The sequence below is a fragment of the Hemiscyllium ocellatum genome, chromosome 26 (assembly GCF_020745735.1).
Source record: "Hemiscyllium ocellatum isolate sHemOce1 chromosome 26, sHemOce1.pat.X.cur, whole genome shotgun sequence".
NCBI lineage: Eukaryota > Metazoa > Chordata > Chondrichthyes > Orectolobiformes > Hemiscylliidae > Hemiscyllium > Hemiscyllium ocellatum.
This window is the reverse complement of record NC_083426.1, coordinates 9,845,616-9,917,704: the sequence shown is the minus strand read 5'-3', so window position 1 is coordinate 9,917,704 and position 72,089 is coordinate 9,845,616. Positions and strand designations below refer to the sequence as shown.

At 46.4% G+C, this 72,089-nt stretch overlaps 1 protein-coding gene across 2 annotated transcripts; it reads right to left on the bottom strand.

Annotated features, from left to right (window-relative positions):
• Positions 1-28,678: 28,678 nt before the first annotated feature.
• LOC132828141 (leucine-rich repeat neuronal protein 1-like) lies at positions 28,679-54,422 on the bottom strand. 2 transcript variants are annotated; one of them, XM_060845062.1, is made up of 2 exons: positions 54,363-54,422; positions 28,679-32,186 (listed from the first exon to the last, which is right to left on the bottom strand). In XM_060845062.1, the coding sequence occupies exon 2, from the start codon at positions 31,941-31,943 to the stop codon at positions 29,745-29,747; it is 2,199 nt and encodes a 732-aa protein (XP_060701045.1). In that variant the 5' UTR covers positions 31,944-32,186; positions 54,363-54,422; the 3' UTR covers positions 28,679-29,744. The 2 variants fall into 2 exon arrangements, with proteins under 2 accessions (XP_060701045.1, XP_060701044.1); XM_060845061.1 differs by lacking the exon at positions 54,363-54,422 and adding an exon at positions 36,280-36,327.
• Positions 54,423-72,089: the final 17,667 nt, after the last annotated feature.

Below are 72,089 nucleotides of genomic sequence, written 5' to 3'. Positions count from 1 at the left end.
CATAATGGCTATGGAAGGGGTGTTTCATAACTTGCCAAAACAGGTTCAGTATTAACCTTACAACACATGTCAATGCTGAGAGTGGGAGAGAATCATGAGATAATAAATGTATGTTAAAAGCCAGTACATTAATCATGTGTGACTTTGATCTTCATGTTGATTGGGACAACCAAATTGGCATAGATGACCATGAAGAACAATTCATGGAGTGTATTTGGGACAGTTACCTCAAATAAGATGTTGCGGATCCAACTAATGATCAGGCTATGTTGGATCAGGTGATGTGTAATGAGGCAAGTTTAATCAATGACAGATTCTCTAAAGAGCATTCACCATAACAAGGTAATTTGATTCCAGTCCCATTTTACTATGAACCTTTCCCAGAACAACTTGCTGTTCAGCAGATATCCCAGACTGGCAACCCTTGTAGTCACGCCATCTTTAAAAGCTCATTGTGAACTGGACAGTACTGTCAGTATGGAGCTGTGTTCCTGACATTTGTCCTGGACATTGAGGTCTGGGGCATATTGGCTGCCTAGGACGGGCCTAGAGTTCCTGCTGGATGGATGGGGCAGGGTCAGGAGTTCCTCTTGCATCAGGATCAGGAGGCCATGTCACCAGACCGTGCAAATCTGGTCTGAAGTTGCCATTCGGTTAAAGCAGCCTCAGTCATCTTGAGAAATGCCAGCCCTGCAGGTAGAAGCTCAATGTCTTTCTGTACTCTGCCAGGGTAAGTGCCACCATCTTCTCTCCGATACCTCACACTCACTCCATCTCAGTGCTACTTCACCCACCTCCGACCAAATCCTATGTTCTATCACTCTTACCGTTACCTAAAACATCCCGTCTTTGCCCTCCCTCACCCCAACCACTGAATCAACTGGCCCTGCACTTCTTCCTCACCTCTACCAAAAGTAATAGCTGTGACAGCCATTTCAACCCCTGTAATACCTGTCCCTCTGTCATTCCATGAGGATAACAGCCCACGTTAGAGCAGGAAGACTCAGGATGGGTAGTGGGCTGCTTGACATTCAGCTTTTGTGAGAGCATTCTAGTTCTAACTGTCACAAGTGGCTGACTGACTGTGTCCAAGCCCCTGGACTGGGAATGGACACTGACCTTGATGTACTAAGATGGGACGGCACGCCCTGAGCAAATACCTACCTCCCTTTACTTGACAGAGAACTGCTGACAGCCATGACAAACGTCCTTCCTTCGTGTCTGTACTAAACAGCCAGGCAAGACAGAAGGAATATTAGCCTCAGTTGAGCAGGTGAAGTGCAAAAAAGGGGCGACAAGACAGTGCAAGGCAGGGATGGAGTGAGCATCAGGTCAGCTCAGAGTGAGTGAGTGCTATGACAGTGATTAAAGATCCCGGAGGTACAGCCTGGTCCAATACATGAGCTGGGTGAGTGTCCCTGTGCACACAGTGTCCTTGCTGTAGCATTACAATGAGAGTTGCCAGTGAGGTCCTATACACAGCATCCTGTAAGTGGATCGGAGATGGACCATGAAGGTTTTGGCAGGCTGGTACATAACAGATGCATTGTTGAGGCCTTTGCTGAAGTAGTGTGTACAGCTCTGGTCAGCTTGCTATATGAAGGATATTATTAAATTGGAGAGAATTCAGACAACATTTGCCAGCATGTTACTGTGATTGGAGTTACTGAATCATAAAGATAGGCTGGGACGTTTTCACTGGAGTATGAGAATGTGAGGAGTGACCTTATAGAGGTTTCTAAAATTATGAGGGGCATAAATAAGGTGAATAGCAAAGGTCTTTTCCCTAAAGTGGGGGAGTTCAAACTAGAGGGCATATTGTTAAGGTGAGTGAAGAAAGATTTAAAAAGAACACGAGGGGCAAATTTTTTATGCGGAGAGAGTGGTTCATGTGTGGAAAGAACTGCCAGAGGGACTGGTGGATGTGGGTACAGTTACAGTGTTTAAACGTCATTTGGATTAGTGCGTGAACAGGAGAGGTTTGGAAGGGCATGGGCCAATTGCAGGCAAGCGGGACGAGATTGGTTTGGGAAGATGGTCGACGTGGACAAGTTGGACAGAAGGGTCTGTTTCTGTGCTGTACGACTTGATGACTCTATGTGTCTGATGCCCTGAGATGTTGGTGCCCAGTGTCCAACATGGAGGTCCTCTGGAGAAAGTGATAAGTTGTATTTGCCTGCTCTGGTTTCCGTGTTGAGTTTGCCTGATATCTAGCATGTGTGAAAGAAAAGTGTAAAAGATGCCGCAAGATACTCTCAGCATCATTGACTGTGTTCAAGGTTGAGATAAATATATTCGTGCATGCTAAGGGTATCAAGGGTTATTGGGATAGGGTGGGAAAGTGAAGTTTGCTGAAGATTGATTGTCATTTTATTGAATGGCAGGGCAGTCTCAGAGGGCAATGCTGCCTATTCCTGCTCCTATTTCTTACATTCCTATTTTTAGCTCAGTTTATAATTCCTCTCCATGAAAGTCAATTAGAACTGGAATTATTTAACTAGGTTGATGAGATTAAAATCTTAGATGACTTCAGTTATAAGTATTTGATTGGATCAAGGTCATCAAGCTAAGGCTCGAGCATCATAGAATCACTGATTTTCCTCAACAATTCTGAGACAAGTTGAGAAGTGGATCATATCTAGAGTTTAAATTGCATGAAGGGAGATTTTTCTGAGAGGAAGAGAGGGTGTGTTTGTAAAATTGGTAGTTTCTACAAAAATCTGAGGAAAACAATTGTTGGATTGAAGAGATGGAAATGGAGATATACTAGTAGCTGTTAACATTGTTTTATATTCATTGCGGAGCTCAGAGCAATTTTCAGAGAGTTTGAAACATTATGAGCTCCTATTACCCAAGGCTATATTGTTCCATGTGAGGGCTGATGCATTACTTGTGCACTTTAAATGGACTTATGTGTACTCTATTTATAAAGGCATGCAACTGTAAATGTATTTATTGTTGAGCCTGTGTTGTTTGATCAATATTACCAAGAAAAGTGGCTTGAATTAGTGACTTTGACAACAAACATTTGCAAAGTATTCAAAGTTAATGTGCAAGTGCTAAGCTTTGTTACACATGTGCAAAATCAATGAGTGCTTTGGTGGGAAAAATAAAGAATAGCTCACTCAGTTACAAAATGTAGGAGGTTTGCCCCAGGTCTGAGGTACAATTCCACTGAAGCTCAAAGTTCTGGATAATGCCCACTTCTCCAATTCTCTTTCCTGCCTCCCTCCTTAAAGACACTCCCTAGAACCTACCTTCTTGATAAAGAGCTTGATGATCTGATCTAATTGTTTTACATGGCTCAATATTGTATTGAGTTATACGATGCTGCTTCAGTGGGCCTTGAGATATTTTGTCATGTCAGGGGAAATTTAGACTCCAGGGATAAATGATACTTCCACTCTAAAGGTAGAAGGCACGAGTTTAGAGACGAGTGTCGGGAGGATCTCTGTCGGCATCTCCTGTGTAAACAGGAGACAGTGGTAATGAAAACATTGCAAGAAGGTTTTGGGAGGAGGTGGTGTGGGACAGACACTGATAAAGGGGAGAGACAGCAACATCTCAGGCAGGATTGACTGGCTACCCCCGGCCAGTTAAAAGACTCCCTTAACACATTAATCTATGACATAGAGGCAGCATTAGTTTTATTCGCTGTAATGAAGGAAGATTGGAATGTGCAGGTGGGATGTTTTAAGAACTGAAAATGTGTTGCTGGTTAAAGCACAGCAGGTTAGGCAGCATCCAAGGAACAGGAAATTCGACGTTTCGGGCATAAGCCCTTCATCAGGAATGATGAAGGGTTTCCTGATGAAGGGCTTATGCCCGAAACGTCGAATTTCCTGTTCCTTGGATGCTGCCTGACCTGCTGTGCTTTAACCAGCAACACATTTTCAGCTGTGATCTCCAGCATCTGCAGACCTCACTTTTTACCCGAGGATGTTATAAGAAGAAAGGCATCAACTTTCCTGTACACTCTGAAGTTTAGCTTTGGTCTAATAACTGAGACAGCTCTCTCCTGGCATCGCTCAAATAAAATGCTCGCAAAAACCCACACTCACTCTCCAGCAGCTAATTATTTAAAAAGCAAGAAAACAATTACACTAAAGGTGCTATATAAGTGTAAGCTTATGTTTCCATTGTTTGATCCTCAATCTGCGCAGCAGTAACCAGTCTCAGGTAGTGTGGTAAGAATGGTGTAACTCACCTTCGTACCTCGTGAAGGTGCAGTGAGGTTTGGGGGATGTTGGGGGAGGTTGAGGTGGGAAAGTTTAAGTCAACCAGCTTCCCAACTCCCATGCCGTCCATGCCCATCTGGGCAGTAAGCGTGGGCAGTATTGGCATGGTTAGTATGCCCATACCCATGAGCTGCAGTGGTTCAAGAAGGCAGCTCACCACCTGATGAAGGGCTTTTGCCCGAAACGTCGATTTCCCTGCTCCTCGGATGCTGCCTGACCTGCTACGCTTTTCCAGCACCACTCTAATCTTGACTCTGATCTTCAGCATCTGCAGTCCTCACTTTCGCCTAATAAATTGTTGCTCCAGCCAGTAATACCCACAAACCACGAAGGAGTGACATTTCTTTTAAATAAAAAAGGGCTCATTTCCAACCTATTCTGAAGGTGGTCCTCCTGGCCCTTTCTATTCGGGCTGAGATAAAAGGAAAGCATAGGAATTGCATTGCTATAGCACCTTTTACTACCTCAGGATGTTCAAAAAGCACCAATAAAGTACATCAGTAGTGTTATCACTGAGACACATGTGAAATGAGCAGATTATACAGGCCCTGGCAATTCGCCAGTCATATCCCTGCTTAAGTCAGCAGAACAGTGGCATAGGCAGAAATAATAACTTCATTTTAAATACTTCCTCATCCATGCCTTGATATCTCGAGACTTAACTGTTCCAATACCCTCCTGACAGGCTTCCTGAATTCCACAACCAGCTACTGATCTGACGCTCCGCTGCCTGTATCCTAATTCTCACCACATCTTTTTATTCCTCTTTTTGTATCTAAGATTTGTACCTAGGTATTTTATTTTTAAGATAGAACCATAGGAGGAGACATTGTAAAAACTTTCACTGGACTCCAGTTCCTCTGTACTTGAGTACATTAGACAATGAAGGATACTCTATTCTATTCCGTTCACCCATCACCCACACGTTCATTGACCTATATTGGTGCCTGATCTGGCAATGTTTCAAATTCAAAATTCTCCTTCTTGTCCTCAAATCTCTTGACAGTCTCATCCCTTCCCCAGTCCCTGCAGCCCCACCCCAACTCCAGCAGCCCAGCCTTTGCCACTTCCCTTATTTTCTATAACCCACCATTTGTTGCTGGCGATGTCTTCAGCAGCTCTAGAACTTTCTCCCTAAACCTTTCATCCTCTCTACTTTCTCTCCCTCTCTCTCATCCTTTGTCATGCCCGGTACAGAGTTGTAACACTATGAAATTTCAGCCAACATGTAGAAAACTTGACACAAACAATCTCTTAAAATGGCTGCCATTAATCATGTGACCTGTGGCATTTGAGCTATGGATGGTACCTAAGCAGATGCTTAATTAAATATGGACTTTTACAACCGTCTGAGGAATCCTCATATCTCTTTCTTTAAGGATAGGCCAACACAAAGGAACCTTTTGGATTGATTTAATTTGGTGCCTTCAATTTGACTATAAAGAATCTCACAGTCTGCTGAGGATCTTTCACATTATAAGACTCTTACTTCAACTTTAAAACATCAAAGCCGTCCAGCTATGACCTGCCATGTGGGAGACTGGAAATCAAAGATGAGGTAATTATAATTTTTAACAGCACATTATGTACATTTCCATCTAATCCTTGAGCGCAAGAATGACTGTGTGAAGTGTCATGTTTAAGTCAGTGTGTGTGTGTGTGTGTGTGTGTAGCGTCTTTCTTTTTTTTCGGTTTATTTTTTCATGGGAAGAGAGCATTTGTGGGCAGGGAGCATTGTTGCCCACTCCTAACTTCCCTGCGAACTGACTGACCGCTAGACCACTTGGGAGTGTAGTTTACAGTCACCTATTACTAGAACAGGGGTCACATGTAGGCCAGATAAGACCATAAGACCATAAGACATAGGAGTGGAAGTAAAGATATAGTTAATTCTTTACTCTAGAGAGACCAAGTTGCACCCAGCAGGCAGAAATATTCTTCCAGGCTCCCCAAAGAAAGCAGAGCTCTACAATAAGACCATAAGACCATAAGACATAGGAGTGGAAGTAAGGCCATTCGGCCCATCGAGTCTACTCCGCCATTCAATCATGGCTGATGGGCATTTCAACTCCACTTACCAGCGTTCTCCCCGTAGCCCTTAATTCCTCGTGACATCAAGAATCTATCAATCTCTGCCTTGAAGACATTTAGCGTCCCGGCCTCCACTGCACTCTGTGGCAATGAATTCCACAGGCCCACCATTCTCTGGCTGAAGACATGTCTCTGCATTTCTGTTCTGAATTTACCCCCTCTAATTCTAAGGCTGTGTCCACGGGTCCTAGTCTCCTCGCCTAATGGAAACAACTTCCTAGCGTCCACCCTTTCCAAGCCATGTATTATCTTGTACGTCTCTATTAAGTCTCCCCTTAATCTTCCAAACTCTACTGAATACAATCCCAGGATCCTTAGCCGTTCTTCATATGTTAGACCTACCATTCCAGGGATCATCCGCGTGAATCTCCGCTGGACACGTTCCAGTGCCAGTATGTCCTTCCTGAGGTGTGGGGACCAAAACTGGACACAGTACTCCAAATGGGGCCTAACCAGAGCTTTATAAAGTCTCAGTAGCACATCGCTGCTTTTATATTCCAACCCTCTTGAGATAAGTGACAACATTGCATTTGCTTTCTTAATCATGGACTCAACCTGCATGTTTACCTTTAGAGAATCCTTGACTAGCACTCCCAGATCCCTTTGTACTTTGGCTTTATGTATTTTCTCACCACTTAGAAAGTAGTCTATGCTTTTATTCTTTTTGCCAAAGTGCAAGACCTCGCATTTGCTCATATTGAACTCCATCAGCCATTTCCTGGACCACTCTCCCAAACTGTCCAGATCCTTCTGTAGCCTCCCCACTTCCTCAGTACTACCTGCCTGTCCACCTAACTTCGTATCATCAGCAAACTTCGCTAGAATGCCCCCAGTCCCTTCATCCAAATCATTAATATATAATGTGAACAGCTGTGGCCCCAACACTGAACCCTACGGGACACTGCTCGTCACCGGCTGCCATTCTGAAAAAGAACCTTTTATCCCAACTCTCTGCCTTCTGTCAGACAGCCAATCCTCAATCCATCCCAGTAGCTCACCTCGAACACCATGGGCCCTCACCTTGCTCAGCAGCCTCCCGTGTGGCACCTTATCAAAGGCCTTTTGAAAGTCTAGATAGACCACATTCACTGGGTTTCCCTGGTCTAACCTACTTGTCACCTCTTCAAAGAATTCCAACAGGTTTTTCAGGCATGACCTCCCCTTACTAAATCCATGTTGACTTGTTCTAATCAGACTCTGCTCTTCTAAGAATTTAGAAACCTCATCCTCAATGATGGATTCTAGAATTTTACCAACAACCGAGGTTAGGCTAATTGGCCGATAATTTTCCATCTTTTGTCTTGATCCTTTCTTGAACAAGGGTGTTACAACAGTGATCGTCCAATCATCCGGGACTTTCCCTGACTCCAGTGACTTTTGAAAGATCTCAACCAGTGCCTCCGCTATTTCCTCAGCCACCTCTCTCAGAACTCTAGGAAGAATCCCATCGGGGCCGAGAGATTTATCAATTTTAAGACTTTTTAGCTTTTCTGGCTCTATCTCTTTTGTAATGGCAATCATACTCAACTCAGCCCCCTGACTCCCTTTAATTGTTGGGATATTACTCATGTCTTCCACTGTGAAAACAGATGTAAAGTACTTGTTAAGTTCTCCTGCTATTTCCTTATCCCCCATCACTAGGCTTCCTGCATCAGTTTGAAGTGGCCCAATGTCTACTTTTGCCTGTCATTTGTTTCTTATGTACTGAAAGAAACTTTTACTATCATTTCTAATATTACTGGCTAGAAATGTGTTGCTGGTTGAAGCACAGCAGGTTAGGCAGCATCCAAGGAACAGGAAATTTGACGTTTTGGGCCAGAGCCCTTCATCAGGAATGAGGAGAGGGTGCCAGGCAGGCTAAGATAAAAGGTAGGGAGGAGGGACTTGGGGGAGGGGCGATGGAGATGTGATAGGTGGAAGGAGGTCAAGGTTATCACATCTCCATCACCCCTCCCCAAGTCCCTCCTCCCTACCTTTTATCTTAGCCTGTCTGGCACCCTCTCCTCATTCCTGATGAAGGGCTCTGGCCTGAAACGTCGAATTTCCTGTTCCTTGGATGCTGCCTAACCTGCTGTGCTTTAACCAGCAACACATTTTCAGCTCTGATCTCCAGCATCTGCAGACCTCACTTTTTACTCGATAATATTACTGGCTAACCTACCTTCATATTTGATCCTCTCCTTTCTTATTACTCTCTTTGTTATCCTCTGTTTTTGTAGCCTTCCCAATCTTCTGATTTCCCACTGTCCTTGGCCACTTTATAGGATCTCTCTTTTTCTTTAACACATTTCCTGACTTCCTTTGTCAGCCATGGCTGTCTAATCCCTCCCCAGATAATCTTTCTTTTCTTGGGAATGAACCTCTGTACAGTATCCTCAATTATACTATCAGGCAAGGATAGCAGATTTCCTTCCTAAAAGGCATTAGTGAACCAGATGGGTTTTTGTGACAATCAATGATTGGTCAGTATTATCGAATACTTTATACTGCAAGTGATAAACTGAATTTAAATTCCATCAGTTGCTATTGTTGGATTTGTACCGAAGCTCCCAGAGAATTAACCTTGGCCTCACATTATCATTTCATCTACACAACTACAGGGGAACCTCGATTATCCAAATATCAATTACCCAAATATCAGATTATCCGAAGGAGATTTCCGGATCCCAATAGAAACATTACAGCAAAGAGCTGTTTCAACCCTGATCGCATCTTTTGTTTATACTGATTAAAAATGATCTCTGCCAAGAACAGTCCTGGATTGAAGGGAGCCCGGGCACCATCTCAAATGCCCACCAACTCTTCCTCTCCCCACACTTTCCCTGGAGTTCTACATAGGGGTGAACCCTAAAGCTTCTTCCCCTAGACACTCTCTCCAATATTGTCCCGTACATGGCAGAGGTGGAACTTGTCAGAAGTTGCAGTTAAAAAGTTGTGTGCGTGCGTGTGTGCGTACGTACGCTATTTGGAGACTTACCCCAGCAGTCTTACTGCTAGAGTCCAATCCGGATGTCCCGGAGGGGGAGGGGGTTGGGGGAGGGGGTGGGGTGGCAGGAGCCAGAGGCATGGACTGTGGGTGGGGGTGGACAGAGGGACAGTGTTGCTGGGGTGGGGGGGGGTGCAGTTTTGGATGGGTTTGGGTGCAGGCAGGAGGCGGTGTTGGGAGGGCAAGTGGAGGTGGGGTGTTGGGGTCGTGGGCGGGGAGCGGACGGGGTTTGGGGAGGACAGGCAGGAGTGGGGTCTCACGTGCGGTGTCCTGCACTCTCCTGAATGGGAAGCAGACTTAATAGAAAACTCCTGAACCCCCGAGCAAAGGCATTGAATTGATTAACCAAATAATCAATTATCTGAACGAAATAGCTCCCGCCCATCTCGTTCGGATAATCGAGGTTCCTCTGGGTGTTTCAGTTTCAGTGATACAGAGAACAGATGTTGAGGCCACATCTGAAGTAATTTGTACAGTATTGCTCACCTTGTAAGTGCATTGGAAGTAGTTCACAGAAGGTTTGGAATGGATGGGGTTGTTTTATGAAGAAAGGTGAGACAGACTAGGCTTGTGATCACTAGAGTTTATGATTGAACGGAATTCATTAGTACAGAATTCGCTACCACTGTCATTGCCAAAACCATTGTATGATTTTAAGAAGAAGTTAGTAGTAGCACTGGGAACTAAAGGAACAAAGAAGAACAGTGAAAAGCTGGAGCAGGCAATTGAGTTGGATGATCAACAATGATCATAATAAATGGTGGAGCAGGCTCGAAGGGCTGAATGGCCTACTCCTGCCTCTATGTGCTATGCTTTCAATGAAGTACTCCTGAGGGTTCATGGCAGGAGTAGGGTTATCTCAGGTAGTAACTGTTGTAATACTATAGCTGTTGGTTCACTCAGTCCGTTGGACAGTTGGCTTGCAATGCTAGAGTGATGTTAGGCTGAGGTTATCGTGAAGGTCCCACCTCCTCAACTTTACCCCCTGCCTGAGGCATGGTGACCCTCAGGTTAAACTCACCTGTGGTCTGATGGGACTTTGACAATATGACTATGAAGCACTGAATGGCGTGATGTCAGCCGTATACAGACAGATTAATTCCACCTTAGGGAGGCCTGTTGCCAGTGACTGACATCACCGTGACCACGTCCAGACAGCTATTTTCATGGCCATCTCTATGTTCCTGCTCGTCATTCCTTCTGGTAAAATTCTACCCTGAAAGGCAAAATAGCAAATGGTACCTTGCTGTTATCTCCTGGCACTTAAATACAACATCAGCATCCTTCATGATAGAGGACAGCCAACCCTGAGTCAGCACACGCTACTTGAAGAATTGAATTTTTTAAATTAAAAGCTCCACTGCTCCAAATCCAATAGATTGTAATTGTAAGTATGTCGCCCATGTGACAAATGCACCACATCGTTCAAACTGGGGTTGCCTGTACCTCTCAGTCCCGTTCTCTTAGTGGAGTCATGTGTAGAATATTCATTTGTCTCTCTGCTGGGAATGGAGATGTCTCATTTGCTCCATATACAAACATTATAAATGTACAGAACCAAAGCACTTCCTCCCCTTTCACTTCACAATACGTCTATTGCTAAAAGCAACTAGTCCATCTTGCTCCTAATACTAGCTAATACACAACTGCAATGCACGGCCCATTAAAAAATAAACCTTTCATCAGAGAGCTAGCAGCTATTGAGAATTATGAACCTACATGAATCATCTTTGTCTTAGCAACGGTTTTTTTAATAATGGATAGGATAAAGTAGAGACTTAGAGTCATAGAGTCATAGAGATGTATAACATGGAAACAGACCCTTTGGTCCAAATCGTCCATGCCGACCAGATATCCCAACCTAATCTAGTTCCATTTGCCAGCATCTGGCCCATATCCCTCTAAACCCTTCCTAGTCATGTACCCATCCAGATGCCTTTTAAATGTTGAAATTGTACCAGCCTCCACCACTCCCTCTGGTCGCCTATTCTATATACGCACCACCCTCTGTGTGAAAAAAACTGGCCCTTTGCTCCCTTTTAAATCTTTCCCCTCTCACCTTAAACTTATGTCATCTAGTTTTGAATTCTCTTACCCAGGGGAATAGACCTTGACTATTCATTCTATCGATGTTCCTCATGATTTTATAAATTTCTATAAGGTCAGCCTCCTCAGCTCACTGCAGGAATTCCTCAGGTTAGTGTCCTATGTCCAAACCCAAATCCCATGAATGAATAAACTGTTATTTGATTCCTATATGTCAATTATAGATTTGAGGTGGGGATGAGCTTATTAAGGCAGTTAAAAACATGTCTGTGATGTAATTTCTTTGATTTTTAAAATCTCAATCATGTCAATGATGAGTGGATCACATTAAGTAACACCTTCCTTTGACTTTCTGCAATAGGCAGCTATGGTCAGCCAGACTATGATTGCAAAAGTCAGAACTTAGTATCCAACATGAGATGTGATTCTGATATTCAACAATATTTGCTGAATAATCCAGATTGTGGCAAGAATTACACCAGAAACCAATACAGGGGAACCTTAAGGACACAGGCAGGGAGTATTTCATCTGGTTGATCGAATACCGGATTATCGATGCAGGATAACATAGCTGGCCACGTGTTGGGACCTTGCCATCTTGTTCTGATCATCCGAAATGTGGTTAATCTGGATAATGGAGGTTCCTCTGTACTAGAATATCAGTCAGGCTCATGGTTCATTTAATTTGCATGCGCTAGAAACAACAGGACCCTGCTCTGTGAAGACAAAATGAGTTTACGCATGTATTACACAATCTCCATTGAGAATGGGTTATGGACACTTAAATTCCTGTTGCCTTCTGCATGACACCATTGTGACCTGTCAGACCATTATCTGTTTTGAGCATAATCAGCTAGCTGAGATTGACAACTAATTATGAAATACATCCTTTCTTTTTTGTATTGTAATGATGCACTGGCACCTGATCCGGAGCACCACTTCTCCCAGGGTTCTCACAAAAGTTAAAGATTTCACTGAGCTACTTAACTTCCCCAATTTACCTGATCTCAGGTTAACAGAAAACACTGAGCAGGTTTCTTTGCTTAATGAGAAGCTGCTACTTAGTATAAATAACTCATTTCTAACCACAGGCAAACAGAATTATGAATTATCACCTCTTAATTCTGCTTTCTTTGGCTGTCTCCCCTTTCTAAATCTTTGCATACAGCTCCAGAGAGACATATGGATGTAAAGAGTAGAGGAACACTTACTGGGGAATCACAGTTCAATAGTACCAGACAACGGATGTCCCTTTTGCTTCTTCCAATTCCTCTTGAACAATAATTTCCTTATTTCCATTTTTTTAGTTCCTTTCTCAGTGATACAGACTATTTGACACGTTAAGTGCTCAGTCTTTCAGTCTCTAGGATGAGGAAAAGGTGGGAGAGAATAAGTAGATTCATTCAGAGAATCCCTATAGTAAGGGAACAGCCAATTTACCCCAACAAGTCCATACCAACTCTCCAAAGAACATCCCACCCGACTCACTCCCCTACCATATCACTGTAACCCTGCATTCCCCATGACTAATCTACCTAACCTACACATCACTGGACACTACAGGCAATTTAGCATGGCCAATCCACCTAACCTGCTCATCTTTGGACTATGGGAGGAAATTGGAGCACCCAGAGGAAACCCAAGCAGACACGGAGAGAATGTGTAAATTCCACACAGAGAGTTGCCTGAGGCTAGAGAGAGAGAGAGTCCACCTCTTTTTCAGTCCAGTGGAGTCTGCATCTATATTGTTCACTCACAAGCTGTCCATCTGCCAAGAAGCCAATCAGAGAGTTGTTACCTAGCTCTTGCTGCTGATCCTATTTTCAACACTGGTCCTGATTACACAAACCAATCAGCAATCTGTCTCTGGTTGCAGTTTACTCTGCACACACTCTCATGGTGCTGGAACATCTTTGACATTGTTCCTCACTGCTTTAACACAACAACGGTGTAAACACAAATCACAATGAGTTCCAGAAACATTTCCATAAAAAGTGCAACAACTCCTTTCATATCCCTTATTTTAAAATAGGCCTTTTTCCATTTGGCCCTCAAATCAAAATAAAGAAGGATAAAGGGATGTGGTCTTTACGGTCAATTTGTGCTGCAGGAACTAACACTCGGTGAACACTGTAGCATTCCCAGTTATCGATAGTTCCATTGGTGCACCTTTTGACAGTTCCAAAGTAATATTTAGTAATATTACATTCAGTTCTGCCAAGAAATAGGCATAGATCTTGTTGCAATTCTTGCAAACATTATTGAGGACAGTTGGCGTGTCACTGAAAAGATGTTCAATGGTGACATTCACAGAGTCTGGAAGCCACTATGTATGTGAGAAAGAGAGGGAGAAGCAGACTCCATGTTATGCAGGGCTGCTGTTAGCTGTGCTGCTGAACTGCATGGGTTGTGTGTATTGTGGCTCAGGAAAGTCCGAGAGTAATTGAGTAGCTCTGTGTAGTAAGGGGTCAGGGAGGTCTTATGAGCTATAAATATTTATAGCTCATAAGACCTCATAACGGGCAGCACAGTGGCACAGTGGTTAGCACTGCTGCCTCACAGTGCCAGGGACCTAGATTCAATTCCAGCCTGCGTGGCATTTGCACATTCTCCCCGTGTCTGTGTGGATTTCCTCCGGGTGCTCTGGTTTCCTCCCACAGTCCAAAGATATGCAGCTCAGGTGAATTGGCCATGCTAAATTGCCCATAGTGTTAGGTGCATTAGTCAGAGGGAAATGGGTCTTGGTGGGTTACCCTTTGGAAGGTCGGTATGGACTTGTTGGGCTGAAGGGCCTGTTTCCACATTGTAGGGAATCCAATCTAATCCAGCACAAATTAATGATTCAGTGCAGCAGAGGTAGAAAACCTACTAACTGATTTTGCTTTGTGCAACTGAGCCAGATTAGAGCTCAAGAAACAAATATAGGAGAAATAATTGGTTGGAGAAACTCTATTTTTGAGCAACTGGAGTGTGCCTATGGGTAAGTGCTAGAGTGCAGGTTCCAGGAATTCATGGTATCATTTTCTGAAGGGAAGGAAGGCAGAGCACCAGCACATGAGCAGTTATAGAGCCATAGAGTCATATAGTATGGAAACAGGCCCTTCAGCCCAACTTGATCATGCCAACGAGGTACTCTAAACTGCAATAGTCCCACTTGCCTGCGTTTGGTCCATATCCCTCTAAAACTTTCCTATCTGTGTGCCTGTTAACATGTCTTTTTAATGTTGTGATTATACTTGCCTCTGTCATGTCCTCTGGTAGCTCATTCCATTTTTGCATCATCCTGTCTGTAAAAACTTTGCCTCTCAAGTCCCTTTTAAACCTTAAAACTATTCCCTCTAGTTTTGGACTCCCTTTTCTGGGAGTCTTGCTATTCACTTTATCTAGGCCCCTCTTGATTTTATAAACCTCTGTAAGGTCAACCTTCAGCCTCTGATGCTCCAGGGATAAAAGTCTCAGCCTATCCAGCCTATCCTTATAACGTAAACCTTCCAGCCTGCCTAACGTCCTTGCAAATCTTTTTCACAACCTTTTCAGTTTAAAAACATCTTTCCTTTAGTAGGGCACCCAGAATTGTAAGACCATAAGACCATAAGACATAGGAGTGGAAGTAAAGCCATTCGGCCCATCGAGTCCACTCCGCCACTCAACCATGACTGATGGGCATTTCAACTCCACTTAGCCGCATTCTCCCTGTAGCCCTTAATTCCTCGAGACAACAAGAATCTATCAATCTCTGCCTTGAATTGTACGCAGTACTCCAGTCGATGATGGAGAAGGTTTTGAGTGAGTTTCAAGACCAGGTCATTGAAACTGAAGAATTCTATTCTTTTGTGAAGGTTTAATGGGATTTGGTAACCCACAGTCTCACTAGCGTGTCGTAAGTTTAATGAGTAAGAGGAAAGGCAAGTGGAATGTTGGCCTTTGTTTGAAGGGAATGGGCTAAAAAGGTATGAATGTTTTCCTGAAACATTACAAGTTGCGAGTGAGACCACAACTGGAATACTGTGAACAGCTTTGGGCCCCTATCTAAAGAAAGATATATTGGCTTTGGAGGCTCTCCAGAGAAGGTTCATTAGGCTGATCCCAGGTATAGAAGGACTGTCTTGTGAGGAGAGGTTGAGAAGATTGGACTCTGCACTTGTTGGAGTGTTGGAGAATGTGGAGATGCTGGTGATGGACTGGGGCGTTCAAGTTAAAGTACAAAATAAAAAAAAGTTGCTTCTCCTCACAGGAGAGTCTCAGACCAGAGGACATAACTTTAGAGTAAGGGGTCGCCCATTTAAGACAACGGTGTGGAGGAATTTCTTCTCTCAAACGATAGTAAATCTGCAGAATTCTTTACCACACGGGGCTGTTGAGACTGGGTCTTTAGGGATATTTCAAGGTTGAGATAGATTTTCATCAGAAAGGAATCAAAAATGATGGAGAAAAAGCAGAAAAGTTTAGTTGAGGGTTATCAGATCAGCCATGATCTTAGAAAATAGTGGAGTGGACTCAGTGGTTGGATAGCCTACTTCTGCTGCTATCTCTTATGGAGTAAGATTCAACACGGGGGCGGGGTGGGGGTGGGGGGGGTGGGGTTTGGCATGGTGACTCAGTGATTAGCACTGCAGCCTCACAGCACCAGGGTCCCACGTTTGATTTCAGCCACGGCGACTGACTATGTTGAGTTTTCACATTCTCCATGTGTCTGTGTGGGTTTCCTCTGGGTGCTCTGGTTTCCTCCCACAGTCCAAAGATGTGCAGGTTAGGTAAATTGGCCAAGCTAAATTGCCCGTAGTGTTCGGTGCATTAGTCAGAGGGAAATGGGACTGGGTGGGTTACTCTTCGGAGGGTTGGTGTGGACTTGTTGGGCTGAAGGGCCTGTTTCCACACTGTAGGGAATCTAATCTGATCTGATAGTTATAAAGAAGGTGTTTGTTCAGAAATCTGTAGGATCTGTTTGATCTCATTTTGATTTTAATATGTTTTGTGAGTTGTCCAATCATCATCTGTCTGTTACACACAAGAGCCTCATGTTAACTTTGGGATGTTTGAACGTAAGTTATTTCTATCATTGCACTATCTAAACCTTTTGTTTGACAATAATTTTTGAATGCTTGTTTGAGTAAATTATAATTGTAATGCACTAATTATTTGTTGACAAAATAAACCTGGCTGAATTGTTTCTAATACAAAAGCAGACACAATCTAAAAGCTATCGAATTGGCCATATCACCTCCCTGTTGTTACCAGTGGAGAAACGGGGGTGGAAGTAAATTAGTGCCAACCTTCATTGTAATGAAAACCATCAGAGGATTTGGTAGCAGTATCTTTCAGGTAGCACATTGTAAATTGTAATCTCTATGTAATCATTTTTCATCACATCACCTTTGATTCTTTAGCCAGTCCATTTAAATCTGTTGCCTTCTCACAGAATCCCTACAGTGTGGAATCTGGTCATTTGGCCCAACTAATCCACGCTGACCCTTCACAGGGTATGACCCATTCCCCTACTCTATTACTCTGCATTTCCCCTGACTTATGCGCCTAACCTACACATCCCTGAACAGTATGGGGCAATTTAGCATGGAGAAAGTGAGGACTGCAGATGCTGGAGATCAGAGCTGAAAATATGTTGCTGGAAAAGCGCAGCAGGTCAGGCAGCATCCAAGGAACAGGAGAACCGACGTTTCAGGCATAAGCCCTTCATCAGGAAGGCTTCTTCCTGAAGAAGGGCTTATGCCCGAAATATTGATTCTCCTGTTCCTTGGATGCTGCCTGACCTGCTGCGCTTTTCCAGCAACACATTTTCAGCTCAATTTAGCATGGCCAATCCACCTAACCTGATGAAGGGCATTTGCCCGAAATGTTTGACTCTCCTGCTCCTCGGATTCTGCCTGACTCACTATGCTTTTCCAGCACCACACTCTCGACACTCTGATCTCCAGTTCTCACTTTCACCGAGTTGAATCCACCTAACCATCACATCTTTGGACTGTGGGAGGAAACCAAAGCATCCAGAGGAAACCCACGTAAATGCAGGGAGAATATGTGAATGCCACACGGACAGTCGCCCAAGGCTGGAATCGAACTGGGGTCGCTGGTGCTGAGAGGCTGCAGTGCTAACCATTGAGTCACCAAGTCCTTTCACAATGGGAATAGCTTCCATCCATTTCATTTTTCTAAACCCTTTCATGATTTTGCATACCTCTATAAAATCTCTGCTGAAACTTTTTCATGTTCAACCTTAGCTTCTCTAGTCTATGTGGTGACTGAAATTCCTTCTCCCAAAAATATTCTTGTGCATCCTTTCTGCCTGCTGTCTAACACCTTCACAATTTTTCCAAATATTTTGTGCCCCAAACTGGGCGCAATCATGTTGAGGCTGGTCGAATGTTTCTATGCAAGTTTTCATTGAAAAATTCCTTGGGATTTGCACATTGTTGTCTGGGCCATCGTTTATTGTCCATCGCTGGTCACCCTTTGAGAGGGTGGGCTGCCTCCTTGAATTGTTGCAGTCCACTTACTGTAGATTGACCAACAATGCCCTTAGGTACGGAATTTCAGGATTTTGATGCAGTGACAATGAAGGAATGATGATACATTTCCATGTCAGGATGGTGAGTGTCTAGGAGGGAAACCTGTAGGAAATGGTATTCCTATGTATCTGTTGCCATTGTCCTTCTGGATGGTATTGGTCATGGGCATGGAAGAGGCTGTTGAAGGAGCCATGGTGAATTTTTGCAGTGCACCCTGTAGCTGGTACTGCTGCTACTTTGCATTAGTGGTGAAGGGAATAAATGTTTGTGGTTGTGTTGCCAATCACACAAGCAATTTTGTTGTACATGGTGTCAAGTTTCTTGAGTGCTATTGGAGCTGCACTCATCCAGCAAAGTGTGGAATATTCCATCACACATGAGCCATGCAGATGGCAGAGACTTCAGGAGTCAGACTGTGAGTTATTTTCTGCAGGATGTCTAGTTAGCCAATGTATAGTGGCTCTGTGGTTAGCACTGCTGCCTTACAGCTCCAGGGACCCAGGTTTGATTTCAGCCTTGGGTGATTGTCTGTGTGGAGTTTGCACTTTGTCTGTGTGGGTTTCCTCTGGGTGCTCTGGTTTCCTCCCACAATCCAAAGATGTGCAGTTAGGCGAATTGGCCTTGCTAAATTGCCCATAGTGTTCAGGGATGTGTAGGTTAGGTGCATTAGTCAGGGTTAAATGTAAAGTAATAGGGTAGGGGAAAGTGGTCAAGATTAGGGTGCTGGAAAAGCACAGCAGGTCAGGCGGCATCCAAGGAACAAGAAAATCGCTGTTTTGGGCAAGAGCCCTTCATCAGGAAGGGCTTTTGCCCGAGATGCCAATTTTCCTGCTCCTCAGATGCTGCCTGACCTGCTGTGTGTTTCCAGCACCAATTTAATCTTGACTCTGATCTTCAGCATCTGCAGTACCCACCTCTGCCATGTAGGGGAATGGGTCTGGGTGGGATACTCTTTGGAAGGTCGGTGTGGACTTGTTGGGTTGAAGGGCCTGTTTCCACACTGGAGGGACTCTATGATGTTGACCTGCTGTTTTAGCCATCGTATCTATATGGCTGGTCCAGTTCAGTTGGTAGTCAGTGGTAGCCCCAGGATATTGATGATGATAGATTCAGTGATGGTAATACTGAGTGTTCAAGAGCAACAGTTGGGTTCTCTCTTGTTGGAGCTGGTCTTGCTTGGCAGTTGTGTGGCGTGAACGTTATGTGCTGCTTGTCAGCTCAACCTGGTAATTTTCCACATCTTGCTGCAAGACTAGCTTGCGTTTGTGCATTCACTGGGAATGGACCCAAATATTTACTATTCTGTCAATTCATGTGCCAGGTAAACTGCTTGAAAAGTGTAAGGTGATTATTATTCACGAAGCAACACAATTGCCTTTTCTTTTTTCCATGTGAAATGCTGTTTGGATAAAAACCAACCAATTTTAAAAAAATAATCAGCTTGTGGTCAGCAGTTGCTAAAAATGACAAAAAATTGAGTCAATACAATGATACAAAGCAATTGCCCAAAAGACAGATGCGGCACTGTACCTTGGACAGGAGGTTACATTGGCAAGATTCACCAGAGAGCTCTGCAGCTTGGCCTGCGTAACCTTTTACTTAACACGTTTGCACACCAAGGACTTATGCTCATTTTATCTACTCATTTTTGCATAAGACCTGCAAATATTCAATTTGCTTTCCTTTTGAAGAAATTGTCGTTCATTTTAGTGCTAAAAAGATTCAAAATTCATATTTTATTAAATGAATGCATGCTACGTCCAGTCTTCAGTGTATATTTTACACATCTTAGGTGCAGTTTGCTTTCTGTGTGTGCTGTGGATTAATTGGAAATCTCCCCCTGTTGCTCTGCATTCTCTGATCTTTATAGCTCATTACCATATTGTGCAGATTACTCATGGAGCCATTGTTTGGTGTATATTTCGGGGTGAATTTTCTCAGGCTTTTACTCAGGCTTTACCATCATGTAATCTTACTGAACCACATAAGATCCTGTGGGTGTTTGAAAGTGTGACTGTTTCCATTTATGAGAGAGACTGGAAACTGGAGATGTTGGAAATCAGCATGTAATTATGGTCAGGTGAGCATGTACCTTTAAGGGAGCTGAATATTTTGATTTAGTCCCTGCCCTCCCCTTCACTGTTTGTTCACACAGCATTGCCCTTTGATGTGAAGGGCACTGCTTGTCACAGGCCACTCGGGTGTTTTCCTTCTTTTCCTGGTGGTGGATATTGAATAAAGATTTGTGCACTTTGCGTCTCTCACTGTGTCTCACAACTACACACACACACCATGGGTGCTGGGGAAAATAAGCACTACTGAAAAAAAAAAGAAAAAAAAAATAAACGCGAGTGTTTCCTGGTGGTGGAAATTGAATAAAGATTTGTACACCTTGTCTCTCACTGTGTCTCACACCTGTGCACACACACCATGGGTGCTGGAAAAAAAAGGGAGCTGAATGATGATATCTGTGTGACATTATGCCATGAGATACTCAAGTATAAAGGTATTATTTCACTATGTCCAATGGACTATCCTTTTGGTTTACAATCAGCAGATTACTTGAAAAAAGCCCTGGCCCTCTATTTTCGAGTTAATTTTGGCAGAGATCCCTCTTGTGAGTGTGAAACGTACAAACAAATGAAAATGTGAATTAGGAATAGAAGTAGCCATTCAGCCCATCAAGCCAACTCCACCATCTGTGATGGCATTGTAATGCATTTAATTGCTTTGTGAATAAATCTTCCAATATATGTTCTCAGTAAGAACCCCACCTCACCGATCACGTTACAAGAGTTAACACAATACCAGAAGCATCAGGGAGCACACTTTTACAATAAAGGGTTTCCCAGAAAAGACCCTATCTCAGCGGGTTGTTAGTCTTTCAAACTTGCTTCTCCAAAGAGTGATGGAGATGGAATAGTTGAATATTTTAAGGCCAATGTAGATAATGTCTTGACTAATAATTGGGTCAATGGCTATGAGACGTAATGGGATTGTGGCCACAATCAGATTTAATATGATGTTATTTAATGGCGGAATGGACTTGAGGGGCTGAATGGCCTACTTCTGTTCCCAATTCATATGCTATTACGTTTCATGCTTGCAAGAGGGGTCTCTGCTAAAATGATCCAGGAACAGAGGAGGCCATTCACTCCTTTTGATTCCAACCTCCCCCAATTCAATTAGATCATGGCTGACCTACACCCCAACTCCATTTGGCAACCTTTGCACCTTGACTATTATTGTCTTGGGCGAAAGTGAGGACTGCAGATGCTGGAGATTAGAGTCAAGAGTATGGAATGGAAGGGCTGATGAAGGGCTTTTGCCCGAAGCGTTGATTCTCCAGCTCCTCCGATGCTGTCTGACCTGCTGTGCTTTTCCAGCATCACATTCTTGATCCTTACTATCTTAACCCAGTAAGAAACCTATTGGTTTCCATTCTGAAAGCTTCCATTATCACCTGGCACCTCCAGCCTTTTCAGGCAGAGTCCCAGTTTCGTGTTACCCTTTGTGAGGAGATCGCTAATAAAAGACTCAGCATTAATTTATTCCCTTCCCTCACTCCCCACACCTCCCCACTATTTCTGTAGCCTTTTGCCAAAAGGAATGCACTGTTATTTCAAGAGAGGGGTTCCAACCTGAAATGTTGACTCCTCTGCTCCTCTGATTCTGCTTGAGATGCTGTGCTTTTCCCAGCTCCACGCTTTATCCACTCTCAACGGTATGATTGTTTGATCAGGTTAACCCTTCAGACTGTGGAGGGAGAGCAGGAGAGAAGCACAATAGATTTCAACTCTTTGCAGCCCCCCCTCTCTCACACCAGCCGTCCTTTCTCTAGCTATGATTTTCATCTGTACCAATATACTGCCAGGGTATAGAAAAATCGAAGAACTGAAAAGATATATTTCTCCTCTTTGGAACTGAGTCACTTGTTCTTTTATACCCCCTTAAATGGAGAGACTGTCAACCGTTTAAAATGGTCCTCATCTCGGCTTTCCACCGGATGGTTTTGTGAGACATTTTCCTTAAGGTTAGTGTCATAAACCCTCACGAGGGTCACACAACCCTGTCAAAACACCCAATTCTCACTTCTCGAATGACTGAGCAGCTGTTTCACTGGTACAAAGACTGTTGAGGCGGCTGTGGAAAACTGAAGCAATTATGTCTCGGGAGCAGATTTTCAAAACGTGGGTCACCGAGGAAGTCAATCCCTGCTGTTTGAATGGCTGGTTTAACGGGCTAGAAACATCAGATGCATCAAAGTCACCCTAGAGAAGCTCTGACAGAGCAGGAATTGTTTGCATTTTAAAGTACTGATTACCCTGTTATTTACTTCTGTTCATTTGAACAAGCCCCTTACTAATACAAATAATTGTTTTTTTTTCATTTAGCGACTTGCCTATGACACATGATGTAAGATATTTAGACAGGATAGGGAAGAAACAATGGCAGGAACAAATTACTGTGGATGCTGGAATCTGTGCTGGAAACAACAAAAGCTGGAGATCGAAGCGGATCAGGCAGCATCCATGGAGAGAGAGCAAACTAACGTTTTGAGTCTAGACAACTCTTCGAATCAGAGCTGAAGTGTGGAGGGGACAGCATTTATGCTATAGTTGTGGGGAGGGACGTTTCTGGTGGTGGGGGTGATGGGTGTAGGGTGCTGGTGGAGATAAGATGTCAGTCGTTTACATTAGGGGATCGGAATGTGAGATTGGCAGAACTATTGTGTGTCACTCGCCAGACTTGAAAGGACAGTAAGCGGGATGGGGGACAGGAGGACATGATGACAAGCTAAAAGAAAGAAATAGCTCACAATTTAAAGAAAGAAAGACAATTGGGTAGATGTATTTATCAGTGGAATTTCTCCTTTGAATCCTCCCACTTTCTCCAGATGAAAGGGGTAGCCATGGGCACCTGCATGGGCCCCAGCTTTGCCTGTCTCTGTGTCGGCTACGTAGAACAGTCCATCTTCCATAGTTACACCGGAACCACTCTCCACCTTTTCCTCCACTACATTGATGACTGCATCGACGACACCTCGTGCTTCTGCGAGGAGGATGAACAGTTCACCAACTTCACCAACACATTCCACCCTGACCTTAAATTCACCTGGACCATCTCTGACACCTCTCACCCCTTCCTGGACCTCTCCATCTCCATCAACGATGACCGACTCAACACTGCCATTTTCCACAAACCCACCGACTCTCACAGCTACCTGGGTTACACCTCGTCCCACCCTGCCTCCTGCAAAAATGCTATCCCCTTATTCCCAATTCCTCCGCCTCTGTCGCATCGGCTCCCAGGAGGACCAGTGCCACTGCAGAACACAACAGATGGCCTCTTACTTTAAAGACCGCAATTTCCCCTCCCACGTGGTTGATGATGCCCTCCAACTCATCTCATCCACGTCCCACTCCTCTGCCCTCGAACCCTAACCCTCCAACCGCAACAAAGACAGAACGCCCCCCGGTCGTCACTTTCCACCCCATCAATCTATTGCATCATCTTCCGCCATTTCCACCACCTACAAACGGACTCCATCATCAGAGATATATTGCCCTCCCCACTCCTATCTGCTTTCAGTAAACACTGTTCTCTCTGCAATTACCTGGTCTAGTCCACACCTCCTAACAACCCACTCTCCCCTCCTGGCACCTTCCCCTGCTACTGCAGGAATTGCAAAACCTGCACCCCACCTCCCCCCCCCACCCCTCACCTCCATCCAAGGCCCCAGAGGAGCCTTCCACATTCACCTGCACTTCCACACATGTCATTTACTGTATCCGTTGTACCCGATCTGGTCTCCTCTACACTGGGGAGACTGGACGCGTACTCACAGAGCACTTCAGAGAACATCTCCAGGACACCCGCACCAATCAGCCCCACCACCCTGTGGCGGAACATTTCAACTCCTCCTTCCCCTCTACTGAGGACATGTAAGTCCTCGGCCTCCTCCAACGCCACTCCCTTACCACCCGATGCCTGGAGAAAGAACGCCTCATCTTCTGTCTCGGTACCCTTCAATCTCAGGGCATCAATGTGGACTTCACCAGTTTTCTCATTTCCCCTCCCCTGACCTTACCTCAGCTCAACACCATCCCCATGACCTGTCCTACCTGCCAATCTCCCTTCCCACCTATCCACTCCACCCTCCTCTCTGACCTATCACCTTTATCCCACCCCCATCCACCTAACTGCATTCAGCTACTATCCCCCCAGCCCCACCTCCCACTCATTAACCTCCCCATCCCCCGAGGCTTCCAGCCTTATTCCTGATCAAGGGCTTTTGCCTGAAATGTTGATGTTCCTGCTCCTCGGATGCTGCCTGACCTGCTGTGCTTTACCAGCACCACTCTGATCTTGACTCTGGTGTATTTATTAGACAATGTAATGACTATAGTGAGAAAAGAACTCAGCCAACTTTCCTGTAGAAATGGTATCTATACGGAATAAGGCAGAAAGAATCTATAAAATTAATTGGGGTATTTTAATGTAGCATCACCTCAGGCATTGAAACAGGAATGGACCATTTAGTGCTTCAAGATTGTTTAGCCAACCAATACAATTACGACTGATCTTCCCTCCTCTCCTGGACAGTCCTCAGAAGAACTTAATTGGAGGGCAGAAAGGAGCAGAAGGTAACTGAGATGAGGGGAACTTTCTTCACTCTGTCAGTTGGGAATGTTGAAGTTCTCGACAACAAAAGGTTGTGGGTCCTCCATCACAGAGTACATTCAAGGTTGGGTTGGACAGATTTCTCATCTTCAGTATACTTAGAGATGTCATTGAGTCATACACCCATTTCTACCAGAATAATGCTGGGAACAGAAGGTTTCAGTTATAAGGTGTGATTTGGAGATGCCAGTGTTGGACTGGGATGGACAAAGTTAAAAATCACATAACACCAGGTTATAGTCCAACAGGTCTCAGAGCTTTCACAGCACTGCTCCTTCATCAGGTGGTTGTGGTTGGATAGCTGGGGCATTTTTCACTGGTTTATAAAATCACGAGGGATAAAGGGTGAGGTGAATGGCAGGTTTTTTTTCCCCTAGGGTGGGGGATTTCAAAAGTAGGGGTCATATTTTTAAGGTGAGAAGAGAAAGATTTAAATAAGATATGAGGTACAATCTTTTTTACACAAAGAATGGTTCCTGTGTGAAATGAGCTCCCAGAGGAAGTGGTGGATGTAGTTACAATGTTTAAAAGACATTTGGGTAAGTACCTGAATAGGAAAGGTTTGGATGGATATGGGCCAGGAGCAGGCCGGAGGGACTGGTTTAGTTTGCGATTACAGTCAGCATGGACTGGTTGGACCGAAGAGTCTGTTTCTGTGCTGTATGACTGACTCAATGATATCTCCACATCTGCTGAAGATGAGGAATCTGTCTCACCCAACCTTGAATGTACTCTGTGATGGAGGACCCACAACCTTTTGTTGTCGAGAACTTCAACATTCCCAACTGACAGAGTGAAGCAAGTTCCCCTCATCTCAGTCACCTTCTGCTCCTTTCTGCTCTCCACTGAGGTTCTTCTGAGGGTTGTCCAGGAGAGGAGGGAAGTTCTTTCCCCTGTGGATAGCAAGAAGAGGCCATTCCGACTGCCTGAGGCAGCCTGGACAGAGGTGTCTGTGGAGATCGGAGCCTGTGAGTGGCTCAACAGAAGCCAGCTCCCATGCTGTAAGGGGATGGATGCTGCTGCTCCCCTCGGTCAGGCTACATACCACTGTCCACACTATATGTAAGGCCCCAATGAGTACAGGTTCATGGGATTGCTACTGCAGACTGCCGTACAGGAGCTCATCACTTCATTGCAGCTACCAATGTAGTCAGACTGGTATCACCATACTACTGCCTCTCACATGCCTAGGATTCACACTTCAAAACTCAGAGGAAGCTCCAGCACTCAACAGCTCACCTACCATCGGGGTCACTGACTTTTCATCACATCTGGGTCAATGTAACATCTGGCAGCCTTTTACCAAGTGCTTGCATGGGAGGACTAGCTGGGTAGTTCTTTTGGGAGTAGATATGGACACGATGGGTTGAACGGCCTCCTTCTGTACTGTAAAATTCGATGATTCTATGACATGGACCTAGCCACAAAACATGGCCTTTTAAGTTGAAGCTCCTTGTGAGTTGAACCACATTTGCCAGCTCAGTCAGGTTTGCTGTGCCTCACCTGGGCAGATTATTCACCTGGTCAGGTATTACCCCCAGCACTGTCTGTGTTTGCACAAAGAAATGCCTTGGTTATGAAAGAGTCTGTACTTAGCAGACCGTGGAGGAAGAAGTCTACCCTGCCAAGTAGACAACTTGTATTCAAACTGGTTTGGGAACAGACGTGTTTCCTATTAATGGCTAATAAGAATTGTGCCTATGACGGAGCTGACTCTGCTGTTAAATGAGTATTCATGGTATGCTAATAAATGCACAACATGTTCCCAACTGGAAGCCAACTCACCTGAAAGCTTCTGGGAATGTCATAGCGAAACTCGAAACAGCTGTCAGGAAACTGAATGGTTGCCTCTTACCCATTCACTTCCACCTCCCAGCTCCAAGGAATGGCCTGAAATGTTCCACCCAACGGTCTATTGCCTCAAAGTCTGTGGCTGTTCCATCAACGTAACCGACCACTAGTTGCAAACATGCAATCTACCATATGACGTTGACTGCAAGAGAATCTTCAGCGTGGACAAGCAGGGGGTTGGAAGAACACAGCAAGCCAGGCACCATCAGGAGGTGGAGAAGTCAATGTCTTGGGTGTAGCCCTTCTATCAGAGAATCCTTAGTAGCAATTAGTTTTCCTCCACCACACGATCCAAGCAGGTCCTGTAGTGTGGTGGTGGCAGAGAACATCATCGTTGTCAAGGGGTCACACAATATTCTTTCAAAGAGTCATTAGACCTGAAACATTATCTGTGTTTTCTCTCTACAGATGCTGCCAGACCAGCTCAGTTTCTCCAGGAATATTTGCTTTTGTTGCAGCTCACAGTGTCGTGTACTGGCAGGACCATAGACAGGTATGTGCACATGCGTGTGTGATGTGTGTGTGTAGGTGTTTCCATGTGTGGGTGTGGGTGTGTTTCACCACCTTTTACAATTTGCTCCTCTGTAATATCATCCAGTTCTGATCAATTGTCTATCCTGGAAAGGATGAGGTCTCACATGTTCTCTGTAAATGATTGCTAGACTGCTGAGTGTTCCCAGTGTTTGCTGCATTTTGTTTTGTTTTTAATCTTATGCCCAATGTCCGAGATATTTTAAATTATCTATTCATATTCCCAGGTTTTAGCACCAAAGCCCATTGTGGCTCAGTGGTTAGCACTGCTGCCTCACAATGCCAGGGACCTGGGTTCAATCCTAGCCTTAGGTGACTATCTGTGTGGAGTCTGTATGTTCTCCCTGTGTCTGTGTGGGTTTCCCCCCTACAGTCCAAAGATATACAGATTAGGTGGATTGGCTATGCTAAATTGCCTGCATTGTGTGGATTAGCCATGGAAAATGCAGGGATTAGGTGGGATGCCCTTTGGAGGGTTGATGGGCCAAATAGTCTACTTCCACACTGAAGCAAGTCTAGGTTCGCCATGCCCCTCATTATTTTTTGACTTGGAATAAGTTTCTTTTCAGTTATTTTTCTCCCGAAACTACAAATGGTTCGGTTAGGTGAGCCACCCAATTTCAATACCAGTATCATTCTGATGTGATTGTCTAAACTCTCTTCCATATCTCAGCCCTTTGGTACTAAAGGGATGGCCTTAAAAATCTACAAACTGTCTCAACCTTCCTTTGGAACTTAGTTGAAGTTAGAACTTTGTGCTCTCTGCTCATGGCTCAATTAGTAAAAGTATTATTCCTGGTCCAATTCTGTAAACTCCTTTTATGTCCTGGAATTCTCCAAGAGCTCTGCACTCCTCCAATTCCGGCCTCTTGACCATCTCTAAGGTCCCATTGATCCACCATTGGCAGCCATGCGTTCAACTGCCTGGACACTGTGCACTGAACTTCCCTCATTAACCCTTTTGCCTTTTTAGTTCTTTTAAAATGCTGTTCGGAATCTCTTCAGCCATGTGTTTCTGCCTTTATCATGTGCATTCAGGCGAGGTCTATATCAGAATATTCAGAAACAAATTAACCTTTGAAGCCGATGACAACTCAGCTGTTTATTCACACCAGTCATGTTTCCCTCGATTGAATGATTTAGAGTCTTGGAGATATACATTACGGAAACAGACCCTTTGGTCCTATTTATCCATGTCAACCAGATATCCCGAATTAATCTAGCCCCATTTACCAGCACTTGGCCCATATCCCTCTAACTTCCCAAGTTGGGCTGCAATTGTTGATTGTGTTAGGATACAGTGATTTGTTTTTGCAAATTTCGTTCATGATTACAGGACCAAATTTTAAGACTTTTGTCCTGAAGTTCTGCTTATCTGATGGAAAGGCAGGCTGCCGCTGTGACAGATTAGCCTATCTCAATTTTCTTTGTACTTCTGGGTGAGAAAGGGAAAGCCCTGCTGGTGCGATTGCTCCTGATTACCGGCCTGGACAGCTGCCGACATACTCGCTTCTCTTGTGGAAATTGTTGTGCACGATAGTGAATTTTCACTTGGCTGTGATACCCCTAAGGTGGAACGACTGTGCTTATTTAGAAAGCACACTATTGAGATGAGACAGTAAATTGTACCTGCTGTCAAGGATTCCGTATGAACTTTTGGAAAATGTGATGATAAAGTTGGAAAAAAAAACAAATGGGCAATATTAACATTACTCGTTGGTGTTTAATTTGCAGGACTGCTGTTAGAGCAAAATCAGGAGACATGTAAAAGCTGCATTGCACTCGATCCCATCAATTAACATTGCCCCCAGAGTTCCCCACATAAAAGAACCAAAACCTTTCAGTATATCCTCCCTCAGACTTGATTATTCCAGTCGATGAGTAGCTTCACAATGACCGGATACTCTCAGGAGATCATCTTCACCTGGAATGGTGCTGAACAACATAGCAGATGGACGAGTTTGAAAAGAAAGAGTTGGGACAAGTTTCACTTGCAACTTTCCTCTACATTGTTGTTTATTCAGAAAATACTGCAAACAAAAAGAATTGCCCCGTGGGTCTTTTGTGTTTCCGCCCGTCGTTCATTTTTGCCCAGTAATGGTCCGCTGTACCGGAAATCTACAGAAAATTAGTTTGGTCAATGGTGCAGTGATAGAAAAGACTAGCATTGCCTGAAAACTGCAAAATCCTTTTGCGGTCCTGAAAGGGGCCACATCATCCGAGCAATGGAAAGGGCGGAGGGAGGGAGGGCTCAAACACAGAGTGTGGCATCACTATCTGAACCTAGAAAAATATGCGCATACTTTCCTGTATAAAATTGTTGTAAACCGAATCAGGGTTTCCATTCAGATCTTCAAGTGGCCTGGCTGGAAAAAAAAGACAGTAGATTCTCTATCAACATGGTCACAAACGTTTTACATAAGAGATTGGATACATTTCTGAACAGCAAGATCCCATTTTTTTTTTGTTTTAATCTTTCCCAGATTCCTATATATGTCTCTTATAAACAGAGTTCATAACCAGTACAGGACGAACACGTGGACATCAGTTGGACAGAGAAGGGAGTTTTCTACCAGGAGGGAGTTTACTGCTACAAGAACTGTTACCCTCTTACTGTTACCATCTAAAAAAACTTGACAGGATCCAGAATCCCTTTTTTTAATTTCTTCACTTCAGCAGACAGAGGTGCGATAAGTCGCTTTCTTGATTCAGTTCGCCTGTTCATCTGGACAGTGATAGGAGGCCTGTCTATTATTGTCTTGGTCTGTGGAGCTTTTTTGCAATGAGATTGCTTCAGTTACCCTCACAACAAATGGCAGGAGAGGGCCCCAGTGGGGTGGATTGAACTTCCACCGCTATAGTTTTGCCCAAGTTGTTAGTGGCTTCCCAGTGCTTGAGGAAAGGAGGGTAAATCCCATTCATTGAGGCCGGCAAGTTCTTTTGTACACACGTCGCCAGAGATCGCTGCTTCACCTGGACTCTCTGCCCTGTAGACATGAGCCCACGAAGGGACAAGACACTTGTAGCCACAAACAAGACACAAACAGTCAAGGTGATTAGGGACTGTACTCTTATCTCGCTGGTGCCAGTGGCTAAGTTGGCTTCTTTGGTCCTGATCCTGATGCAGGATATCTTATTGTGGAGCTGGACGTATGATACATGCACACACAATGCATATTCAGTGAATGGCTCCAGATGAGTAAGGTTATATTTGTGAACACCTGCTGGAACTCGGGCTGTGAAGACAGAATTCAAGCTGCTGTTGCTGGTTGTACTTGACCATGTGACGTTTGATGCGATTATATTCGAGGTGACAATCCATGACAGCAAGATGTGGTGTGCCTCCACTTCTTGTGCATACAGCTGGATGCTCTCATTATCGTCTGGATAGAATCCGCTCACCCTGATGGTCACACTTTTCGTGTCTGCGCCAACCAGATTGTGAGCCACACATGTGTACAGCCCAGCCTCATTGATTGTGATGTTGAACATCTCCAGAGTGCCTTCGGGCTGCACTCTGTATTTGTCTGATGTGCTGTCGGCCTGAAGTCTATCACCGGACGGCGTAACCCAGTAGATCTCAGGGTCTGGCTCGGCAAAAGCCCGACAGTGAAGGGAAAGTGAGTCGGAGACTGCGGTGTCAAGGTGCGAGGGGAAGGTTTCGGCAGAAATGAGAGGAAGACATCGGTCGGTCATCTCTCTGAATGGGACATCTCTCAGGTTTTGGCTTTTAAACTCTGGAGGGTCCATGCAAAAGGTTGACTGCGGCTCGATGAAGCGAATGTGGTTTTCGTTGGTGTTCACCCAGCGAATGACACAGTCACATCTGATGGGGTTGCTGTGAATACTAATCTCCTGGAGTTTGGAAAGGGACTCGATGGTCTTTCTGTATAAGGCACTCAGAGCATTATTGTTCAGCATGAGGGTTTCCATTTGAGGAACGAGGCGAAACGCACTCGGGTGAATGTAGGAAAGCTTCGGGTTGTTGGTCACCTCCAGTTTGGTCAACTCTGGGAGGTTGTCCAGAGCAAACTTGTCGATGGAAATTAACTCCTCCATATTGTTAATGCCCAACTCCTTGAGATGGAGCATATCTGTGAAATCCCCCTGCTGGATCCTTTGGATTGGATTCTTATTCAAATCCAAAAACTTAAGATCTGGAACTTTCCGGAGGGCCATCTTTGGAACCTTAGGCAATTTGTTATCGTAAAAAGAAATGCTTTCTAAATTCTCCAGACCCTCGAAGGCATGGTCTGAGATTTCCTTCAGGCTCATTCCACTCAATACGAGGCTTCTCAGATTGATGAGAGACTTAAAGTTCATGTTCTGAATCGTTTCTACTGCGTTCTCTCCAATCGTGAGGATTTCCAGACTGGGAATTGGCTCGAACCACTCACTCCCAATGGTCCTCAGCTTGTTAGAGTTTATGTGGAGCCGAAGGAGACTTTCAAGACCGGAGAAGGCCGTGGGGGATATGGTGATGAGTTGGTTGTGGTTCAAGTACAGCTCTTGAAGGTTGGTGAGGCCGGAGAAACAGCCTGCTGACAGTTCGGTCAACTGGTTCTCTTCCAAATGGAGGACCAGGAGATTGAACATGTTCTTCAAAGTGAAGTCTTCAATCCTGGAGAAACTGTTCTGGGAAAGATCCAGCTCCGTCAGGTTCACCAGGTGCTCCAGCTCTTCTGGTTTGATCTTTGCGATCCTGTTACTCTGCAGTAATAGCGTCTGTGTTTCTTCGGGCAGGTTTTCGGGAACTTGAGTCATTAAAAAATCATTGCAGTCCACTGTTGGAGCCTCCCTGTACATTGACCTTGGCGTGAACCAAGGCTTAACTTCACAAACACACGCATCTGGACATTTGACATGCCAAGGGATGGCTTGAGTTAATGTAACAGCTGCCAAACTGATAAACATGAATTCCTTCAGCAACATGTTTCTTCCAATGATGAAGCTGCTATCCAATGTTCGAGAGTCCTTCAAGGTGCTGTTCATGAAAAATGATACAGGATACCCAAATGCAGATATCTTAAATGTCAAGAGGGCATTGTAATGTGTGCAGAAAACAACAGAGGTTATTCCAGCTTTAGGATGTCATCCACACTACACGGTCAAATGGCATCTCACTCCATTAGCTGAGGATTTCTGACACTGACTGTCGATTCTGCTTCATTCAGGATTTGAAGAAAACAAGCTGCCTGTGCTTAAGTGATCGGTAATTGCCTCCAACGCCTGATCCTGTAACAGAATAATGGATGCTGTTAGGAAAAGGTTCACTGCTTGCTAAAATATGATAAATTCAAGAATTAATAAATAAACAGAGAGAATATTAGTAATCGACACTCTGTAGGGGCTACTGGTGCAATTCCTGAAGAAATGCTAATTAACAATCTTTGGTTATGCTTGCTTGGAAAATCGAGGGCATAGGTTTAAGGTGAGAGGGGAAAAATTTAAAAGGGAGCTGAGGGGCCTTTTTTTTACGTAGAATGTGGTGCATGTATGGAATTAGTTGCCCGAGGAAGTGGTGGAGGGTGGTATAATTACAACATTTAAAAGGCATCTGGATGGGTATATGAATAGGAAGGGTTTAGAGGAATATGGGCCAAGTGCTGGCAAATGGGACTAGATTAATTTTGGATATCTGGTCAGCATGAACGGGTTGGAACGAAGGGTCTGTTTCCGTGCTGTACATCTCTAAGACTCTATGTAACTTCCCCCTTGGAAAGGAGTGTGAACAGTTGAATCGTTTTAAAAGAGACCCTCCAAGATAAAGCAGCACACTTGATCATCACCCCATCCATCAGTTTAAGCATTGACTCTCTCCATCACCAACACTTAGTAGCGCCAGTGTGTACTACCTACAAGACACACTGCAGAAGTTCACAAAGGGTCCTCCGTCAGGCTTCCACGTAGAAAGAACAAGGGCAGCAGATACATGGGAACACCACCCCCTGCAAATTCCCCTGCAAATCACTCGCTATCCAATGGAAATATATTGCCATTCTTTCACTGTCATTCTTTCACCTCCATAACGACATTGTGGCTGTACTGGCATCATAAGAATTACAACAAATCAAGAAGGCGGCCTATTGCCACCTTATCGAGAGCGATGAGGGCTGGGCGATATACGCTGACCGTACAGCAACACTCACATCCCATGAATGAATAAGAAAGAAAGGCACTGCCAGTGCATTTTCATTTATGAACCTTGCCAACAGGAAAGTAGTCCTGGGAAATGTCATTCTCATAACTTCACTGTTAAGGGTCGAGGAAAACCTCATTAATGATAGGACCATGGGTGGCCATTCATCCTCCTGCATCATTCGCTTGTGTAATGACCGACTTGTACCTTATCTTCATCCTGTCACCTTTGTTTAGTAACTATTCATACCCTTCACAATCAAAGACCTTTCCATTTTACGTTTGACCACCTGACCATGAGCCTGAACAGTATGTTGGGGCAGGGAGTTTAAAATTCCCATTGAACTGTGAGGCGATGCCCAGGAAGATGGGTTTTCCATCCCATCCACATCACCAAACACTGAAAAATTTCCCAGGTTTTAATATTCCAGGTGCATTTAGTCTGTTTCAGGAATTCAAGAGAGCATCGAATGATTGTTTGGACAAAAATGATCAGAGTCACAGAGCCATACAGCAAGGAAACAGACGCCTCGGTCCAACCAGTCCATGCTGAACATAATCAAAAACTAAACCAGTCCCACCTGCCTGCTCCTGACCCATATCCCTCCAAACCTTTCCTATTCATTTGTCCATCTAAATGTCTTTTAGACATTGTAATTAGAGTCTAGAGTCATAGAGATGTACAGCATAGAAACAGACCCTTCAGTCCAACACAACCATTCCGACCAGATATCTCAACCCAATCTAGTCCCACCTGCCAGCACCCGGCTCATATCCCTCCAAACCCTTCCTATTCATATACCCATCCAAATGCCTTTTAAATGTTGCAATTGTTCCAGCCTCCATCACATCCTCTGGCAGCTCATTCCATATAGATACCACCCTCTGCTTGAAAAGGTTGCCCCTTAGTTCTCTTTTATATCTTTCCCCTCTCACCCTAAACCTATGCCCTCTAGTTCTGGACTCCCCCACCCCAGGGAAAAGACTATTTATCCTATCCATGTCCATCATAATTTTGTAAACCTCTATAAGGTCACACCTCAGCCTCCAAAGCTCCAGGGAAAACAGCCCCAGCCTGTTCAGCCTCTTCCTGTAGCTCAGATCCTCCAATTCTGGCAACATCCTTGTAAAATCTTTTCTGAACCCTTTCAAGTTTCACAATATCTTTCCGATAGGAATGAGACCAGAACTACACGCAATATTCCAACAGTGGCCTAACCAATGTCCTGTACAGCTGAAACATGACCTCCCAACTCAATATTCTGACCAATAAAGGAAAACATACCAAACACCTTCTTCACTATCCTATCTACCTGCGACTTCACTTTCAAGGAGCTATGAACCTGCACTCCAAGGTCTCTCTGTTCAGCAACACTCCCTAGGACCTTACCATTAAGTGTATAAGTCCTGCTAAGATTTGTTTTCCCAAAATGCAGCACCTCGCATTTATCTGAATTAAACTCCATCTGCCACTTCTCAGCCCATTGGCCCATCTGGTCCAGATCCTGTTGTAATCTGAGGTAACCCTCTTCGCTGTCTACTACACCTCCAATTTTGGTGTCATCTGCAAACTTACTAACTGTACCTCTTATGCTCGCATCCGAATCATTTATGTAAATGACAAAAAGTAGAGGACCCAGCATCGATCCTTGTGGCACTCCACTGGTCACAGGCCTTCAGTCTGAAAAACAACCCTCCACCACCACCCTCTGTCTTCTACCTTGGAGCCAGTTCTGTATCTAAATGGCTAGTTCTCCCTGTATTCCGTGAGATCTAACCTTGCTAATCAGTCTCCCATGGGGAACCTTGTCGAACGCCTTACTGAAGTCCATATAGATCACATCTACCGTTCTGCCCTCATCAATATTCTTTGTTACTTCATCAAAAAACTCAATCAAGTTTGTGAGACATGATTTCCCACGCACAAAGCCATGTTGACTATCTCTAATCAGTCCTTGCCTTTCCAAATACATGTACATCCTGTCCCTCACGATTCCCTCCAACAACTTGCCCAGCACTGAGGTCAGGCTCACTGGTCTATAGTTCCCTGGCTTGTCTTTACCACCCTTCTTAAACAGTGGCACCACGTTTGCCAACCTCCAGTCTTCTAGCACCTCACCTGTGACTATCGATGATACAAATATCTCAGCAAAAGGCCCAGAAATCACTTCTCTAGATTCCCACAGAGTTCTCGGGTACACCTGATCAGGTCCTGGGGATTTATCCACCTTTAACTGTTTCAAGACATCCAGCGCTTCCTCCTCTGTAATATGGACATTTTGCAAGATGTCACCATCTATTTCCCTACAGTCTATATCTTCCATATCCATATCCCCCACTTCCGCAGGAGGTTTATTCCATACTCAAACCACTCTCTGTGTAAAAACATTACTCCTTATGTCTTTTCTAATCTCTCTCCTCTCACCTTAAAAATGTCCCCTCTAACCTTGAAAGCTCCCATCTTAGGGAAAAGATACCTCCCATTAACTCTTTCAATACCCTCATTATTTCATAAACTTCTGTTAGGTCATCTCTCAATCTCCTACACTCCAGTGGGTGGGGGGGTCAGGGGAAGGCAGGAGATTGGCACTATGTAATAGAGACAGTGCAAACAATATGGGCTGAATGGCTTCCTTCTGCACCACAATAGTTCTGTGATTCCCTCCTGCCCATCAACAGATTCAAGTCACTCCATCCCTCCCTGGTGGGTGTGGGAGGCCAATATCAATCTAACAACATGGTCTATCCTTTCCACTACTGGGTTGTCTGGCCACCTTCTAAGCCCCTCACAGCAAATCTCTCAAACCAGACATCCTTCAGCCAACCCGACAGCACCAAGAGACAGCAGGGAGCAACTCATTTCTAGAAGCACGAAGATGCTAGTTTCTGCAGCAAAGGGTCCTGAAAAGTGGCTGGAAACAAATTAAGTAGTTAATATTCAAAAGAGGATTGTATCAGCACCTCGAGGTGAAAAGTTAATAACGGGTTGATGGAGAAAGCATAGGGGAGTGACACTGGGAAGCTGTACCAATGGGTCAGCATTGACACAAGGGGCTGAGCGGTCATCTTCTGTGTTCTATCATTGTCCAATTCTTAGAATCATCAATAGAACAAGTCCTGCAAGCTAAGCTCAATATCTACCCAATGTAGTTATAAAGGAGGCTTCATTTTGATTTTCCGAATCACCCACCTTAAACCAGATCATGACTATGCAGTCATTGCTACTGCAATGGACCTCGCTGCCCTTCGATGTTTAAATTCCATCAATTCTTGCCATCATCTGAGATTAGAGCCCAGTGATTGTTTCTGAATATGAGAGAGGTATCACATGTTTTCAATTTGCCACGAACTATAATTACCTCAAACCTGTTTTTGTGCCATTAAAATAGAAGAATATGTATTTGGTCACCCTTTTATCCTGTAAGGGTTTCATTTCCTATCAACATTCACTTATGTTCTTGTCAATTGTGAGGTACAGAATCATCAAAGAGATACTCCTGAGGAGTTGGAGACATGCATTATACCAAGTACAGTAAATCTCAGTGTTCAGAAGAGAAGCTACAACTGTATATCTTTACAATCTGCAACTACCCAAGGCACAGTTTCCAATGTTCCTTCTTCCCCTATTCAGCCCAAATAGACCATTCTTCAAATGTTCAGAATGACTTGTTAAAACTTAGTCACTTGCGGATGGTAAGCACCAATGGGTGGGCCAGCATTTTATTGCCTGTCCCTATTTTCCCCTTGAGAAGGTGGTGGTGAGCTGCCATCTTGAACCACTGCAGTCCATGTGCTGTGAGCTGACCCACAAATGCCCTTAGCAAGGGAATCCCAGGATTTTGATCCAACAACATCTTGAACGATGCTATACAAATATGAATCGTTTTTACCCATCTTTCATAGAGTCATACAGCACAGAAACAGACCCTTTGGCACAATTAGACCATGCAGACCATATTCCCAAACTAATCTAGTTCCATTTGCCTGCACTTGGCCCATATCCCTCCAAATATTTCTTATTCATGTACTTATCCCAATGTCTTTTAAACATTGTAACTGTACCTGCATCCACTGCTTCCTCTGGACTCAATTCACACATGAACCACTCTCATATAAGAAAAATTGCCCCTCATGTCTTTTTTAAAATAGCTCTCCTCTCACCTTGAAAATATACCCCAAAGTCTTGAAATACCCCACCCTAGGGAAGAGACACCTGCCATTCCCCTAATCTATGCCCGTCATCATTTTATAAACCTCTATGAGGTCACCCCTCAACCTCCTACTCTCCAGGAAAACAAGTCCCAGCCTATTCAGCCTCTCCTTATAACTCAAATCCTCCATTCCCTGCAACATCCTGGTAAATCGCTTCTGAACTCTCTTCAGTTTAATAATATCCTTCCTATAACAGGGCGAACAGAACTGGACACAGTATTCCAGAAGTGCTCAGGAAATCTCTTTTATTGTCAACAAAGTTCAGGCGCATTCTGTCTGATGTTCCACATTCATCATCTAACTACAAAGGACAGGTCATCTGTGTTACCTTGCTGTGTGTAAATTGGTTGCTGGGTTTCTTATATTACAATAGTAACTGTATTTCAATGGCTGTTACATGATTTGGGAGGTCCAGAGGTCATGAAATGCCCCATAACTCTGCAAGTCTTTCCCTGGTATCAAAATTGTTGATAGATCTACAGATCTTAAAGGAGCATCACCTTAGAGTCTCACCATTGCAGCTGGTGGAATTTAAAAATTTGTGGGGTTCAGACACCGAGAGGAGTTGAGACCACAATCAGATCAGGTGAGATCTCACTGAATGATGGAGAGGGGCTGAATAGCCTGTGCCTGCTCCTTTCATCCCAAATATAGTCTTTTTGGTATATCTGGAAGGGTTGGAGGGGAGTAAAGCCCCATTGTCATTGCGACAACATCACCTGCAAACTGAGTATGTGATGCATCTGAATATCTAGGGACCATTAGGAAGGGTCCAATGCAATGCTGCGCACGTTAAACACACACACACACACACACACACACACACACACACACACACACACACACACACACACACATTGGAAGTCAATGCCTCAGTCATTGTGCCAATGTTGATCACTATATGAGGAATCTCGGAATGGCTGTGCACATGCACAGACTTGCTGCTTCGAGGGAATATTGGCCTTAACACTCAGCACAGGATACACTGGGATTGTTATGGGACAGGAGGCTGCAGCGCTGGACACTAGCGGGGAATGGAAGGAGTGCCAGCTGCGTTTATAATCTCAAAGTGATTTGAAATGGTTTAGATACAATAACGCATTCATTGCATATGTTGGATTGCCTTTCACAGGGTGACATTGAATCGAAGCACAGTCTAATGTATCTGCTTGTGACCACCACGGCCCACTTCCTCTTCCGTTCACCTCTCCCTATCAGCATCATTATTGAGTAAGGGCAGTTGTATCTCTACTCTGGCCATTACTACTGAGTATGTGTGAAGGAAACTCTGTCATACCATCTATGCTACTTAACTCCGTGATCTGCCTGAATTGCTCGTAAGATAAAGCCTTGCACTGTGCCTCAGTACATGTGACAATAAATTCAATTCAATTACTGTACATATATGCTCTCTGTAATCACCTTTCCATTGTAGCAAAGTGTAGCGCACGTTTGGCTCTTACTCTGAATGCACCAATGTTTGGACAATGGTCTGATGATTCCTGGCCTTAACCATTGAGTAGCATCTGAAAGGATTAATACATTTTCTCCAGTCTCCAATTTAAAACCAGGTTAGTTTCCAATTGCCCAAATCTCTGAGTGCCAAAATTCAACCTGAAGGTCTGTACTTTAAAGGAAGTTGAATTTTTATTGGGGAAACGTCACATCTCCCAGGAAGAGCTCATCTTGTCATTTGACCTTCCACGCTACTGGGACTCCTCACAGATTACTGTAGCCTGTGTTTAATTATATGTGCTATTGCTGTAGCTTTACCCTAGTTTTTCTCTCGTTGTTTGCAATTCTGGATTTGGATTCCTCCTAGTAGAGTTATAGAGTTCATAGAGATGTACAGCATGGAAACAGACCCTTCGGTCCAAATCGTCCATGCCGACCAGATATCCTAACCTAATCTAGTCCCATTTGCCAACACTTGGCCCATATCCCTCTAAACTCTTCCGATTCATATACCCATCCAGAGAAGGGGAGGAGCAAGTGCTAAGAAAATGCAGTGAGGATGCGAAGGCACAGTGTGCAGTTAAAGGCACAGGTCCAGGCGAATGTTAAGAGTTGGTGAGTCCATTCAGTATTCTAACAACAGTAGGGTAGAAACTGTTTCAAAACCGGCTGGTGCGTGTGTTCAGACTTCTCCCCAATGGTAGAGGTTGTAGAAAAACATTGCCAGGGTGGGATGGATCTTTGAGAATGCTGGTGGCCTTTCCTTGACAGCGGGCCTGGTAGATGAATCATAGAGATGTGAGGTTGGCCTTTGTGATTGTCCGGGCTGAGTTCACCACTCTCTGTAACCATCTCCGATCTTGAATGGTACAGTTCCCATACCAGGTAGTGATACATCCAGACAGAATGCTCTCGTTAGTGCACCTATTCAGGTTGGCAAGGGTACTCACCGTTATGCCAAATTTCCTCAGCTGCCTGAGGAAGAAGAGATGTTGTTGGGCCTTTGTAACCAGTGCATCCACATGAAGAGTCCAAGAAAGCTTGTTGTGGATGACCACTCCCAGGAGCTTGATACTCTCCACTCGTTCCACCTCTGTGCTGTTAATGTGTAGGGGGGCATGAGTAACATCCCGCCGAAAGTCAATATTGAGTTCCTTGGTTTTGCCGGCATTGAGAGCTAGGTTGTTCTCAATGCACCATTTTTCCAGGTCTTCCACCTCCCGTCTGTAGTCTGTTTCATCGCCATCTGAGATTTGACCAACTATGGTGGTGTCATCAGTAAACTTGTAAATGGCATTAGTCCAGTATTTGGCGACGCAGTCATGGGTATACAGTGAGGGGGCGGAGTACGCACCCCTGGGCGGCTCCAGTGTTGAGTGTTAGTGAGGATGAAATATTGTCCCCAATCTTCACTGATTGTGGCCTGTGGGTTGCAGAGAGTGGGGCTTAGTCTGAGATCACTAAGTTTAGTAATCAGTCTCGATAATTCTTAATCATTATGATGCTTTATTAAGCATGACTGCTTGTCAAGCTTTCGGTATCTATCAGTTACAAGACACTGAAAATACATCAGCCCTCACATTACATGGGCCCTCCCATCTCTGTCAAGCCAGAAACTGGAAGCAATACATTCAAGGAACTGCCAAAGAAGGCAATATTGAGCCACCAGAGAGCATTCCAGGCAGTGGTTTGCTCTTTCAGATTGTAATTACAGAGAAGGAAAGCAGCATACAAGCCCTTCATTTACTCAAATGTCAAAATCTGGACATTCCTAAACTAACGCACTGGGGACACTGTTCCTGGAAACCCAGTTGTCTCTTTTAAGGAGAATCAGTTCTGTCTTGAACAAGATAAAGAAGAAGTAAAGCCACCTACTAATTGCATGGAGCCTGCCCAGGAGATGCAGGAACAGCAAACTGCACTGACAGTTCCTCCCAGAGGGGTTAGTCAGAGCACTGCCAGGAAGCAAGATTCAATCCAAAATGAAAGAAAATTAAAACTCGCAGGTTTCCACAGCCAGTCAAGTGGCCACAGAATCAAGATCTTCAACTGTGCAAGGAGGTGGTATCATCTTTCAAAATAAATTTAATCCGATTGAAGTTTCAGGCAGAGTGGATGGTTTCACAGCAGTCCAGGCAGAAGTGAATTATACTCAATAATTCTTTGCCATCACGTACAGAGAACATTAACATGAGCATGATATGTTTGGCGAAATATTTCAACCCTCAGAAAAAGCCCATCAGAAGAAATACGACAATAACTAATAAGATCAAACCAAAGAGAAAGTTCTTTCAATCCAAGTGGACCATAAACATGCACAAATCGTTGTGTTGGTGGTAGCTGGAGGCTGGAAGCGGAACTCATCAGCAAGGCAAGAAAACACGAAAGCGCTTATTCAAACGAAGCCTATGAAACCAGATCATCAAGCTCATGGAAACATGGAATTCCTTTGAAAAGTTTAAAGTTAAATTAGATTGGCTTAGATTCCCTACAGGCCCTTTGTCCCAACAAGTCCACACTGACCCTCCGATGAGTAACCCACCCAGACCCAACCCCCTAACCTGTATTTACCCCTGACTAATGCACCTAACACTATGGACATTTTAGCACGGCCAAGTCATCTGATGTGCACATCTTTGGAGCAAACTGGAGCAACAAGAATTCAATAGAATGAGTACAGACTGCACACACACAACATAGGTGCTGGGAAAAATATAACCACTACCGCAGTTAGGTGGTAGTGTGGGGGTAGGGAAAGATAAAATTAGTACATATAACTATCTCAGTGCGATTCCCAAATCAGATATTCAGTTGTTAGCAGTTAAACAGCACAGTCAAGCCTAAAATGAGAAGCCTGCAGAAGAATTCCAAAGTTCTTGCACTCACACAACTGGCACTTCCACCCAAGTGACACAGTGGAAAAATACAGGATAGAGAACGTTTTGTTGCAGAGATATTCACAACTCCAAAACGTAGTGAATAAGTATCTTTAGTCCCTCATTAAGGCCTGCAATTGCCTGCAGAACAAAGTTGTTCTTTCAAATGGCTTTGAAAATCAGAATACAACACTGGAGTTTCCTATTGGTCCTGTGTGGACATTTATTCTGTTAATCAGATGATAGAGTCCCACATTCTCAATGGAGATCCTGAGATGTCTTGGCTGCACGTCGGTGCCTCAAGGTGCAAGTGTTGAAGTGATATTCTACTGGCAGAAAAATACACCAGTCAGAGCAAAAATCACAACTGGTCAGACAGCATCTGTGGAGAGAGCAATCTAACGTTTCCAGACCAAACCAGACACGGTGGGGGCAGAGTAAGACACTCCAGTTGGAGCTCCTCTGCTTGCCAGTTCCTTCTCCTTCTGCTTTTTTCCCTCTTTGGAGTATTCTTTTCTCCGACCAACTCTACTTTTAACTGGAAAATGGAGTCAAGGGAGACAAGTCATGACTGGGATCCAGGCAGGACTAAGAATGCGGACTGAGGTACTGCAGCAGCACAGAGTGAGCACGGGCCGAATGGCGGTCTGAGTCCCAGAGTGACAGCAGCAGGGTCAGCACTGACTGGGGCCGAATGGCAGACTGAGTCCCAGAGTGATAGCAGCAACTTCAGCAAGGACTGGGGCCGAATGGCGGACTGCATCCCAGAGTGATGGCAGCAGGGTGAGCAAGGACTGGGGCAGAATGGCGGACTGAGTCCCAGACTGAAGGCAGCAGGGTCAGCACTGATTCGGGCCGAATGGCAGATTGAGTCCCAGAGTGAAGGCAGCAAGGTGAGCACGGACTGGGCCGAATGGCAGACTGAGTCACAGAGTGACAGCAACAGGGTCAGCACGGACTTGGGCAGGATGGCGGACTGAGTTCCAGAGTGACGGCAGCAGGGTCAGCACAGACTGAGGCCGAATGGCAGATTGAGTCCCAGAGTGAAGGCAGCAAGGTGAGCACAGACTGGGCCGAATGGCAGACTGAGTCACAGAGTGACAGCAACAGGGTCAGCACGGACTTGGGCAGGATGGCGGACTGAGTCCCAGAGTGACGGTAGCAGGGTCAGCACGGACTGGGGCCGAATGGCGGACTGAGTCACAGAGTGACAGCAACAGGGTCAGCACGGACTTGGGCAGGATGGCGGACTGAGTTCCAGAGTGACGGCAGCAGGGTCAGCACAGACAAGGGCGGAATGGCGGACTGAGACCCAGAGTGACAGCAGCAGGGTCAGCATGGATTGGGGCTGAATGGCAGATTGAGTCCCAGAGTGACGGCAGCAGGGTGAGCACAGAGTGGGGCTGAATGGCGAACTGAGTCCCACAGTGACAGCAGGAGGTTGAGCACGGACTGGCGTAGAATGGCAGTGAGACTCAGAGTGACAGCAGCAGGGTCAGCACGGACTGGGGCGGAATGGCAGACTGAGTCCCAGAGTGATAGCAGCAACTTCAACAAGGACTGGGGCCGAATGGCGGACTGAGTCCCAGAGTGACGGCAGCAGGGTTAGCATAGACTGGGGCTGAATGGCGGACTGAGTCCCAGAGTGACGGCATCAGGGTCAGCACAGAATGGGGCTGAATGGCGGACTGAGTCCCAGAGTGACGGCAGCAGGGTTAGCATAGACTGGGGCTGAATGGCGGACTGAGTCCCAGAGTGACAGCGGCAGGGTTAGCACAGACTGGGGCTGAATGGTGGACTGAGTCCCAGAGTGACGGCAGCAGGGTTAGCATAGACTGGGGCTGAATGGCGGACTGAGTCCCAGAGTGACGGCATCAGGGTCAGCACAGAATGGGGCTGAATGGCGGACTGAGTCCCAGAGTGACGGCATCAGGGTCAGCACAGAATGGGGCGGAATGGCAGACTGAGTCCCAGAGTGATAGCAGCAACTTCAACAAGGACTGGGGCCGAATGGCGGACTGAGTCCCAGAGTGACGGCAGCAGGGTTAGCATAGACTGGGGCTGAATGGCGGACTGAGTCCCAGAGTGACGGCATCAGGGTCAGCACAGAATGGGGCTGAATGGCGGACTGAGTCCCAGAGTGACGGCAGCAGGGTTAGCATAGACTGGGGCTGAATGGCGGACTGAGTCCCAGAGTGACGGCAGCAGGGTTAGCATAGACTGGGGCTGAATGGCGGACTGAGTCCCAGAGTGACGGCATCAGGGTCAGCACAGAATGGGGCTGAATGGCGGACTGAGTCCCAGAGTGACGGCAGCAGGGTTAGCATAGACTGGGGCTGAATGGCGGACTGAGTCCCAGAGTGACGGCATCAGGGTTAGCATAGACTGGGGCTGAATGGCGGACTGAGTCCCAGAGTGAGAACAGCACGGTCAGCATGGACTGGGGCTGAATGGCAGACTTAATCCCAGAGTGATGGCAGCAGGGTCAGCACGGACTGGGGCAGAATGGTGGACTGAGTCCTAGAGTGACGGCAGGAGGGTGAGCACAGACTGGGCCGAATGGCGGACTGAGTCGCAGAGTGACGGCAGCAGAGTCTGCACTGACTGGGCCGAATGGCGGAATGAGTCCCAGAGTGATGGCAGCAGGGTTAGCATGGACTGGGGCCGAATGCCGGACTGAGTCCCAGAGTGATACTAGCAACTTCAGCAAGGACTGGGGCCGAATGGTGGACTGCGTCCCAGTGTGATAGCAGCAACTTCAGCAAGGACTGGGGCCGAATGACGGACTGCGTCCCAGAGTGATGGCAGCAGGGTCAGCACGGACTGGGGCGGAATGGCAGCCTGAGTCCCAGAGTGACGGCAGGAGGTTGAGCACGGACTGGGCCGAATGGCGGACTGAGTCGCAGAGTGACGGCAGCAGAGTCTGCACTGACTGGGCCGAATGGCGGACTGAGTCCCAGAGTGACGGCATCAGGGTCAGCATAGACTGGGGCTGAATGGCGGACTGAGTCCCAGAGTGATATTAGCAACTTCAGCAAGGACTGGGGCCGAATGGCAGAATGAGTCCCACAGTGATGGCTGCAGGGTCAGCACAGACTGGGGCTGAATGGCGGACTGAGTCCCAGAGTGACGGCATCAGGGTTAGCATAGACTGGGGCTGAATGGCGGACTGAGTCCCAGAGTGAGAGCAGCACGGTCAGCATGGACTGGGGCAGAATGGCGGACTGAGACCCAGAGTGACAGCAGGAGGGTGAGCACAGACTGGGCCGAATGGTGGACTGAGTCCCAGAGTGATACTAGCAACTTCAGCAAGGACTGGGGCCGAATGACGGACTGAGTCCCAGAGTGATGGCAGGAGATTGAGCACGGACTGGGGCAGAATGGCAGACTGAGTTCCAGAGTGACGGCATCAGGGTGAGCACAGAGTGGGGCTGAATGGTGAACTGAGTCCCACAGTGACAGCAGGAGGTTGAGCACAGACTGGCGCAGAATGGCAGTGAGACTCAGAGTGATGGCAGCAGGGTCAGCACGGACTGGGGCGGAATGGCAGACTGAGTCCCAGAGTGATAGCAGCAACTTCAACAAGGACTGGGGCCGAATGGCAGACTGGGTCCCAGAGTGATGGCAGCAGGGTGAGCGAGGACTGGGCCGAATGGCGGATTGAGTCGCAGAGTGACAGCAGAAGGTTGAGCACGGACTGGGTGGAGTGGCGGACTGAGTCCCAGAGTGACGGCAGCAGGTGAGCACGATGTGGGGCCGAATGGACGACTGAGTCTCAGAGTGATGGCAGCAGGGTGAGCATGGACTGGGGCTGAATGGCGGACTTAGTCCCAGAGTGACTGTACCAGGGTCAGCACGGACTGGGGCTGAATGGCGGACTGAGTCCCAGAGTGATACTAGCAACTTCAGCAAGGACTGGGGCCGAATGGCAGAATGAGTCCCAGAGTGATGGCTGCAGGGTCAGCACAGACTGGGGCGGAATGGGGGACTGAGACCCAGAGTGACAGTACCAGGGTCAGCACGGACTGGGGCCAAATGGTGGACTGAGTCCCAGAGTGATACTATCAACTTCAGCAAGGATTGGGGCCGGATGGCGGACTGAGTCCTAGAGTGACGGCAGCAGGTGAGCACGGTGTGAGGCCGAATGGACGACTGAGTCTCAGAGTGACGGTAGCAGAGTCAGCATGGACTGGGGCAGAATGGGCGTCTGAGTCCCAGAGTGATGGCAGCAGGGTGAGCATGGACTGGGGCTGAATGGAGGACTTAGTCCCAGAGTGACTGTACCAGGGTCAGCACGGACTGGGGCCGAATGGGGGACTGAGTTCCAGAGTGACGGCATCAGGGTCAGCACGGACTGCGGCTGAATGGCGGACTGAGTCCCAGAGTGATACTAGCAACTTCAGCAAGGACTGGGGCCGAATGGCAGAATGAGTCCCAGAGTGATGGCTGCAGGGTCAGCACAGACTGGGGCCGAATGGCGGACTGAGTCCCAGAGTGATGGCAGCTGGGTCAGCACGGACTGAGGCCAAATGGCGGACTTAGTCCCAGAGTGACGGCAGCTGGGTGAGCATTGACTGGGGCCAAATGGCAGACTGAGTCCCAGAGTGATAGCAGCAATGTCAGCACGGACTGGGGCCAAATGGCAGACTGAGTTCCAGAGTGACGGCATCAGGGTCAGCACGGGGACAGGGGCGGAATGGCAGACCTAATCCCAGGGTGATGGCAGCAGGGTGAGCACGGACCTTGCCGAATGGCGGACTGAGTCCCAGAGTGACGGCAGCAGGGTGAGCACGGTGTGGGGCCGAATGGACGACTGAGTCCCAGTACGACGGCAGCAGGGTCAGCACGGACTGGGGCTGAATGGCGGACTGAGTCCCAGAGTGATACTAGCAACTTCAGCAAGGACTGGGGCCAAATAGCAGAATGAGTCCCAGAGTGATGGCTGCAGGGTCAGCACAGACTGGGGCGGGATGGGGGACTGAGACCCAGAGTGACTGTACCAGGGTCAGCACGGACCGGGGCCGAATGGTGGACTGAGTCACAGAGTGATGGCAGCAATGTTAGCACAAATTGGGGCCGAATGGCAGACTGAGTCCCAGACTGAGGGCTGCAGAGTGAGCATGGACTGGGCGAAACCACGGATTGAGTCTCACAGTGACAGCAGGAGGTTGAGCACAGACTGGGTGGAATGGAGGACTGAGTCCTAGAGTGACGGCAGCAGGGTGAGCACAGAGTGGGGCCCAATGGCAGACTGAGTCCCAGAGTGACGGTAGCAGGGTCAGCATGGACTGGGACCGAATGGCGGACTGAGTCGCAGAGCGACAGCAACAGGGTCAGCACGGACTGGGACCGAATGGGTGACTGAGTCCCAGAGTGAGAGCAGCAGGGTCAGCACAGACTGGGGCGGAATGGGGGACTGAGTCCCAGAGTGACTGTACCAGGGTGAGCAGGGACTGGGGGGGAATGGCGGACAAAGTCCCAGAGTGACGGCAGCAGGGTCAGCACGGGGACAGGGGCGGAATGGCGGACTGAGTCCCAGAGTGAGAGCAGCACGATGAGCAGGGAATGGGACCGAATGGCAGACTGAGTCCCAGAGTGATGGCTGCAGGGTCAGCATGGACTGGGACCGAATGGCAGAATGAGTCCAGGAGTAACGGCAGCAGGGTGAGCAGGGACTGGGGCGGAATGGCGGACTGAGTCCCAGAGTGACGGCAGCAGGGTCAGCACGGACTGGGGTCGAATGGTGGACTGAGTCACAGAGTGACAGCAGGAAGTTGAGCACGGACTGGGGCTGAATGGCGGATTGAGTCCCAGAGTGACGGCAGAAGGTTGAGCACGGACTGGGTGGAGTGGCGGACCGAGTCCTAGAGTGACGGCAGCAGGTGAGCACGGTGTGGGGCCGAATGGACGACTGAGCCTCAGAGTGACGGCAGCAGGGTCAGCACGGACTGGGGCCGAATGGCGGACTGAGTCCCAGAGTGATGACAGCAGGGTCAGCACGGATTGGGGCTGAATGGGTGATCGTGTCCCAGAGTGACGGCTGCAGGCTGAGCATGGACTTGGCCAAATGGCGGATTGAGTCCCAGAGTGACGGCAGCAGGGTCAGCACGGACTGGGGCCGAATGGCAGACTGAGTCACCGAGTGACTTCAGCAGGGTCAGCACGGACGGGGGCTGAATGGCAGACTGAGTCCCAGAGTGACTGTACCAGGGTCAGCACAGACTGGGCCGAATGGCGGATTGAGTCTCACAGTGACAGCAGGAGGTGGAGCAAGACTGGGTGGAATGGCGGACTGAGTCCTAGAGTGACGGCAACAGGGTCAGCACGGACTGGGGTTGAATGGCGGACTGAGTCCAGGAGTAACGGCAGCAGGGTCAGCACGGACTGAGGCAGAATGGGGTACTCAGTCCCAGAGTGACGGCAGCAGGGTCAGCACGGACTGGGGCGGAATGGGGTACTGAGTCACAGAGTGACGGCATCAGGGTGAGCAGGGACTGGGGCCGAATGGCAGACTGAGTCCCAGAGTGACGGCATCAGGGTCAGCACGGGGACAGGGGCGGAATGGCGGACTGAGTCCCAGAGTGATGGCTGCAGGGTCAGCATGGTCTGGACCGAATGGCGGACTGAATCCAGGAGTAACGGCAGCAGTGTGAGCAGGGACTGGGGCCAAGTGGCAGACTGAGTCCCAGAGTGACGGTACCAGGGTCAGCACGGATTGGGGCTGAATGGCGGACTGAGTCCAGGAGTAACGGCAGCAGGGTCAGAATGGACTCGGGCCAAATGGCATACTGAGTCCCAGAGTGATGGCAGCTGGGTGAGCATTGACTGGGGCCGAATGGCAGACTGAGTCCCAGAGTGAAAGCAGCAGGATGAGCAGGGAATGGGACCGAATGGCAGACTAAGTCCCAGAGTGACGGCTGCTGGGTCAGCATGGACTGGGGCCGAATGGCAGACTAAGTCCCAGAGTGACGGCTGCTGGGTCAGCATGGACTGGGGCCGAATGGCGGACTGAGTCCCAGAGTGAAAGCAGCAGGGTGAGCACTGACTGGGGCCAAATGGCAGACTGTGTCCCAGGCTGAAGGCAGCAGGGTCAGCACGGACTGGGCCGAATGGCGGATTGAGTCCCAGAGTGACAGCAGGAGGTTGAGCACGGACTGGGTGGAATGGCGGACTGAGTCCTAGAGTGATGGCAGCAGGGTGAGCACAGAGTGGGGCCGAATGGGTGACTGAGTCCCAGAGTGACGGAAGCAGGGTCAGCACGGACTGGGGCCGAACGGTGGACTGTTTCCCAGAGTGACGGCAGCAGGGTTAGCATGGACTGGGGCCGAATGGTGGACTGAGTCCCAGACTGAGGACAGCAGGGTCAGCACTGATTCGGGCCGAATGGCAGACTGATCCCCAGACTTATGGCAGCAGGGTCAGCACGGACTGGGGCCGAACGGCAGACTGAGTACCAGAGTGATGGCAGCAGGGTCAGTACGGTCTGGGGCGGAATGGCGGACTGAGTCTCAGAGTGACAGTACCAGGGTCAGCACGGACTGGGGCCGAATGGCGGACTTAGTCTCAGAGTGATGGCAGCAGGGTCAGAATGCACTCGGGCCGAATGTCAGACTGAGTCCCAGATTAAGGGCAGCAGGGTCAGCATGGTCTGGACCGAATGGCGGACTGAGTCCAGGAGTAACGGCAGCAGGGTTAGCAGGGACTGGGGCTGAATGGCTGACTGAGTCCCAGAGTGAGAGCAGCAGGATGAGCAGGGAATGGGACCGAATGGCGGACTGAGTCCCAGAGTGATGGCTGCAGGGTCAGCACGGACTGGGGCCGAACGGCAGACTGAGTCCCAGAGTGATGGCAGCTGGGTGAGCATTGACTGGGGCCGAATGGCAGACTGAGTCCCAGAGTGAGAGCAGCAGGGTCAGCATGGACTGGGGCCGAATGGCAGACTAAGTCCCAGAGTGACGGCTGCTGGGTCAGCATGGACTGGGGCCGAATGGCGGATTGAGTCCCAGAGTGACAGCAGGAGGTTGAGCATGGACTGGGTGGAATGGCGGACTGAGTCCTAGAGTGATGGCAGCAGGGTGAGCACAGAGTGGGGCCGAATGGGTGACTGAGTCCCAGAGTGATGGCAGCAGGGTCAGCACGGACTGGGGCCGAACGGCAGACTGAGTACCAGAGTGATGGCAGCGGGGTCAGTACGGTCTGGGGCGGAATGGCGGACTGAGTCTCAGAGTGACAGTACCAGGGTCAGCATGGACTGGGGCCGAATGGCGGACTGAGTCCTAGAGTGATGGCAGCAGGGTCAGAATGCACTCGGGCCGAATGTCAGACTGAGTCCCAGATTAAGGGCAGCAGGGTCAGCATGGTCTGGACCGAATGGCGGACTGAGTCCAGGAGTAACGGCAGCAGGGTCAGAATGGACTCGGGCCAAATGGCAGACTGAGTCCCAGAGTGATAGCAACAGGGTCAGCATGGTCTGGGGCGGAATGGCGGACTGAGTCTCAGAGTGACAGTACCAGGGTCAGCACGGACTGGGGCCGAATGGCGGACTGAGTCTCAGAGTGATGGCAGCAGGGTCAGAATGCACTCGGGCCGAATGTCAGACTGAGTCCCAGATTAAGGGCAGCAGGGTCAGCATGGTCTGGACCGAATGGCGGACTGAGTCCAGGAGTAACGGCAGCAGGGTCAGAATGGACTCGGGCCAAATGGCAGACTGAGTCCCAGAGTGATAGCAACAGGGTCAGCATGGTCTGGGGCGGAATGGCGGACTGAGTCTCAGAGTGACAGTACCAGGGTCAGCACGGACTGGGGCCGAATGGCGGACTGAGTCTCAGAGTGATGGCAGCAGGGTCAGCATGGGGATAGGGGCCAAATGGCAGACTTAATCCCAGAGTGATGGCAGCAGGGTGAGCAAGGACTGGGGCCAAATGGCGGACTGAGTCCCAGAGTGAGAGCAGCACAGTCAGCATGGACTGGGGCCGAATGGCAAACTGAGTCCCAGAGTGACAGCAGGAGGTTGAGCACGGACTGGGTGGAATGGCGGACTGAGTCCCAGAGTGACGGCTGCAGGGTCAGCACAGACTGGGGCCGAATGGTGGACTGAGTCCCAGACTGAGGACAGCAGGGTCAGCACTGGTTCGGGCCGAATGGCAGACTGATCCCCAGACTTATGGCAGCAGGGTCAGCACGAACTGGGGCCGAACGGCAGACTGAGTCCCAGAGCGACGGCAGCAGAGTGAGCATGGACTGGGGCCGAATGGCAGACTAAGTCCCAGAGTGACGGCTGCTGGGCCAGCATGGACTGGGGCCGAATGGCGGACTGAGTCCCAGAGTGACAGCAGCAGGGTGAGCACTGACTGGGGCCAAATGGCAGACTGTGTCCCAGACTGAAGGCAGCAGGGTCAGCACGGACTGGGCCGAATGGCGGATTGAGTCCCAGAGTGACAGCAGGAGGTTGAGCACGGACTGGGTGGAATGGCGGACTGAGTCCTAGAGTGATGGCAGCAGGGTGAGCACAGAGTGGGGCCGAATGGGTGACTGAGTCCCAGAGTGACGGCAGCAGGGTCAGCACGGACTGGGGCCGAATGGCGGACTGAGACCCAGACTGAAGGCAGCAGGGTCAGCATTGATTCGGACCGAATGGCGGAGTGAGTCCCAGATTAATGGCAGCAGGGTCAGCACGAACTGGGCCGAATGGCGGATTGAGTCCCAGAGTGACAGCAGGAGGTTGAGCACGGACTGGGTGGAATGGCGGACTGAGTCCCAGAGTGATGGCAGCAGGGTCAGCACGGACTGGGGCCGAACGGCAGACTGAGTCCCAGAGTGACGGCAGCAGAGTGAGCATGGACTGGGGCCGAATGGCGGACTGAGTCACTGAATGACAGCCACAGGGTCAGCACAGACTGAGGAAAAATGGCAGATTGAGTCCCAGAGTGATGGCAGCAGGGTCAGCATGGACTGGGGCCGAATGGCAGACTGAGTCCCAGAGTGACAGTACCAGGGTCAGCACGGACTGGGGCCGAATGGCAGACTTAGTCTCAGAGTGATGACAGCATGGTCAGCATGGACTGGGGCGGAAAGGGGTACTGAGTCCCAGAGTGACAGTACCAGGGTCAGCACAGACTGGCGCCGAATGGCGGACTGAGTCCCAGATTAAGGGCAGCAGGGTGAGCACTGACTGGGCCGAATGGCGTACTGGGTCCCAGAGTGACAGCAGGAGGTTGAGCACGACTGGGTGGAATGGCAGACTGAGTCCCAGAGTGATGGCAGCAGGGTGAGCACGGCCTGGGGCCAAATGGTGGACGGAGTCCCAGACTGAAGGCAGCAGGGTCAGCACTGATTCGGGCCGAATGGCTGCCAGAGTTCCAGAGTAATGGCAGGAGGGTCAGCACGGACTGGGGCCGAATGGCAGCCTGAGTTCCAGAGTAATGGCAGCAGGGTCAGCACGGCCTGGGGCCGAATGGCGGACTGAGTCCCAGAGTGACAGCAGCAGGGTCAGCACGGACTGGGGCCGAATGGTGGACTGAGTCCCAGAGTTACAGCAGCAGGGTGAGCACGGACTGGGGCTGAGTGCTGGAGCAGCTGCGGAGAGGGTCTGAATGTGGGCCGATGCCTGGAGGTGGCGTTACTTCATGTTCCGTGTCCGATGGGCACAGACACCTTCTGGAAAACTTTCTAAGCTCTATTCCCCTGCTTACCTATACTTTTCTTACTCTGTAACACCACTTCCAGTATCTGTACCTCGCTACTCTGTCCCACGATGGTGCCGAGAGTTTTCACTGCACCCATTGATTGCACGTGACAATAAAGGCTATTGTATTCATCTTTGCCTTTTGCAGAATGCTCTTTATCCTTTTCTCATCTATTACATTCCTCCCTTGAACAGAAAGCAGTACAGGCAGAAAGGAATGTGAGAATTCAATTTTCTTGACTTCCTTTTCGAAAAGCTGTCACCAGTCTGCTCCTGGAGTCTTCGCCTTCAAATTTGTGTTTCCTTGATTGGTCTAAACTGCTGCTACATTGAAGTCTTTTTGTTGGTTCGAGCTCAAAGACTAACCATCATCAGTCTCAGAAGCTGCCAATTGTGTAATGGGCTCTGTAAGAATGTGTGAAGAGATGGATTCATCAGAAAGGATTCTTTGTAGCACTGTTTGTGGACCAAGAGAAGGAGTAGTACGTCCCCTGCTCCTCCAGACTTACCTCCACATGGTTGGACCCCTGTGGTAGGTTAGTTCTTACATCAATACCTCCATCCTGCTCTATTCCCATGCTGGAATATCTCTATTTCATTCACTGACTGCCTTCCCATCAACAGGACAGATGGTCCGTCCATCAGCCTGACTGGGACAAGGGGAAGGAATTAGTTTCAATTCCTGGGCTGTGCTGACTTGGGCAATGCCACAAGGATCGGGACCACTACTTTTCGTCATTTATATAAATGATTTGGATGTGAGCATAAGAGGTACAGTTAGTAAGTTTGCAGATTACACCAAAATTGGAGGTGTAGTGGACAGCGAAGAAGGTTACCTCAGATTACAACAGGATCTGGATCAGATGGGCCAATGGGCTGAGAAATGGCAGATGGAGTTTAATTCAGATAAATGCGAGGTGCTGCATTTTGGGAAAGCAAATCTTAGCAGGACTTATACACTTAATGGTAAGGTCCTAGGGAGTGTTGCTGAACAAAGAGACCTTGGAGTGCAGGTTCATAGCTCCTTGAAAGTAGAGTCACAGATAGATAGGATAGTGAAGAAGGCATTTGTATAGGAAGGATGTTCTAAAACTTGAAAAGGTTCAGAAAAGATTTACAAGGATGTTGCCAGGGTTGGAGGATTTGAGCTTTCGGGAGAGACCAAACAGGCTGGGGCTGTTTTCCCTGGAGCGTCAGAGGCTGAGGGGTGTCCTTTTTTAGATTAGATTACTTACAGTGTGGAAACAGGCCCTTCGGCCCAACAAGTCCACACCGACCCACCGAAGCGCAACCCACCCATACCCCTACATTTACCCCTTACCTAACACTACAGGCAATTTAGCATGGCCAATTCACCTGGCCCGCACATCTTTGGACTGTGGGAGGAAACTGGAGCACCCAGAGGAAACCCACGCAGACACGGGGAGAACGTGCAAACTCCACACAGTCAGTCGCCTGAGTCGGGAATTGAACCCAGGTCTCAGGCGCTGTGAGGCAGCAATGCTAACCACTGTGCCACCGTGCTGTCCTTATAGAGGTTTATAAAATTATGAGAGGCAAAGATAGGATAAATAGACAAAGACTTTTCCCTGGGGTCGGGGAGTCCAGAACTAGAGGGCATAGGTTTAGGGTGAGAGGGGAAAGATATAAAAGAAACCTAAGGGGCAATGTTTTCATGCAGAGGGTGGTACGTGTATGGAATGAGCTGTGAGGAAGTAGTGGAGGCTGGTACAATTACAACATTTAAAAGGCATCTGGATGGGTATATGAATAGGAAGGGTTTAGAGGGATATGGGCAGGTGGGACTAGATTGGGTTGGGATATCTGGTCGGTATGGATGAGTTGGTCCGGAGGGTCTGTTTCCGTGCTGTGCATCCCTATGACTCTATTTGCACTGCCGAGGTTAAACCTTCATGTGAAATAAAAGATCAGCAGGAATTCCTACTCCTCTTCATTGTTCATTGCCTCGTTCTAGAAACCCCCACATCACTGAACATTGTGTGAGAATAGGGTCAGGATCGACAGGTCTCAAACATCCCAGCTTACATTCCAAAAAGGGACAAGGTGGCTTTCTTATTCCTGATGAAGGGCTTTTGCCCGAAACGTCGATTTCGCTGCTGGTTGGATGCTGCCTGAACTGCTGTGCTCTTCCAGCACCGCTGATCCAGAAAGAAGGTGGCTTTCTCCCTGATAATCCCACCGAGAACTTGTACCTTCAGGAGTAGGGAAGGTGATATGAAAAAAAAACTATACAAGGCAGGATACAGTTTATATCCTTGATTACTCTCATTTCCCCATGCCAGTAAATTAATTGAATAGGGAGCAGCCTCTTTAATTGCCCGCAACACATTGAGAATAGCTTTGCACTTCCTATTGCACTGGCCACTTGGATTTACAGCTGTTATGCAAAGCACAGCTCATTAAGGACCAGTTATCTCATGATATTTTCATTACCACAGATACGCTGGAATTTGCACTAAGGGATGATCTCTTCATGAGGAATTCAGGTACCCTGATTGCCTATATGCAGATAATTTTTCCTCTCTGAGCCTTTTCTTAGATGCCATTGACCTGAGGATCTGGGAGTCGGGTAACCTCTGCCTGTTGAGAAATAAATGGAAAATTGTAAACGGTTTCATTTGACAAGCTACTGTTTGTTTTTGTTTTTTTTCGTGCAGTGATTTAAAAGACAATCTTCACACGGTCCCTGTGGAAGACTTTGTACTCTGCAGAAGAAGCTATTATTCCTTGCATCGACCTGCGTAAGCTGCTTATTCAAATACTGGCTCTTGAAAGAAAGGAGGACTTGTATTAATGTAATGCCTTTTACCACCTCAGGAGCTTCACAGCCAACGAGGTAGACATTGTTCTAAGATGTGAAACATGACAGGAAATCAGTACACAGCAAGATCCCAGAAAAAAAATGTTACAGTGAACATAAGAGAATAATAAATCCGAGCAGGAGTACAGGTTGTTCTGCTATAACGCACACTTTGTCGGCATAAATTGGCTATGATGCAATTGACAAATTGTGGATGTTGTTTGGATAATGTGAGCTTTCTACTGAATGGGTATAGCAATCTTCTATTAGCGATCTTCTGCAGTGGTTTTCCATCACGTGATTTTCTATAGCTCGAGGTTGCAGAGGAACACAACCGTTGCGTTATAGCAGGGGCCAAAGGCTATTTGGCCCCTCAAGCTTGCCTCGCCATTCAGTAAGGTAATGACTGATCTGCCCCAAGTCTTAACTCCTCTTTTACTGCCAGCTCATTACAGACCCAAACTCTCAGGTAACTCAAAAATATCTCTACCTAATCTTTAACAACTTTCAGTGATCTAGCCTCCACAACTCTCTGGGGGAGAAAATTCCCAGACATTCTCAATGGTGAGTGGATTATCTCTTTCGCGATGTGGTGAGCACTAAGCGTTGGTAACTCTGTACAGAGCTCATCTTCTTTTCATTAAAATAATACCATAGCGTACTTTTATATCCAACTGGCTGGGCAAATGGGATCTCAGCTTAATATTTCCTCTGAAAGACGGCACTACTGATGGGGCAACATTCCCTCAATGCAGCACACAGGAGGGACATGCAGGTTTTGTTCACAAATCTCTGGAAGTCAAGGGCTGTGCAGAGCTGGGGGGAAAGTGGAGTGGAACCCAAAGTTTGATTGGACAGTCATCTTATTGGGTGGTGCAGCAGGTTCAACAGGTCAAATGGTCCATGCCTTTTCCTGTTTCTCATGTTCTTATAGAATAGTCTTGAAGCCAGGACCTTATGAATCATGGATATGATGAGATTTTGGGTCCTTCACTCCATCCACTTGGACTGAGCTATGTTTCCACAGCAGTGCTCCGGCAACTTCTGTGGCAATTACCCTCCGCCCCATTCCTCTGTGACAGTTCTATTAATATCCGGTGCAATATCATGGACTATTAATCTGCTGCCTATTGCTCATTGCTGGATGTAGATAGTAGCATGGCTGGATGCCTAATGCTGAGCAAGGGTTTGTGATGATAGTTTAAGATTTATTCATATCTCCACATTGGAATTTTTAACCGGTACATTACCAGTACACTGTAAAGAGTAGATTCCCTACAGTACGGAAACAGGCCCTTCGGCCCAATAAGTCCACAATGACCCTCTGAAGACTAACCCACCCAGACCCATTCCTCTCCCCTGTATTTACCCTGACTAATGCACCTAAAACTATGGGAAATTTAGCATGGCCAATTCAGATGACCTGCACATCTTTTGGATTGTGGGAGGAAACCGGAGCACCCGGAACAAGCCCACACAGACACGGGGAGAATGTGCAAACTCCACACAGACAGTCGCCTGAGGCTGGAATTGAACCTGGGTTCCTGGCGCTGTGAGGCAGCAGTACTAACCACTGAGCCACTGTGCCATCCTCGAAGCTTGACTCCATCTTGGGGAAGGGAGAAAATGTCAGTTCTGATTGCCAGTTCGAGCACCTCAAGGTTTCTGGTTCAGGTTTTTGTTTAATGTGATGAATGGTTTTAAAGCTATGATTCTGAGATGTTTATTTCTAACCTTACCTGGGAGTGAACTCCAGTAGGATCCAAGAACTTGGGAGAAGTGTGACAAAAATGGAAATCAGTCTCGATAGTCTCAAATCAGTTTCTCTCGAGTCGAGGAGAGAACACGCAGAATCGGCGCTTGCTCCAATAGCTTGTTTCTGTAATCAGGAAATACAAGGACAGTCATTTGAATAAATGCATAAGGAAATCTAGAATGGGAAAAGGCCACAAGGCTGTGTAGCCATTCTCTGTGCAGACTGCGTGATCAATTTTCATCTACAGTGCTGTTCAAGCAACCATAGTGTTGTATTATTGCATTACTTCAAGGTCAATATCTTTAAGACAGTTGGACAGCTTCATGACATGTAACATTCCAGTATTAAAGTATCCGCCTCACCTTCAGTCACTTTGTCTGTGTAATGGAATCAGCGTAGTAGGTCAGTTATGTCTGTGCAGTGTACAGTAACATCAGTTAGCAGAGAACCTAGACTATGTGTGTAAGTCTGTGATATCAGAAACTCACAAATAGAGTTGTAAAGAAATTTCAAGATATCTGACTAATAAGAACCTGGCCTTCTGCATTATATGTCACTTTGGATAAAACATAGAAAACCACAAACAGCATCACAGGTCGATGTTGCAGGCCTGGAGGGATGTTTGGCAATGGGGCCTCTTTGCCTTGTCTACGTGGTGTCCCATTCTGGACAACAGGAGAGCACTGAGCATCAATAGCTTGCTGGTGAAGAGTGGGTGACCATTGACAATTTGCCCTTATGCACAGATGCAGTTAGAGAAAAGTCCCGCTGGAGGGAAAGACAGGAGTTGGGCCTGTTTGACAGACTAAATAGCCTGTTTCTATACTGGATTCAGCCATGAATGTACCAGCTAATTCCACAACTACCTGAAATGTACAGGAGAATTACTTTCTTGCCTCAACTCCTCGAGGTGAAAGCATTCTCAGACATGTGAGACCTTTTTATTACTCTAGGACCATCCCACTTGCCTCTCGTTGCTTTGTAGAAAGTGAGGACTGCAGATGCTGGAGATCAGAGTCGAGAGTGTGGTGCTGGAAAAGCACAGCAGGTCAGGCAGCATCCGAGGAGCAGGAGAATCGATGTTTCAGGCATAAGTCCTTCATCAGGAGTCATCGTCATCATTTGTGATGAACGGCTTGTGCCCAAAACATCGATTCTCCTGATCCTCGGATGCTGCCTGATCTGCTGTGCTTTTTCAGCACCACACTCCTTCTTTGCTTTGACACCAGTATTGCCTACTGCGGGTGGTTCAAACCCACTTCTGTGCTCAATTGACTCAAGTCACCCAACAGTTTCACATCTTGCAATGTTAAGTAACAGCAGCCTGGGTGATCATTTAAAAGAAAATGTCTATACACTTGGTAGAAGTTTTACTTGGCTGGAAGTTGGAAGGAGAGGAGGAGGAGAGAGAATGAACAATGAAATTAATTGGTGCAAGTGAAATCTATGGCCAAATTAAAAATTCTGCAGAATTGGCTTGAGAACTATTTCACACTGCAGCCAGTAAGTGGGTGAGAAATGCAGCGAATTAAAATATCAGGGCAGCAGGGTTAGACGTGATAGAGTAGGGAGCAGTTAAAATAAGTAATACTCTCGATTGATGCCCTTTAGAAGGTAATTAAACAGCAATGCTGACCTCCAAAAGGCTCTTGAAAGCTTGCATTATTATTAAACCAACTGATTTGCATATCATGCAAGTAAATGCCTCCTTCTAGATATTTTGGATAATATTTGCTCCTCCCTGTCATAGCCCACGGACCTTTGAAAGATATTAACCAGAATTGCAGCAAAGTCATTCCATACCGTGTTGATTTTGATAGTTTATCTAATCTAACCTGCGTGTCCTGCTTTTAATTCTCTGCATTTCTCTTTGTGACACTTGCTTACTTATTCCCAGACCAAAACCTGCAGAATCTGGAACGGGGCCAGAGATTTCATTTGGTGAAAAATGATGTTGTTCTTTTAATTCCCTACCACCCACCAGCACCAACCCCCAACCTCCCCAGCAGCGTCTCAACTCATTATTGCTTCGAATCCAGGTTTTCAAAGTGAGGTTTTCCCTCGAGGACCTGTTAGAGGATGCAGAGAGAGAGGGATGGGACTTGCAAATTCAAGTCTCTGTATATTCAATATTTGTTGATGCTCCTTGCCACAGTAGCACAGTTTAATTTGAATAGTTTTTGCAAATAATACATCCCTCAGAATGTGTGAGTATTTGTGGTCGGGAGATGCTCAATATTATGTGGAGATTCTTGAGTTGCATGAATATTTTCAGCAGTGCAATGGATTTGCTAATATTTGGACACACACAGCCGCATTTATAATCCATTAACCTCTTACACAGCTTTTAATTCTGATGCTGTCTACATTTTCATTGCCTGCTCCAATTCTGTTTGTCATTTTTGCAAGTGACAATCCTCTGCCATTACTGATTTGTATTTTACTCAACTACATAGTTGGGAAATTGTCCTGGTGTTTTCCTATTACTTTGGGGCAAAATGCTATGTGAGAATCATGAAAGGGTTCCTGAGGGTCGGTCAAAAGGCCATCAATAAATGGAAAAGAATGGCATAGAAACACAGAGGCAAATAAATGATTGTGTCTTATTGTAGCATGTGCCGACATCCAGGAGGGATTTTCAGGCAAAATCGGTTTCAGACAACCAATTCTAAAAGGTCACAGCAGTGACACGAGCAGGTTAATGCATTTTATGTGTAGCGCTGCCAACTCCCACAATGTCTGATCAACAACTGTACTTTGCATTTACATAGCACCTCTAATGTAGTGAAATGTCCCAAGGCAGTTTACAGTCCAATCAGGGCTTGACACCAAAGCCACAACAAAACCTCGCTCACACCTGCACACACATACTAGGGTGTTGGGGAAAAAAGTAAGCACTACCACAGTTAGACGGTAGTGCGGGGGTTAATAAAAAAGAGGAAAAAAAAGAGAAAAAAAACAAAAACCTCGCTTTGATGTTCAGTGGTTCTACACCTCTGAACAACACCCCACTGACTTCATGACATTCATATTGTCATTTCTTCACTGTCACCAGGTCAATATCCTGCAACTGTCTCTCTAACAGCAATGTGCGTCCACGCCACATGCACTGCTAAAGGTGCCACAATAATTAGGAATGGGTCATAAATATTGATTGCAAGGAGGTGTCAGGACGTGATCGAAAGCTTGGACAGAGGTCCTATGTCGAGAGGTGTTTTAAAGGATAACAGGATGACAGAGTGGTTAAGAGCGTTAAGGAGGAATTTCCACAAATGATGGTCCAGGGACTGGAAGCCAGCAGCAGAGAGATGCACAAGACAACAGAGTTGTACTAAGAACGGAGAAAATTACATTAGAGGAACAATAGACAATAGACAATAGATGCAGGAGTAGGCCATTCAGCCCTTCGAGCCTGCACCGCCATTCAATATGATCATGGCTGATCATTCCTAATCAGTATCCGCTTCCTGCCTTATCTCCATAACCCTTGATTCCACTATCTTTGAGAGCTCTATCCAACTGTTTGGCCCTCCAAGCCTGCACCAATCCAGATCCTCTACCTAAACACTTCCCTATTTTCTAAGGATCTGTATCCCTCTGCTCTCTGCCCATTCGTGAATCTGTCTAGATACATCTTAAATGATGGTATCGTTACTGCTCCTACCACCTCTGCTGGCAATGTGTTCCAGGTACCCACCACCCTCTGCATGAAGAACTTTCCGTGCATATCTTCCTTCAACTTTTCCCCTCTCACCTAGAAATTGCAACCCCTAGTAATTGAGGGTTGTGGGGCTGGAGTCGTTCATTGAGATAGGGAGGGAGATGTCTTGGAGGGATTTGAAAACGGCGATCAGAATTTTGAAATTGAAATGTTGCTGGACTGGTAGCAATGTAGATCAAGTAATTGGTACTGGGAGATTGGATAGCTGGGTTATGTGGAAGTTAAATCCAAATTGGAAAGGGTGAAACGGGCAGTAGTTGTACGACTGTAGCCAGATTTATTTATTCCTGGATGTCTCAAAATGCTTTACAGCCAGTTAACTACTGGAGAAGTGGCAGCTAGTTTGCACACAATAAGATCCCACTTGGATAAACGACCAGCTGATTTTTTTTTGGTGATATTGATTGAGGGTTAAATATTGACTAAGATTAGTTATTTTCAAAATATTGCTTTGGAACTCTTTTACTCCCAAACGAGAATCGAGACGACACTTCAGAATAACTCCTCCCCTGACAGGGTGGCCCTCCCACAGTACTGCGCTGGAGTGTCATGTACCTTCACGTGCACAAGAGGAAGAGCGAGACACTTGACCAGAGCAGGGACTGCTGTGGTTCAAGGAGGCAGCTCACCACCATCTCCTCAAGGGCAACTAGGGACAGGGAATAAACACTGACCCAGCCAGTGACCCCTATGTCGCATGAATGAATTTAAAAAATTCAAATGGAGACTGAACTAATTATGCTGTGGACCAGGAAGGGTCAACTTTCAAGAAGCTAGAATCCATTGAAGAAATTGCAAATGGGTCAGAGAGTTATAGCAATGAGACAAGGAGACAAATCCACCTGGGAATACTTTTGTGGAACACTGGTACCAGCTTGATTTAGTCGTTAATACTTAAACTTGCTGCACATGGGAAATTCTGTCCAGGATGGTTAAAGATGACATTTACTCTGAGGGTTTTACAGCTTACAACCACATACTTACACATTGCGTCCCGTGTTCAGGCTCATTACTCTGCTTATTTTTAGCTTCTCCATTTGTCTTTAATATATTATTGTGTAGCATGTGCAGTGCTTGCTTCACGCTGTTATTAATCACAATGAAACTGATCTTGGCAAAAAGTGACTTGTTATGGATGAACTATTCTCAGTAAAATCCACCCTCTTTGCAAGGTTATCAAATAAATCAGTGAGACAAATGACAAGAAATAAGCTGTGCCCAATGGATGACAGATACCTGAGCTAATGATAGTGCCGATACATGTTGACTCTTTGTGAACTCTCTGCAGCAGACCTTATTCAATGGTCCTGAGATGGAGAGGGTGGATAGCATCAAGTTCCTAGAAATGATGGCCACCAACAATTTATCCTGGTCCACCCACATTAATGCAACGGTGAAGAAAGCAATAACATGGCTGATAAGTTTGTCAACCCCATTCTCCTGCTTTCTCCCCATAACCCTTGACCTCCTTCACAACCAAGAACCTCTCTCTCTCTCTCTGCCTTAAATATAATCAGTGACTTGGCCTCCACAGCCTTCTGTGGCAATGAATTACCCTGCTAGATGGAAGTAGTGACGGGTTTGGAAGGTGCTGTCTGAGGATCTTTGATAAATTTCTACACTGTAAAAATTGGAAGAGATTTCAGAGGGGAGGGACAGGGATGCGTTACAAGGCCAGAAAAGCAAATGGAGAAAATGCTTGAGGCACTCAGCTGATCAGTCAATATCTGGAGAGAGAACAATTTTAAACGTGAACCCTCGTTCAGAATTTGATTTCTCAAAAAGGCTGCACAATAACACCTCTACTTCCTCAGGAGGCTAAGGAAATTCCGTATGATTATGAAGACTTTACCAATTTTTACAGTTACACCATGCACCATTCTATCTGGATGAATCATGGCTTGGTGTGGCAAGTCCTCAGCCCAGGACCGTAAGAAACAACAGTGAGTTGTGAACACTGCCCAGTCCATCACACAAGCCAATCTCCCACCCTTGACTCCATCTACACTTCCCTCTCTCTCAGCCAACACCATCAAAGACCCCTCCCACCCTGTTTATAATCTCTTTCAACCTTTTCCATCAGGCAGAAGATGAAAAGCTTAAACACACATACCAACAGAGTCAAGAACAGCTTCTTCTCTGCTGTTTTTAGACTTCTGAATGGACCTCTCAAATTTCAAGTTTAATGCTGACCTCACTCTTTGTGCACCTTCTCTGCAGTTGTAACATTGTATTCCTCGCTCTGTTCTATTACTCTAAAGCACTTTGTATGGTATGACCTGTCCCTTCTGCAAGCAAAACACAATGTCTCACTGTACCTAGGTACGTGTGACAATACTAAACCAACTCAACGAAAAAGACACACAACCAGTGTGGTAAACAAAGAAAGGGTTGCCTTTGTATAGAGTGTCTTTTGCATCTACTTCACAGCCAATCAATCGCCTCTGAAACATGTTGTTACGTGGACAAATTCAAATCAGCACACAGCAAGATCCCACAAACCATGATTCTATGTTCCCTGATGTTGATTGAGGCATGTTAGTTGACCAAGGCACTGTGAGAGATTCCTCTTGCTTTTTACAAGATCCACAACGAATCTTGATACATCCATCTGTACAAGCTTAGTGCAACACAAATGCCGAGCAAAGGATTTTGAAAATATGAAACAAAAAGTGCTGTAAGTTCTCAGCAGCTCAGTCAGCACGGATGGAGTGAACGATGGAGGGAATGCTGTCAGTGTGCAGGCTTTTTGAGAAATCAAATTCTGAATGTGGTCCACGTTTAAAATTGTTCTCTCTCCAGATATTGACTGATCAGCTGAGTGCCTCAAGCATTTTCTCCATTTGCTTTTCTGGCCTTGTAACGCATCCCTGTCCCTCCCCTCTGAAACCTCTTCCAATTTTTACACTGTAGAAATTTATCAAAGATCCTCAGACAGCACTTTCCAAACCTGTCACTACTTCCATCTAGCAGGGTAATTCATTTCCACAGTCACTGATTATATTTAAGGCAGAGAGAGAGAGAGAGAGAGGTTCTTGGTTGTGAAGGGGGTCAAGGGTTACGGGGGGAAAGCAGGAGAATGGGGTTGACAAACTTATCAGCCATGATTGAATGGCGGAGTAGACGCGTTGGCCCTAATTTCTGCTCCTATGTCTTATGGTAAGGACAGCAGATATATGGGAACACCACCACTTTCAAGTTCTTCAAAGTGCTTTACAGCCACAAACTACCTAAGAAGAGTTGTAATGGGCAACTAAATGACGACCCAGCTAGCAACCCCTAAAGTCCCGTGAGTGAATTTAAAAAATTAAAATGGAGAATACAAACAGGTCACAGAGCATTTATTGCCTGTCCCTAGTTGCCCTTGAGTTGGTGGGGGGTGAGCTGCCTTCTTGAACCACTGGAGACCTCCTGCTGTGTGTTGACCCACAATGCACTTAGAAAGGCAATGCCAGGATCTTGATCCAGTGATATGAAAGAATGGTGAGATAGTTCCAACTCAGGATGGGGAGTGGCTTGGAGGTGGCTTGGTGAGCAATCCCTACTCTGGTCTGGTGTATCACTCTTCCTCTTCTGTGAGTTGTGTCTCATGCTATCGCTTGTGCCCTTGAAGGTACATGACACTCCAGAGCAGTGCTGTGGGGGGGGGCCATCCTGTCAGATGAGAAGGTAAACTGAAGTTCCATCTCCTGCCTTGGGTGGGTGTAAAAAAGCTCATGGCAATATTTTAAAAACAACTAGTTCTATCTAATATTTCACCCTCAATCAACATCAAAAGAAAGTCAGCTGATCGTTTATTCCATTGCTGCTAATGGGATCTGACTGTGTGCAAATTGGCTGCCAATTTTCCCTACATTACAACTCTTCTTAGGTAGTTGCGGCTGTAAAGCACTTTGAGACATCCCTGGTTGTGTTGAGGCTGTCATGAAAGGCACTATATAAACTTAAGGCTTTCCTTTGCAAAGGGATCGGAATATAGGAATAGATAAATCCCGTTACAGACTGTGATGAGACCATATCTGGAACACCATGTTCGATTTTGGTTTCCATATTTAACAAAGCATATACCAGTGGGTGGCACAGTAGCTCAGTGGTTGGCACTGCTGCCTCACAGCGCCAGGGACCTGAGTTCATTTCCAGCCTTGGGTGACTGTCTGCATGAAGTTTGCACATTCTCCCCGTGCCTATGTTTTCTCCCACAATCCAAAGATGTGCAGGTCAGGTGAATTGGCCATGCTAAATTGCCCATAGTGTCAGGGGGTCCGGGTGGGTTACTCTTCAGAGGGCCAGTGTGAACTTGTTGGGCTGAATGGCCTGTTTCCACGCTGTAGGGGATCTAATCTACACTGGAGACAGTACAGGAGATTGATCCCAGGGATAAGACAGGCCCTGTAATTACAGGCTGAGCAAATTGGACCTCTGATGTGTAGGGGAATTAGCGGGGATCTCATTGATGCACACAAAACTTTCAAGGGAATTGGAGTAGAAATTAAGAGATGTTTCCAATGGGAGGGGAAACTAAAACAGATGCGCACAGTGTCTGGATAATGGGCTGACCAGTCAGGACAACGATGAGGAGAAATTCCATTAGTCAAAGGGTTGTGCCTCTTTGAAATGCTTTACTCTGGAGGGTTGTGAATGGTCCAGTGATGAACACATTTAAGTTGTGGTAGAGATAGATGTTTCGTCTTTCAGGAATCAAGGAATTTGGGAAGCAGGGGGAAGGTGGTAGTGAAACCCATGATCGTATTGAGTAGGAGAGCAGGCTGGATGGCCCAAATGTTCTCTTTTTGCTCCTATTTCCCATGTTCTGTTCTTCCATTCACACCAGATCTTTCACCCACATCACTAGTACCATCTGAAATCCTTTCTTTCATCCAAATGTCTTACCGCAACTCTGGCAGTCCAAAAGCTCCATTTAAAATCTACCAGCTAACCTTCAGCTAGAGTTCAACCCCACCTCGGAGTTCACTTTATATGAAGGAAGCTGTTGGATCTGAGACTGCGGTGAGGTGGAAATGCAGAATGTATTGTTTCTGTCTGGATTAGATTACTTACAGTGTGGAAACAGGCCCTTCGGCCCAACAAGTCCACACCGACCCTCCGAAGAGCAACCCCCCAGAACCTACATTTACCCCTTCACCTAACACTACGGACAGTTTAGCATGGCCAATTCACCTAACCTGCACATCTTTGAACTGTGGGAGGTAACCGGAGCACCCGGAGGAAACCCACACAGACACGGGGAGAACGTGCAAACTCCACACAGACAGTTGCCCGAGGCGGGAATTAAACCCGGGTCTCTAGCGCTGTGAGGCAGCAGTGCTAACCACTGTGCCCAGGATTTTCAATAGTCAACTTGAAAGCTTGTTATTTTTGAAGCTTCTGTAATTCTTTTTTTCCCCAGATTCCCCTCAAAGTGGGAATCGTACATGGGTGTGGTAACCCTTCTTAACCTCATTGTGTGCTCATTGTTCATGCCTGTGAATTGAGTGTGGATAAATTACTTGATCATGGGGATGATGGAGCGAAGGCCAATGTTGGCTCTATTCAACATGTGGACACTGGACGTCATTCTGCCATCAGCAATTGTATAAAACACACACTACTGGAGTCCATTATAATCCCCTCCTAACCTTGTTTGCCAATGTTGGAAAACAGGAAGCAGTGTGGTTTGCAGATGCTGGAGATCAGAGTTGAAAAATGTGGTGCTGGAAAAGCACAGCAGGTCAGGCGGCATCCAAGGAGCAGGAGAACTGACGTTTCAGGCATAAGCCCTTCATCAGGAATGTTAGAAAACAGTTGGCTAATGTTCAACAAAGAAATAAAAATCAGTAAAATGAGACAAACTGGTCCGAGTCACCTTGTACATTTAAAATGGAGACCCAGTACATTAATTTCCAATTAGTGCTGTTTTCTTTTTATCTGATTTCTCCCTCTGGGAAATGACTCAGAATGTCTTCTACAATAGAGGAGGATCAGGAAAGTAAGCCCAAGGCTGCCCTTCCTCTCCTTAGCGCAAGGTCAATTGTGATGCCTTTCACTTCTAGCTCAGCGAAAATTAGCTTAATTCAGCAGAGGACAGGATTGCCTTTTACAGTGGTGTACATAGACACTGGGAGAGAAAGCTAGAGTTCTCATCCTAAAGTCTATGTTGGAAAAGGAGCCTGTTTTGACATTCCCTGGGCGGACTCCAGTCCCTGATCTCTCCAAGTAAAGTCCACAAGTTTGGAAAGTAAACAATAGGAACACATTCTCACTTTAACAGGTATGATTAGTAGGATGCTATGAGGATCGGTACTTAGGCCCGAGCTGTTCACAACAAAGCAATTTCTGAATCTGCAGGCAATACAAAGCTAAATGGGAATGTGTATTTTAATGAAGATGTAAAACATTTACTGACTGGGAAGGACAAAATAAAATGCGGAAAGATGACAGGTTATCCACTTTGGTAGGAGAAAGGGATTTGTTGAGCTATTCTTAAAAGGTGAGTGGTTGGAAACTGTAGGTGTGCAATCAGTGTCCTTGTGAATAAGTCGCTGAAGGTTAACTTGCAGGTGCAGCAATAGCTTTCATGGAAAGAAGATTTGAGGACAGGAGTAGTGAAGTCTTGCTTCAGTTGGATTGGAGCGTGGTTAGATTGCACCCGGAGTTCAGTGTGCAGTTTTGATTTTGTTATCTCAGGAATGATATTATTGCTGAAGAAGGAATCCAATGGAGCTACATCGGACTTGTCCCTGGGATGGCAGGACTGTCCGATGAAGAGGGATTGAGAAAACTGGGTCCGTTTTCTCCAAGATTTCAAAGAATAAGAAGAGAATTCATTGAAACCTCTAAAATCCTTAAAGGGTAAATGCAGATAATACCATTGTCCTGGTCAGGGTTTCTAGAACTAGGGACACAATTTAAAAAGTAAGGAAGATGTCATTTAGGATTGAGGTGAGAAACAATATCTTTACGCAAAGGGTGGTGAGTCTTTGGAATTCTCTACTGTGGAAGACCAGTTTTTGAGTATATTAGAAGTTGATAAATGTTTGATTATAATGATTGTGGATAATGTGGGTTGAATGGCCTTCTCCTGTTTCTACGTTCCTAATGCATTACAACAAATTTTTCATTAACCCGCACCTTTGTGACCAGGAGTGTACTGATTGATCAAATGTTCCATCTTTTAAATTGATTCAGAGGATGAAGGCATCACTGGCTGGGCAAGCATTCATTGCCATCCAGAGAGCAGTTAGGAGTCCACACATTGCCATTGGTCTGGAGTTACATTTGGTCCAGACCAGGTAATGCTCACAGCTTCCTTCACTAAAGGACCAGGTATGGAACATAGAACATAGAGCGTTACAGCGCAGTACGGGCCCTTCGGCCCTCGATGTTGCGCCAACCTGTGAAAATAATTTATGCCCATCTAACCTATTATTATCCATATGTATGTCCAATGCCCATTTAAATGCCCTTAATGTCGGCGAGTCTACTATTGTTGCAGGCAGGCTGTTCCACACCCCTGCTATTCTCTGAGTGAAGAAACTACCCTTAATATCTGTCCTAAATCTATCACCCTGCAATTTAAAGCTATGTCCCCTCATGATAGCCTTCACCATCCGAGGAATAAGGCTGTCTCTGTCCACCCTATCTAACCCTCTGATTATCTTATACGTCTCGATTAAGTCACCTTTCAACCTTCTTCTCTCTAACAAAAACAGCCTCAGTTCCCTCAGCCTTTCCTCATAAGACCTTCCCTCCATACTAGGAACATCCTAGTAAATCTCCTCTGAACCTTTTCCAAAGCTTCCACATCCTTCCTATAATGTGGTGACCAGGACTGCATACAATACTCCAGGTGCGACCTTACCATTGTCTTGTACAGCTGAAGCATGACCTCATGGCTCTGAAATCCCCCTACCAATAAACACCAACACACCATATGCCTTCTTAACAACCCTATCAACCTGGGTGGCAACTTTCGGATATTTAGGCACCTGGACACCGAGATCTCTCTGTTCACCTACACTGCCAAGAATTTTACCATTAGCCCTGTACTCTGCATTCCAGTTATTTCTTCTGGAGTGAACTACCTCACACTTTTCCACATTAAACTCCATTTGCCACTTCTCAGCCCAGCTCTGCAGCTTATTTATGTCCCTCTGTACCCCATAACATCCTTGGCACTACCCACAACTCTGCCTACTTTAGTGTCATATCTTTTTCCCAACAAATGACAATGGATTCATGATCATTATTAGACTTTTAATTCCAGGTTTTTTATAAACTGAGTTTCATCACCTGCCATGATGGGATTTGAACTGGGGTCCCTAGAAAAATATTTAGGTGTCTGGATTAACAGTCCAGTCCAATAGGACATTGCCTTGATCCAGAGGTCCACATAATCAATGTAAAAAACACACAGTAAGTAACAGAAAAGTAATATGGGAGGTACCCACATCGCTGTTATACTTTAGTTACAGCATAAATTATTTAAATATTGATGCAATTTTGTTTTTAATAAAATTAACTGACAGAGAGCCTTCTGAATGGTACCAGGAGAAACTGAGGTCTGCAGATGCTGGAGATCAGTCAAAAAGGCTGTGATTCTGAATCGTGCCCTCAACTGACTACTCAGAGATTGCCGAGATTGTGATTAATACAGTTAATATCCGATATTTCAGGTATGTAATTTTTGCCAGTTTATCAAGAGTGCTGGTTCATCAGATGCTGGTTAAAACAAAGTTTGCCATACAACTTATTTGATGAACAGTTAAGGTCGAAATGTGATATTGACCCAGTAAGGTCTGAGATTCATGATCCAAGCAGTGATTTTATCACCATGAAGAGTAGGCTATCCCCTCTGGAGAGTGGGCCAGGAATTATGAGCCAATGGTTTTACAATAATTGGCAAACGATCCTGATGTGAGAAAGGCAGAAATGCTTTCACTTGTAAATTTCACAAATAACTTGGAATGGAAGTTGGATAGATTCTCCAGGATGAGAAAATATGGGCTTCAATAGATGTTTTGCTATTCACTGGCTTGCCTCTTTTTTATTGGCTTGGGAGAAGTCGATGCCGCTTTGGATAACATAAATATTTGGAAAAGTAAATATTCTGTGCTGTCAGTTACTCTTATCAATTTGCCAAAGAATTCCTAGGTTTCCAGTTTAACAAAATTTTATTTTGACTGGGATAGAATTGGTAAGTTGTGTTTGCATAATGGTTTGATTCAATAGAGGATGCAAAAACAATTTACAAGAAATGACAGACAATCTGATGGAAGTTCATAAAATAATGAGGTGATTAGACAGGGTTAATGGTAGTTATTTTTTCCCTAGGATGGGGGATTTCAAGACTACAGGGTGCGTTTTTAAGGTGAGAGGAGAGAGATTTCAAAAAGACATGAGGTGATTTTTTTACCCAGGAGTGGACAGGTGGGGCTGGTTTAGTTTGGGATGATATATGGCATGGTCTGAAGGGTGTGTTCCCACGCTGTATGACTTCCTGGCCCACATTCATTGAATAGCAGCGCAAACCTGATTGCCATGTAAGTAACTCAGCTTTTTTTATCTTACCACTTTATGTTTCACAGACTCCTGGATTAAAAAAAAAGGGGGGGTGCGGTGGGGAGGTATGAGATTAAGCATGATCAAGTCTTTCAAAGAGCCAGTCCGACTGCAATGGGGAGAATGGGAAGGTTCCGAAAAGGTGCACCTGATTAAGTCCAGAATGAAAGGTTTGGCTTATGAGGTGAGATTGAGCAGCTTAGGCCTCTAGCCGTGAGAGTCTGGAAGAGGTAGAGGAAATCTAATTGGCGGCATATAAAATGTTAAAGGGGATTGACAAAGGACACAAAGATCAAATGGCTCCCCTTTGTGGGGTAATCTAGAGTGAAAGTTGTTATTTTAGGATCAGAGCAAGCAGATTTAAAACCGAGATAATGGGGAATTACTTAGAATGTGTTGCTGGAAAAGTGCAGCAGGTCAGGCAGCATCCAAGGAACAGGAGAGTCGACGTTTCGGGCATAAGCCCTTCTTCAGGAATGCCCGAAACGTCGAATCTCCTGTTCCTTGGATGCTGCCTGACCTGCTGCACTTTCCCAGCAACACATTTTCAGCTCTGATCTCCAGCATCTGCAGACCTCACTTTCTCCTCGAATTACTTAGAGTCCCTACAGTGTGGAAACAGGCCCTTCAGCCCAAACTGATCTTCTGAAGAATATCCCACCCAGATCCATTTCCCCCTATCATATTACTTGACATTTACCCCTGCCTAATGCAACTAACCTACACATCCCTGAACACTACGGGCAATTTAGCATGGCCATATCACCTAACCTGCACATCTTTGGACTGTAGGAGGAAACCAGAGCACCCAGAGGAAACCCATGCAGATACAGGGAGAAGGTGCAAACTCCACACAGACAGTCACCCAAGGCTGGGATCAAACCCAGGTCCTTGGCAGGTGAGGCAGCCACTGAGCCATTGTGCCTACTCAACTTCTCCCAAAGGATCATGAATCTGTGGAAGTCAGTAGCCCAAAAATTCAGTGGATGCTTGGCCAGTGATTAAATTTAAAGAGGAAATAGACTGATTTTTAATCAGTAATTGGTTAAAGGGTTATGGAGGAGCAGGCAGGAAAGTTGAGAGCGAGACAAGATCAACCATGAGCAGATTAAATGGTGGAACAGAATCAAAGGGCTTAATTGCCTACTCCTGCTCCTAGTTCATTTGCTCTGAATGGCCTGTTTGTACATTCCTTTGGCTCCATGGATTCGGGTTTTGCTACCCCAACAGCAGGTGGGTAAGGGCATCAAGCAGCACCTGTGAAACCACAGTGCATCACCAAGTACAGAAGGCTTGAAAGTTTGAGATGAAACAATACAATCAGGCCTTGTCTCAGGATTTGTGATTAAATTAAAAGGAAAAGAATGTCAGAAATATATTGAATTTCCAAAGTTAGATACATTTCAAAATTACGACCCCAAGTATCCATGGAAACCTTATTCATAAAAACAGAAAACTGATATTGAGTCATTGCTGAAAGTGCTGGAAATTCTCACAGGCCAGGCAGCTTCTGGAGGGAGAGAGAAACAGAATTTAATGGGTCCCACTTTCCTGCACCTCATGCAGAATGTCAATCTGCCACTGACAAGGGGTGTCAGCTTGAAGCATTGACTCTCCTGCTCCTCGGATGCTGTCTGACCTGCTGTGCCCTTCCCAGCATCACATCTATTGACTCTGACTTCCAGCAGCTACAGTCCTTACTGTCTCCAAGTCAATCTGCCCCTTCATTTTTATGAATGGATGGAGCTCCATATTTTCCAACTGGAGATTCTGGTCAGAAATGTGGAGCTGTGCTACCATTCCGACTGTTTTCACCGCACAGGAGTGTTGGGAGAAAGGGAGACCAGAGCCCCCCTTTTCACAGCAGGCAGCTGTCATTAACTGAAATGTAAAGGTCGAGACAGCCACAAGATAGCT

Excerpts from the sequence above, each read along its gene's own strand:
- LOC132828141 (XM_060845062.1), bottom strand. The coding sequence starts at position 31,943 with ATGAACAGCACCTTGAAGGACTCTCGAACATTGGATAGCAGCTTCATC.